This window comes from Humulus lupulus, chromosome 2 (assembly GCF_963169125.1).
Source record: "Humulus lupulus chromosome 2, drHumLupu1.1, whole genome shotgun sequence".
NCBI classification, from domain to species: Eukaryota; Viridiplantae; Streptophyta; class Magnoliopsida; order Rosales; family Cannabaceae; genus Humulus; species Humulus lupulus.
This window is the reverse complement of record NC_084794.1, coordinates 261787667-261859755: the sequence shown is the minus strand read 5'-3', so window position 1 is coordinate 261859755 and position 72089 is coordinate 261787667. Positions and strand designations below refer to the sequence as shown.

The 72089-nt window shown below is 38.3% G+C and overlaps 1 protein-coding gene and 2 long non-coding RNA genes across 3 annotated transcripts; 2 read left to right on the top strand and 1 right to left on the bottom strand.

Moving 5' to 3' along the window:
- Positions 1-21302: 21302 nt before the first annotated feature.
- LOC133815435 (uncharacterized) lies at positions 21303-22112 on the bottom strand. The gene has a single exon (XM_062248276.1). It carries the CDS (start codon positions 22110-22112, stop codon positions 21303-21305), a length of 810 nt encoding a protein of 269 aa, XP_062104260.1.
- Positions 22113-23833: 1721 nt separating this feature from the next.
- On the top strand, positions 23834-25360 carry LOC133816664 (uncharacterized). Its single transcript, XR_009885402.1, has 2 exons — positions 23834-23880; positions 24769-25360. It is a non-coding gene; the product is annotated as an uncharacterized LOC133816664 (long non-coding RNA).
- A 17858-nt stretch (positions 25361-43218) lies between these two features.
- Positions 43219-44527, top strand: LOC133819311 (uncharacterized). The gene is made up of 2 exons (XR_009886314.1): positions 43219-43897; positions 44036-44527. It is a non-coding gene; the product is annotated as an uncharacterized LOC133819311 (long non-coding RNA).
- The last annotated feature ends 27562 nt before the right edge of the window (positions 44528-72089 follow it).

The window sequence follows — 72089 nt, the reverse complement described above, 5'->3', positions numbered from 1 at the left end:
GAGCCGTTTAGCCACCGTTGACTATCGATATGGCTGGAGTTTCACCAACACGAAGTCACCCAGCTGAAACTCAATATCTCTGCGTTTTTTGTTAGCTTGCTGGCGCATCCGATGCTGTGCTCGCTGTAAATTGTGCTTGAGTTGCTGTAAAATTTCATCCCTTGTCACCAAATCATCTTCTACAGCTTGTATTGTTGTAGCTCCTCGTGTATACGAAGGAATAGTAGGTGGTGTGCGACCATAGACAGCTTGAAAAGGTGTCATACCAATGGCTGAATGGTAGCTGGTATTATAGTGGTACTCGGCCCAAGTTAAGAACTTACTCCACTGTTTTGGGTACTCGGCTGTGAATGCTCTGAGGTACTGCTCAACATAGCGATTGGTGACTTCCGTTTGGCCATCCGTTTGAGGGTGGTACGCTGAACTCATTTTTAAGGTGGTGCCCATCAATTCAAACAACTTCCGCCAAAAAGCACTTGTGAAGACAGGGTCTCTATCAGAGACAATAGTGCGGGGCATACCATGGAGATGGATCACCATATGGGAAAAAAGATCAGCTACCTTAGTCGCTGAATAATGGGTCGGTAGAGCGCCAAAATGAGCGTATTTTGTGAACCGATCGATCACTACCAATATATTCCTGACACCAAAGGAATTCGGCAGCCCCACAATAAAGTCCATGGCCAAATCCTCCCAAACGCGTTCCGGTATTTCAATAGGTTGGAGCAAACCGTAAGGAGCTGTTGGAGAATACTTGATGGTTTGGCACACCAAACAGGCTGAGACGAATTGGCGCACATCTTTGTGCATACCAAGCCAAAAAAAACTTGCGCCTAACCGTAGAAATGTCCTGTCCGCCCCTGCATGACCCCCAAAGGGTGTTGCGTGAAATTCAGTGAGTAGTGACTGCTTGAGTGAGGAGTGTTGACTGACGAAAAGCTTGTTGCGAAAATAAAGCAGGCCATCTCAGATCGAATATTGTGTTGCATCTAATTGACGATGTTGAAGCTGGTCATGAAGTAGACGGATATTCGGGCAAGTTATTTTTTCTTGGCGGAGCTCGTCCAAAAAATCAAAGCGGCAACTGCTTAAGGCTAAGTGGCACGACCCTAAGGTAGCCTCGTGTTGGCGGGAGAGTGCATCCGCTGCTGAATTCGTTCTACCAGCCTTGTACTCAATGGAAAATTGAAATCCCACTAGTTTCTGAATGAAATGTTGCTGCTCGGGAGTTTGAATAACCTGCGTGAGTAGTTCTCTCAAACTCTTGTGATCGGTGCAGATTGTAAAATATCTACCCAAGAGATATTGGCGCCATTTAGACACCGCTTCCACGATGGCTCTCATCTCTCGGCTGTAGGCGGAAGCTCCCATAAAGCGAGGTCCAAGTTTCTTGCTGAAATAAGCCAAGGGGAATCCGTCTTTCATTAATACACCCCCAATGCCCACATTAGGAGCATCGGTTTCAAGCACAAACTCCTTAGTAAAATCTGGCAGTCGCAAAACAGGGGTCTCGGTCATGGCTTGTTTTAAGAGGGCAAAGGCCGTGGTCGCTGCCGGGGTCCAATGGAACTTGTCCCGCTTCAACATGTCAGTCAATGGTGCCGCCACAGTCACGTAATGGGCCACAAACCGGCGGTAATAGCATGTAATACCCAGAAATCCACGAAGTTGTTTCAAAGTAGTTGGCTGTGGCCATTTAACCATGGTTGTAATCTTTGATGGATCGGCTTGTACCCCCTGTGAAGAAACCAAATGCCCCAAGTATTCTATTTTTTTCTGGAAGAACTGACATTTGCTAGCCTTGGCAAAAAACTGATGGTGATGCAACGAGTGTAACACGTGCCGAAGGTGTGCAACGTGAGCCTCCTCTGTCTCGCTGTAAACCAAAATGTCATAAAAAAAAACAATAACACAATCTCGTAAAAATGGCCGAAAGACATGGTTCATGGCTGCCTGAAACGTCGAAGGAGTGTTCGTAAGACCGAAAGGCATAACCACAAATTCATAATGGCCGTCATGGGTGCGAAATGCCGTCTTGTGTATATCTCTAGGGTCCATACGGATTTGATGATAGCCTGCTCTAAGATCCAATTTAGAAAAAAACCACCGCCTTCCCCAACTCATCAAGGAGTTCGTCAATGGTCGGAATAGGAAATCTATCCTTGATGGTAATGCTATTGAGTGCTCTATAATCCACACAGAAACGCCATGACCCATCCTTTTTCTTTACTAGCAGCACGGGTGAGGAATAGGGGCTGGTGCTAGCTTGAATAATGCCCGCTGTCCGCATTTCATTAACCAACTGCTCCATCACATCTTTCTGAAAATAAGGGTACCTATAAGGCCGTACATTCACCGGCAATGATCCTAGCTATAAGCGAATCTTGTGGTCCATTGTTCTATAGGGCGGTAGCTGTTTGGGTTCATCAAACACATCAGGAAATTCAGAGAGAAGTCCCTTACCCAGCGATGGAAATGTAGCTTCTAGCTCGGCCAACTCAGGTGCCCTCGGGTTTGTGTCCTTCATTACAGCCATCAGTGTATACAGCCCCCGAACCTCTCCATCACGCAAGAAGGTGGTGAACTGAGAATAGGATAATTGGTGCGGAGTCACGTTTGTGATCCGGCCAGCTTCACTACACTCCCTTGCCAAGAAAACTCCATCGTTAAGGCTTTATGGTCATGTATACAAGGGCCCAGAGTTTGTAACCATTGCATACCCAGTACAACATCGAGACCGTAGATTGGCAGGATGTATAAATCAACAACAAACAGATGCCCCTGCAAAACCAGCTCAACACCCCGACATAGTTTCGAACATATCAGAAAATTTCCGTTACCCATGTATACTTTGAACCGTTTTGTTTCTTCCCATGGCAAACGCAACTGAGTAGCCAACGATTCCTGAATGAAATTGTTATTGCTGCCGGTATCAATCAACACTTCAAGCTTTTCTTCCCCCTGTTTGGCCTGTATTCGAAAAATCTGAGGATTAGCTGAGTTTGATAAGGCATTCAAGCTAACCTCATCGACGTTATTGTCGTCCCCATCAGCCGTCTCTTCCTCCTTCGGTGAGAGTAGTGGATCGTTATCTTCATCCGTACCACATAAAACCAAAACCCGATTCTTACATTTGTGACCGAAACTGTATTTCTCATCGCAAGTGAAACAGAGGCCACGCTCTCATTTATCCCGCATCTCAGACGGAGTCAATCGTTTAATGGGCAGAGGCACTGCAGCTTGCTTAGCTCCCGACAATGATTGGGTATTGGAGTGGGTTCCAGTAGGAACGGTGAAACCCGGTCCACTGCTCGGTGACCCCAAATTCTGGCCCTGTTTAGGCAGCCACCCGGAACGAGTATTGCTCGTCCGTGAACGACTCACCATATCATCATTCCGATCTTCAAATAATTGCGCTTTGGCCATGGCATCCGCTAAATCACAAGGCCGAGAGATTAGTAATTCACGGCGAATCTCAAGCTTCAAACCCCACACAAAGAAGTTCAAATACATCTGCTCTGAAACCCCAGTAATCTTCGTCATAAGCGCCTCAAATTCAGCTCTGAATTGAGATACCCGCCCTGTCTGTGTGAGCTTAGCTATACGCCCCAATGGATCATCATAAACTGAAGCTCCAAATCGCATCCGTAAAGCTTGAATGAATGAATCCCAATCTGCAAAACCGCCTCCCTTCTCCATCCACTGAAACCAAGTTGATGGTGTTCCATCCAAATGAAAAGCTACCACCGAGAGCCTCAATGTAGTATCGACCCTATGAAGATCAAAAAATATATTGATCTTATAAATCCAGTCATCCACCTCACTGCCATTGAATCTCGGTACCTTAACCCTTAACGACTTGAGGATTGAATTCACCTCACGGCAATCAGTTTCGGCATCTGATCGTCTACCCACTGATCGAGTCGGCAATGGAGCTGTGTTGTTCTCACCGCTGTGGCCTGGCGACAATGGAGGCGAAACATGCAACAGGCGCTCGTCGAGTATCGCGCAGAGTTCCTCCATCTGCAGTGTGGCTCGTTGCTCCAGCTTCTGGTCCAATTCTTTGCTCAGATTTTGGAAAAGTTTCACAATGTCTTCGTTCTTCATCCTGAGAAAAGATGAAGTCAATGGAAGCACCAATGTTAGTAAATTGCCTTCTTCGAGACAAGGCCAATCTCCCATAAATTAAATGCTCATTTCATTCATAATCATAAACCAGCAATTACAATTATTCTACTTATATGTCTATGTAATTGACACAAGTTCTCAGCAATTGGTTACAACATCTCACTCACTCTCAGTGACCCAGCTTCAGCACGTAGTCCCTCAGCCAACCGGGTCTCACTCGTCCACGCCTGCTCCGAGCCGTCCCTACCTCTACTCGGTCGAGTGCAGCTCCTTCTCCCCTGTTCGGCTTGCTACTTTCTTCAAGCACCTCTTGCCGAGCCGCTCCATTTTCTTCCAGCTGGGCTAGCTCTTGCTCTAGCCCTTTCCTTTGTTCTTGGGCTGCGCCCAAGTTGAGTTGTATTGGGCCTATTGTCTGGGCCTCTCTAACATGTACCCTACTTCATTTTATTAGTGTTCTTTTATTAAGTTTTTGGGATTGCATGCTTCATTTCCAATTTCATAAACAAGAACAAGAAATAAGGTTTTCAGGTCAGTTGGGTTGATGATTATTCAAAGGAGTTTCTCGCGTTACCATGACTTTAGCCAGTTTTTGGATAAGAATGTACTTTCTTATGGTTTCCTCTAAGGCCCTAACCATTTTATACGAGTATATGAAATTTCTTTAATTCAGATTAGTTTAAGCTTTTATATAATCAATAGGCTATATTCTGTCAAAGACAATGCCTCCCTAGCAACTTATTTCTTTGTTTGGGGTATGGGAAAATACTAAACTAATTTTCAAAATTGATAGGGGTTAAATTCTCAAGAATAATCTAATTAGAAGAAGAATACAATTGTAGAAAGAGTTTTTAATGACTTAAAAAAGTCTGATCTTGCTTTAAGAAAATTGAAAGTGATAATTTTATTCTTGATGTAATAGGATCTCTTTGTGTTTAGTTTAAAGGGAAATAAAAATTTAGATGGATTTATTGGACTTTTTAACATAATAAAAAAAACATTCCTTGGACCATTTTTTTCCTTTGTGTAAACGATACAGAATTGTGATGTGAAATATCTGATTCTCATTAGATAATCAATAGAGTACAGGATATATATACAGAGTGTTGTTAGGAATTAGTTGTACAAAGTAGTTAGAGTGAGCTGTACAAATAACTAACTTACAGTAAGAAATAACAAAAATCTAACTAATCCTAACACCCCCTCAAACTTAGAGGGGAAAGAAGAGAGACTCTAAGTTTGTGCCTTAAGAGATTGAATCTAGCTGATGTCAAAGGTTTGGTTAGAACATCTGCGATTTGGTCTGCCGAGGGAACATGTTTGACAATGAGTTGCTTGTGGGAGACTTTTTCACGCACGAAGTACAGGTCAAGCTCGATATGTTTGGTCTTTGCATGTTGCACAGGATTTGCTGCCATGAGAACAATACTTTGGTTATCACACCAAACAATTGGAGATGAAGGCAGAGGAATCTGTAACTCAGAAAGCAATGACTGGAGCCAAGAAAGTTCAGCTGTTAAATGAGCTAGACTTCTGTACTCAGCCTCAATACTTGAGCGAGAGACAGTATGTTGCTTTTTAGATGACCAAGAGACCATATTCTGCCCAAAAAAGACACAGAAGCCTGAGGTTGATCGATGATCATCTGGGTCTGACGCCCAGTCAGCATCACAGAAGCTAACAATATCAAGAGAAGAGCTGTGATGAAAAGTGAGACCATAGTCCAATGTGCCTTTGATGTATCTACGAATTTTGCGAAGAGCTTTCCAATGAGATAACATAGGAGACTGCATGAACTGAGAGATTTTATTGACAACAAAAGAGAGTTCAGGTATTGTAATAGTTGCATATTGCAATGCTCTAACTAGGCTTCGATAAGTAGAGACATCTGAAATAGGTTCACTGCCTTGAGCGGATAGCTTATCTCCAGTACACATAGGGGTCGGAAGAGGATTTGCAAGTTCCATTTTTGCTCTACACAGTATGTCAATGAGATACTTTCTCTGAGATAAATGAAGACCTGTGGTAGTTTTGATTAACTCAATACCAAGAAAATATTGTGCTTCACCAAGGTCTTTAAGAGAGAAGGTAGCATTCAGTTCAGCAACAATGTCATCAATCACTTTGGTGGAGCTCCCAAGAATTAGGATATCATCAACATATACCAAAACAAATGTAGTATGAAAGGGAGTAATGCGAATAAAGAGTGACTGATCTGATTTGGCTCCAGAAAAACCAAAAATAAGCAATGCTTGTTTAAGTCTCTCAAACCAGGCCCTGGGAGCTTGTTTCAAGCTATAGATAGCCTTGTTCAACTTACACACTTTAGAGACAGAATCTGATGCAATGAATCGAGGAGGTTGGCTTATATAAATTTCCTCTTGAAGTAGACCGTTAAGAAATGCATTATTGACATTGGGCTATCTAATGACCTAACCTTTAGAAAGAATAACTGTAAGGAGAACATGAATTGCAGTTGGCTTAACCACAGGGCTGAAAGTTTCCGTGAAATCAAGGCCAAACTGTTGACTAAACCCCTTTGCCACAAGCCTAGCTTTACGCCTCAAGATAGACCCATCTGGTTTCTCCTTTATCTTAAACAACCATCGACAGCCAACTGGTTTTCTGTTGGGGGGCAGATCAACTAGAGTCCAAGTGTCATTTTTGACAAGAGCAGAGAATTCTTCATGCATGGCAGCTTTCCAAAGAGGGTCCTGCAAAGCTTCATTAATAGTCAGTGGTTCTTTGTAAATAATGTAAGCTTTGGGCTTGTAAACACCAACCTTGGAACGTGTTACCATTTTGTGAGTGTTGGTATCAGTTATGGTAGGTAAAGTTGGTAACCCAGTTGAGACAATCTCATTCTGATTGAATGGCACGGGTTGAGAAGAGGGGATAGAGAGGTAGAGGGAACAGCAGGAGGGGAAGAGGAAGAAGGAGATGGGGTAGAGTGAGATGGCAATGATGGAAGAGAAGAATGAGTAGGGGAGGAGGAAAGTATAGGAACTGATTGAGACATTGTCTCTGATGGTGAGAATGGAGGAATGGTATGAGAGGAGAGAACATATTTTTTAACAGTTGGAATAGAACTAGAAGGAAATTTAGAATTAGTGGATAGAGAAGAGGAAGTAGGTGAGTTACTGACCTTGGTAAATGGAAAGAGATGTTCATTGAAGATGACATCTCTAGAGATGTAAACACGGCCAGTGGAGGAGAGACACTTGTATCCTTTGTGCTTCAAGCTATAGCCAAGAAAGGTGCATTCCATTGATCTATACTCAAGTTTCTGTGAGTTGTATGGTCGAGTATTGGGAAAACAGGAGCAGCCAAAAACTTTGAGCTGAGTATAGTCAGGGAGTTTGTTGAATAGAACCTGAAAAGGACTAAGACCAGAAAGAACAACAGAGGGTAGACGATTAATGAGAAAAGCAGAGGTTCTTATCGCTTCATCCCAATATTTTAGTGGCATAGATGCATTTGCAAGAAGGGTTAAAGCAGATTCAACTAAATGTCGATGATTTCTCTCGGCCACACCATTTTGTTGGTGTGTACTTGGGCATGAGAGTCTATGACTAATACCCTGCTCAATCAAATATGTACAAAAAGCTCAGAATTCACCCCCCCAATCAGATTGTAATGATTTTATTTTACAGTTGAATTCATTTTCTACGTGATTTTTAAAGTTGATAAATGTTTGCAAGGCCTTAGATTTAGTCTTAAGCAAATATACCCAAGTATATCTAGACTATGCATCAATAAAGTGAATGTAGTATTTATATCCATTAGAAGAAGTGAGAGGTGTAGGATCCCAAAGATCCGAGTGTATGAGTTGAAGAGGAGAAGCGTATGTAGTTTCAAAGATGGGAAAAGGAAATTGATGTATTTTGCCTTGACAGTAAGCTTTACAAAACTCAGAATGAGATTTATTAGGTATGGAAAGATTACACAGAGATAGAACATTCTTAATAGTTTTTGCTGTAGGGTGACCAAGCTTGCTATGCCACAAATGAAAATCTGAATGTGAAACAACAAAAACAAAATTACATGATGAAACAACAGGCTGATGAGAGGACACAGATGAATAAGATGTTGCTGTTGAGCACGGCAAGGTTGATGCTAAGGCAGAAGAGGAAATAGGCTGAGAGAAATGCATTGAGGAAGGGGGGAATGCATAGAGGCCATTACTGAGATGACCTTGCATCAAAACCTGCTTGGAAACCTGATCTTTGACAAGACAATAGTTAGGATAGAATTCAAAGAATGCATTATTATCTTTAGTAAATTGAGAGACCGAAATGAGATTTTTGGTGATGTGAGGCACATGAAAAACATTATTGAGAATAAAGAATTTGGGAGATAAATGGGATTGAAAAGCAGTCTTACCAACATTAGATACTGTTGACTGTGTTTTTAGCCAACGGCGTGAGAACGTCAATAACGACAAACCTTCAAGAGAATTTAAACGACACAGACAGTTTAATCCAGAAAAGTAAATAACACACAAGATTTTATAGTGGTTCAGCCCTGTTCAGTCGGTAATAGCCTAATCCACTTAGAGATTTTATTACTTTATCTACACTCAAGATTAGATGAACCAGTGTCAACTGAGTTTCTTCAGTGTAAATTTTCAGGAATACAAAAAGGGTTCTCTCTCAAGGAAAACACACTTTCTCTCTCTAGAACTCAGACCAAATCTCAAATTGCCAAAAGTCCAAAAAGAAGCAGAAGAAGCCCCTTTCTGATCCCATAAGCCATATATTTATAGGCTTAGGATCATACATCTGATATCCCCTAGAATCGGGATATTTCATTATATTTAAATTACAAAAAACATTCAAAATGTAACAAAACCCCCAATTTGTGGGAAGAATGAGAGATTCCCGCGTGTGCCAAGACCGGTTCTTGTTGAAGCCGTTTCTGGGAATCTTGACTTAGTCCTCCTCTATCTGGTCGACCCATATCTCCTACTAACCATTTACGCAAGTGCTGGTCGGACACATGCATGCTGGACATATGCAAGTGCTGGTAGGACATGCACTTGCTGGTAGGACATGAATTTGTTGGTAGGACATGCACTTGCTGGTAGGACATGCATTTTGCTGGTCGGATATGTGTATGGTGGTAGGACATGCACTCCTCTCGTCTAACATGGCACTCTCCTCTAGCATGCCATTTCTCTCTTTGAACAACCATGCACTTGCTGGACATATGCATAAGGACCAGACCTTTTGGACTCTCCTCGGACCAAATTCTTGGGCTCTCCTCGGACCACACCCTTGGGGTCTCCAATTTTTGGGGATAACAGATACCATCAAACCAGTACCATCACCTACATGGAGCTTGTCTGAACCATTGTACTCTTGTTTCTGTATCAGATTTGATTCATCACTAGTGCATTGATTTGTAGCTCCGGAGCCTAGGTACCAGGAGGGGTCAAGAACCATATCAGCAGTAGCCACCATAGCAGACATGCGTGACTGTTGTTTGTCAACAGGAGCAGCTCCATAACCAGGAAATTCAGGGTTGAATTGCATATAACATTTGGAGGCAAAGTGACCCTGCTTGGAACACAACTGGCCAATTGGGCGAGGAGCACCTGTGTTGGGAAATCCTCCACGATTAGAGCCTCCAGACTGAGAAGAGTTATTGTAGAATTGACCCCTACCACCAGTAGCATAAGGATTCCAATATCCACGACCTGTATTATTGGCATTGTTGCCACGACCAGAATTAGCAAAAGAATTAGAAAAGCGAGTATTAGAGAGTTGATTGGGATAAGCAGTACGCTTCTTGAAGGCTTGAGATTGAGTGAGGTTAGCCATGGCTGGGGAAGAATCCAGTTATTGACAGTGTTTCTCCAAGAGATTTTCTTGAGCAAGAAGCAGCGATTCTATCTCAGCAACATTATAGGCTTGTGAACGAGATTGAATCGAAATGATAATGACATCATAATCTGGTGGCAAACCGCTAAACATGGCATTAATATGTTCTTTAGGGGTTATAGATTGACCAATGGACTCAAGTTTGTCAACAAGAGTTTTAACACGAAGGAGATAATCATTCAAAACAAGAGAGCCTTTCTTGATATTTTTTAATTGAGTTTGATACTAATCTACCTTAGCCGTGGTCTGAGAAGTGTAGTACGTATCAAGAATTGTCCACACCTGGGCAGAAGTCTTGCCCCCGACAACACGAGTGAGGATCCCCTCGGTCATCGACGATAAAAGCCAAGAATATAACAGTTGATCCTGTTGCTCCCGCTTGATGAATTCAGGGTTGATCTTCTTCGCAAATCAATCCAGTTCAATGAGAAACTTTTTAGGAGGTTGGTAGTCTGGATCAATGTAGTCATGGAGAGCATGACCATGAATAGCAGCATAGACCTGAGGACGCCAAAGCAGAAAGTTGTGGAGATCAAGCTTGACAGAGAGATTGTGTGAGAAAACCACCGGAGAGAACGACAGAGCTGAGGATCCAGTTGGATTCGCCATTGATGAGTAGAGACATAAACACTTTGAGGGAAAACGACGAGAGATATTGAAGTAAACAATCAATCAGAGTGGGCGGAAACGATTTGGAAAGAGAAGAAAAAAATATATAGAACTGAGAGAGAATCAATTAGGTTCTGAAACCATGTAAACGATACAGAATTGTGATGTGAAAGATCTGATTCTCATTAGATAATCAATAGAGTACATGATATATATATACAGAGTATTGTTAGGAATTAGTTGCACAAAGTAGTTAGAGTGAGCTATACAAATAACTAACTAATAGTAAGAAATAACAGAAATCTAACTAATCCTAATACTTTGGTTTGATAGAGTAGTAAGAATACAATATATTATGCTTCCTTTACAATATTTCTTTTTTCGTGTGTGTTGGTGCAACAATTTGTCTTTCTATATATGGAGGTAAAGACTCGACAATGTTTGGCGACTTGCTTCTTCTCCGGTGATGAAATCTGCCTTTGACTCGTCGGGATTTCCTGCAAGAAAGACACTCCGATGCTTAAGTCAGTTCAAAGTTCGATCCCCTTTTACCTCTTAAAATCTCATATTTATAGGATGAAATATACAAAACAGTTAGTTGGTTCAAGTGGACCCTGAAAAGGAGGAAGGAGAATAACTAAATTTCCCTCCAAAAATACCAACTTTTAAAATGTCTCGCTCAGAGGTCAGAGGCGTGGATTGCCTCTGACCTACAGCTTCTGCCTTCGGATCATTTCCGTGTATAAACGCTCCGTTTTGAATATTTGATAAATGAGGCAAGTGTTTTCGGGCCAAGCATTTTGGGCCCAACAGATGCCCCCTGGCCCAAGCTTCGGAAAAGTGTGGCATGTTAATCTGTTAGAATCTTGGGCCGACTCTTCAATACCAAAAGGTTCGGCTAAAGCCGTCATTCTCTGTAAACCGAGGCAATCTGTAGGTACATGATTACTTGATTACCTGACAAGTTATACTTAATGCGTACACAATTATCGAGTAAAACGTTTGGCTCAAAATTTCACCTCTCATTTAAGTAGTTTCTATTTCAAAATAATTCTCATTCAGATTCCCAAATTTTGTTCCATCTTCCAGAGAGAAGCTTCAAAGAAACCCTAGAGATTTTCTTCAGCTCAAACCTTTGATAATGTCTTCTCGTTCATCTCCTGACCCTATGGATCGCGATGGATACAAAAATGCGTTCAAACGCATGCGTAAATCATTCGACATTCCAGATAATGTCACAGTGAGGATGCTCTCGGAGGCCGAACTTCGAGAATGGCGATTTAAGGATGTAGTGAAGCCTACTGAGATAGTCATGAGCTTGAGACACATCGAATGGCTCCGTTTCCCTCTCCCAGCTCTGCTTGTTCAGATAATTTCAAACTCCGGGGCTCACATTTCGCAGTTTCTCCCAAATGCCATTCAGTCTATAGTCGGGGCTCAAATGATAGGGAGCCTTAGGAATGTCAATATCCAATCGGACGACATTTATGCATGCTTCACCAAGTCTACAAACAAGGTGATAGAGGGAAAACCTTGGAAAACTTTCTACCTCTCTCCCAAAAAGGATCGGACAATCTTCACCGATTTTGATAGTTCCCATCGAAATTGGGATAAATACTTCTTTGCTGTTGGAGGAGCATGGTACCCTGAGTACGTGCCTCAGGAAATTTTTCCTCTGGCCAGGGTGTTTATAAAAGGTGAGCCATGTTTTTCATTAATTTTAATGTGAATTAATCATATATGGATGATTGTCGAGTAGTTTAACTTTCTTTACTGCTGCTTCGGTTTTTCGTACCAAATTTTTCTTGGCCTCAGGTCAGCATGAGTTCTGAGCGACAGAGAAAGCTGACAGAGAAGGGGCTCCTTCATGAATCTAAGTAGAATGCCATTAGCATCAGAGGTGTACTGAACTCCTACTGTATGCAGATTATGACTCAGCTTTGCTTCGTGGATCGAGTTGATCCTGGAGCTGTGCGGGTTAGATCGCAGAAGGGTGATATGACCCTAGGCAAGATTACTGCAGCATGCGCGAAGCAGCTGGGAGTTTTCCTGAAGAAATCTCCTCCTACTCCTTCAACTCTGTCACTGACGAAAGCCAAGTTCGAAAGGGCGTGCATTGAAACCTTCGCTGCGTGTGCCAAGCGTCAAGGGGTCCCAGAGGGTAAAATGAAGGAGGGTTCTGGCCTGGCTGCAGAGTCTTCCCCTGACAAGTCCGGCTTATCGCGCAGGTCTTCTCGCATCCAAGGGCGGTCGTCCACGCCTTCTGACGTTCTGCAAATCAAGCCTCTTCAGCAAGTGCTTTTGCCTACAGACACCTTGGGAAAAAGAAAGGAGTGTGAGGAGTCCTCTTCCGAAGATTCGGACGACGGGAAGTGCATTTCGTCGAAGCTTCGGATCCCGAAAGACTCTGCCCCCACTCCTCAAGGATCTGCTCTAGCAATCCCCAAACTTTCCCCCGGTAAATTACCAACAGGTCAGGCCCTCTTGTTGTGCAAAAAGCCACGGGGATTTACCCCTGTTGGGCATTTACCTGGGGCATCTTCTGTTACTCCTGCAATTGGATCTTTCTTGGCAGCGGGCTCAGAAGGGGTGGCTCATGTAGAGGGCGCTTCCTCTTCTCCTTCCAAATTACCAGGAGAGGCGACTGGAGATGGAGTGCAGGATGGCTTACCGATGGAGGTGAAGTCGCCTGCTGTCTACGCGAAGCTGTCAGAGGCATTGACCTCTGCTTCTGATTTAGCTGAAGGGTCTGCCGTTGGCCATAAACGTGGCTCAGAGGGGAGACGCCCTTCCTCTGCCTCTCGTAAAAACAAGCTTCTAGAGGATGCCTTCGGGGAGGGTTTTGAATCTGCGGATATCATTCCTCTGCCAGTTGAGGCAAGTAAGGTCGTTGAGCCCGAAACTATTCCTGGGGGCCAGGAATTAGGGGCTGTCAAAGTAACAAGTGTTGACAGTCTCTGTGTTGACGTTTCTTCATTGCTACCTACTGCTTCTGAGTTTCATCCAGGAGATGTCACTGCTGTGTCCCCGAAGGGTACTAACACTTTTGAATCTCCTAGCGCTTTCTTGGAGCAGCTCACGTCTTCTGCCGTGCAGACGCCAGTGTACCTCCCTAGTGATTTGGGTGAGGATGATAGCTTGTTTGTACGCCCTTTGAAGACATATTCTTCTGGCACGGGGACAGTTGCGTTGGCGTCTGATAGCATTATGGTATCGACGTTAGCAGAAGGTGAGAAGCCAGTTGCCCCTGTTGCTTCTGCGGTTGCATCTGCAGGGGGAGAAGCAAGTGACAGAACAGGAGTAATGTCGGAATATGGCCCTTCTGCGTCTAACGAAGTTATGGAGGAAATGCTACGTATAAGCAGACCCCATCTACCTACGGAAGCAATCAGATCTTTAAGTGGACAAGGCGATTTGTTACAACAAGTATCAGACCATATCTGGATGGTGAGTTAATTAAAAAATTAGGCTCTTTGTGCATTTCGTTATATGTGTGTAATGTTATTTGTAATGGGCATAATCGATTTGTCACAGAGCTATGTATGTGCTTCGGCTGCAAGGCGAGAGTATGCGGCGGCTATGCAGAATGGAGCCAAATTGGCAGAGCAGATGGAAAAATTAGAAGAGGAGCGGTCAGGGAGAAAGATGGCTGAGGCGAACCGAGATGTGCTGGTGGAGGCCATCAAGAGGTTAGAAACAGAGTTGGCAGAGGCGAAAAAGAGGGTGGCCGCCACGGAGGAGAAGCTGGTAAGCACTGTCGGGCTTGAAGTAGAGCGAGACAAACTGAAAGCTGACATGGTGGATATGACCAATAAGTGGATGGAAAAAAGCCAATTCTGCGTTCAGCATGAAGCCCGCATGGAGAAGCTTAGTAGTATGATGAGCGACCTTGAAGAAGATATTGTGTCGTTGCAGACTGATAAGGAGACCTTAGAGAAGGAGAAAAAAGAGCTGGAGCAAAGGGCGAACAGTCTTGAGGCCAGCGCAGCGGAGGCCAAGAAGCTGAAGTTAGAGGCTGAACTCCTCTTAGGGAAGAAGTTGAAAGAAGCAGAAGAGGTATGTGACTCTTTTGTTATTGATGCATTAGAAAATTAATGGGCCCATAAAACACGTGTGTTGATTCCGTGATGTTTTTTGTTTTTGCAGAGGGCAGCAGAGGCAGCTGTTGAAGCCACTAGGCAGCGTATTCGAGATTGAGAGATCACCGAACGCAAGCTTGCGAGAGTGGCTGAGGTAGATACTGCCAAGTATCTGGATTTGGCATTACGTAATAAGAAGCAGACCCCAGAGGAGAAATGGGCAAAATTGGAGATGTATTGTAAGAACGATGATGTAAAGATAGGAGAGTATGACGTCGACAAGTATTTGAACGAGCTTGGGGATTTCCAGATTTCTTACCCGCTGTGTCATTTGGAGAAGTTGAAGGTGAGGGGCGATACGCTGGGATCGATGTATAATGCCAACGGGGAAGCCGTTGAAGATACTGTCGCCAACGTGACTTCTGATAAAAAAGCATCAGGTTCTGCCTCTGTAGCTGAGGGCAAGTTAGAGGGTGAAAGAGGTGCCGTAGAATGAACGACTCACTTTTGTTTTGTTAACTTTTGTCATTAACTTCTGTATGTAAATTCTTTGGGCTCTTCAGGGCGTTAGTTTGTAATTGATTGTAATAGAACACATTGTTAATACAAGTAGAACTTTGTTTCCTATTAGTTGTCTTGGTGTGTGTACTGTATGGGTTTGTTGTCATTTAGGGCTTAATTGAACGTGTGATGACAGGTGTATGTCGTATGATGTACTTGGATCAGAAGCTTCATAGATCCTTTAGGCCTTTGCGTGCGAAATACAGCGAAAGATTATACAGATGGTGGGAGAGGATGCCCAGTTAAGTGTTGTATGATTGATCCATCTTTGTGTTTTGGTGATGGGTTGGGGTTGACAACATTGTCGTTGCAGGTGAGCACCGTGAGTGGACGAAAGTTCCCTTTTTGAGGAGAATCTTCGACAACCCACAGTGGCTTTACTCAACGTGGGCGATGGAAGAGCTTATCAGAAGTGGCATCCCGTACTATATATCGTGTGAATGCTATGGGTTAGGTTATCCGAAGCTAGAGAGTGCGATGGCAGAGTACATGCGTCGTATTGAGTGGGATTAATTATGGACAAGAAAATAGATCAATTATAAAATCAGGAGTGAAAATCAATCAATGTAATATAACTTATAAATAACAACTTCTGATTTATTGTTATTTTTGAGTATACATTGCCTTTTGATTCATGCTTAGCATCTGTCAATTTAAGTTACTGTACAAATATTGAGAGAGGAATTGAGTAAATATGTGTGCCCATACTTAGCATCCGCCAATTTAAGTTGCTGTGATAGGTGTGTCTTACTCCTGCGATGTTGCCATTATTGCTGGGTGGCGGACCTTCTTACGCACGTGGAGTTGTTGTAGTGGTCTTGTTCGGGACTGGTCCGACCCCCGAGGATGGAAACTTTCCCATTAGGGTAGAGGGGTTGATGTGATCCAGACCGAACGCGAAGGACAAAGCGTAGAGCAGGGCATCGAAGCAGATGCAAAGAGGTGAGGGTTGTGAGGCAGGTATCTTTCCAATGCACCCATACCGTATAGTGTGGTGGGGGTCGTTTGGGCTGTCATGCATCCTCTCAGAGGCACCCATTGTGCAGGATATGGGTGCGACTGCGGGAAAAGTTCCTCCCAGCCTTGGATTGCCAAACCAGTTGGTGTACATCGGTGGGGGATCCGAAGCATGACAGCAGATGGTTCTGCTGTGATAGTCAGGGCAGATTAGACTGCAGGAGGTGGTCCTCTTATGCGGGTAAGAGGGTAGGGTTTGCAGTGCACCTCCGTTGGACGGCCAGATCGGTGTAGTCAGGGCAGATTAGACTGCAAAATGGCTGGCCGTAGTTTCCTGTGAGTTTAGTCAAGTCAGATTAGAATGCAGTATAAAACCCAGTGAAACGTGCATGCAGAAGCAATAGGATCTTGCACGCAGACTGTGTGTAGTGGCCTTGTTGCCACGAATTGTTGAGATTCAGCCTGGTTCCAACGTGTGGGGCGTGATCCTTGCTACACTTCATCATTGCTCTTTGTTTATTGAATTGTAGGTGTATGTTTTGAGATCAAAGACATACGGTGTATTGCCAGGGGGTGTTGGCAACTTCAAACATTAGATGATTGTTTATTTATAGCCATTGTGGTAGGTGGTGTTTGAGTACACGTGAATAATGCTACAAAGTTAGGTGAGGATATTATTGAGGAACCTTTTCGAATAAAAAGTTAATTGTCACGCGTCTGACTTAGTGAAATATGGTTGATAATAATGCCAAGGAATTAAGTACATAAGAGAAATTTAAAAGAATGTGAAAAAATGGAAAGTTGTTGTATTACTTTTGAATTGCACAGTACAACTATTAGCAATAATATTGCTTTAAAGACATTGAATTCCAAGTACGGGGTACAATTTTCCCACTACGTACATTCTTTAGAGTGTAAGAACCTCTGCCTAATACTTTAATGATTTGGAAATGCCCTTCCCAGTTAGGCTCTAGCTTCTTTTTATTGCCTGTGACCTTACGCAGAACCCAATCTCCTTCTCGAAATGTGCGTAAGTGGACCCTTTTGTTGTAGTGGCGTTCTGCTACCTTCTGATAATTTTCCAGTCGCAATTGTGCCATTGTACGTGTTTCTTCTAGAAGGTCTAGGTTGTGCAGTAATTGAATGGTGTTCATTGTTGGGTTAGATGCGATCTCTGTCCGAAGTGTAGGCAAACCGACTTCTGTTGGGATGATAGCTTCTGTTCCATAAACCATGGCGTAGGGAGATTCCCCCGTGGAGGATCTTTTTGTTGTTCTGTAAGCCCATAACACTTTTGGTAATTCTTCTACCCATGCTCCTTTTTTGTCTTCCAAATTCTTCTTAATGTTGGCAAAGATGACTTTGTTGGAAGCCTCTGCTTGACCATTGCCCTGTGGGTAAGTGACAGAGGCGAATCTTAGCTTGATCTTGTACGTGTCGCATAGCTCTTGTACCTTTGCATTTTGGAATGGAGTGCCGTTGTCGACGACTATCTCCCAGGGTATTCCAAATTGACATATAATATGCTTCCAGATGAAGGACATAGTGTCTGTTTTGCTGACCGTGACGTACGCCTTTGCCACAACCCATTTTGTGAAGTAGTCAGTGGCTACAAGAGCATACCGTCTTCCTCTAGCTGCCTTAGGTAGTTCACCTACCACATCCATACCCCATTTTGAAAATGGCCAAGGTGCAACGATGGAGTGTAGGGTTTGAGCAGGTTGATGGATGGTGGGTGCAAATCGTTGGCATTTGTCGCATTTTTTGGCATAATCCCGCGCTTCTGTCATCATGTATGGCCAGTAATACCCTGCTGTAAGTGCCTTGTGTGCCAAGCTCCGTCCCCCTATGTGATTTCCACATGTCCCCTCATGTATTTCTTCTAACAATTTTTTAGCTTCTGATGGGCGCAAACATCGTAGGTATGGGCCATTGAAGGATTTTCGGTACAACGTCCCATGGATCGTGGAATAGCGTTGTGCCCGAAGGCGCAGAAGTTTTGCATCTTTCGGATTAGGTGGGAGCTCGGAGGTGGTCAAGTACTTGATGATCGGATCTATCCAGCATTCAGGTTCTGATGAGGTGGAATAGACTTCCATATCTTTGCTTGATCGGCTTATGGATATGGAGGATTGGCGTGTGCATCCTCCTGCAGAAGCTAATTTGGCAAGGGCGTCGGCCTTCTGATTTTGCTCCCTGGGTACTAGTATGAGTTCAAACTGGCGAAAATGCGATCGTAAGTCAGTTACCTTCTGCAGAAGGCTAGCCAGATGGGGTGCTTTGGTATCGAAATTTCCAGCCACTTGCTCTATCATAAGCTGCGAATCGCCTCTGACGTTCAGACGTTGGATTCCCATTTCTCGTGCGAGTTCCAAACCATAGATTAGTGCCTCATATTCTGCTTCATTATTCGTTGCGGATTGCTCTAAACAGATAGCTTCTTCGATTTTGAGTCCTGAGGGAGCTTCTAATACGACGCCAATACCAGCCCCTTGGGAATTGGATGCTCCGTCAGTGTTCATTGTCCACAGCCATTGATATTCTGATTCTAATAATTCTGGCAGGGCGTCAGGAGTGAACGACTGAATTTCAACCAGGAAGTCAGCGAGTACCTGCGCCTTTTTAGCTTTTCGTGGAAAAAACTGAATATCGTATGTCCCAAGCTCAATGGCTCATTTAGATAATCTTCCAGAAAGGTCGGGCTTACTCAGTACTTGCTTTAATGGATAGTCCGTATATATGATGATTGTGTGGCTTTCGAAGTATTGTCGTAACTTCTTTTTGGCCGTGAGGAGTGCGAGTGCCAATTTTTCCATCATACTGTATCGGGTTTCAGCATCTAACAACATCTTGCTGCAGTAGAACACTGGCCTCTGACGATTGGCTTCTTCTCGTAAAAGAACGGAACTTACAGCGAATTGTGAGACAGACAAATATAAGAATAAATCTTCATTAGCAATAGGAGAGCTCAATATAGGAGGAGAGCTCAAATAAGTCTTCAACTCGTCCAATGCTTTTTGCTGTTCTGGTCCCCAGGTGGTGTTGGTAGACTTCTTTATGCACTGTAAGAAGGGTTGGCAGCAGTCTGACATTCGTGATATGAATCGACTTAACGCTACTATTTTGCCGGTCAGAGCCTGTATGTCTCTGATGGTTCGGGGTTCCTTAATTTCTGAGAGGGATGCAATCTGTGTTGGGTTCGCCTCGATGCCCCTCTGACTGACAATGTATCCCAAGAACTGTCCGGAGGACACCCCAAAGACACATTTTGTGGGGTTTAATTTCATTTTATAAGCATCAAGGATGTCGAAACATTCCGTCAAGTCGTCTATATGTGAAGAGCTTTGTTTGGACTTGATGACCATATCGTCAATATAAACCTCCATATTTCTCCCGAGTAATGAGGAAAACAGCTTGTGCATCAACCTCTGATATGTCGCGCCTGCATTCTTTAGACCGAAGGGCATAACTTTGTAGCAATATAAACCATCTTCTGTTATGAATGCTGTATGAATCCTATCCTCTGATTTCATGGGGATCTGATTGTATCCAGAGTAGGCGTCGAGGAAGCTCATCCTTTCATATCCTTCCGTGGCGTCTATCATCTGATCGATCTTTGGTAGAGGGTAGCTATCTTTGGGACAGGCTTTGTTTATATTTGTGTAGTCTACGCATACTCTCTTTTTCCCATTCTTCTTTGGGACCACGACGGGGTTGGCAAGCCAACTGGGGTATAAACATTCTTCGATTGCCCCCGTGGTCAGGAGCCGTTGGACCTCCTCTTGTATGACTTGATTCACCTCTGGAGCGAATCTCCTCTGCTTCTGTTTGACTGGTGGGAAGTAGTTGGAGATATTCAAGCTGTGGCTCATGACAGAAGGGTCTATTCCGGGTATGTCGTGTGGTGTCCAGGCAAAAGTTCTCATTCTGGTTTGGAGAAATCGTACGAGGGTCTGCCTCTCATCTTCAGAGAGCTTGGTACTTACCAGGACCGTTTTTGTAGGGTCAGAGTCTTCTAGACCCATTTGTTCTAAGGTATCTAGTGTAACTTGGGGTTTTTCTTGGTCTTCTTCTAGATTGATTCCTTTTAGGCACGCTGGTAGGTACTGCTGTAATTGCTATTTGTCAGGAGAGTCTTCATGGGAGGCAGAGGCAGAGGCAGAGCTATTTATTTCTTTTAAGGTAAGGAAGCACTTTTTGGCCTGCTTCTGGCAGCCTTTGATGTCGACGATGTATCGGTCGTTGAGTGATTGACACCGCATCACCTGATGTAGAGTGGATACTACCCCCTGCATCCGGTGGATCCAACCTCTCCCCATGATGGCGTTGTAGCTCGTGGTGGAGTCTATAATGAGGAAGTCTACTGGCAGGGCGCGTTCTGCAGCTACCACAGTTAATCGAACAACGCCCTTCGGATAGACTCTGTGGCTATTGAATCCCAAAATGGGCATGGTAGAGGGTCGGATCTGATTCTCCTCCAGTCCCATTTTCTGGAAGGCTTCTCAGAAGAGGATGTCGACCCCACTGCCCCCATCGATCAGAACTCTGCCCAGCTGGCAGTGGTCAACTTGTAAGGAAATGACGAGTGGATCGTCATGAGGCAGGTGGACGCCCTTCAGGTCTTCGTCAGTGAAGGTGATAGCAGAGGCTGTGTAGCTTCTTTCTTCTGAAGTGACGAGATTGACCACATGGCCTAATGATTTGTACCGCTTCACTCGTTCTTCCCCTCTTATGGATTTTAGTGGTGTGCTCTTGATTATCGGTGGGTTCTACGATCCTGTGGATCATAGGGACTTGTTTAAGAGGTTCCAGGGTGCTGTCAGAGGCTGTGTGTACGGGGTCTGACGCCTGTGGAGTGGGGACAGAAGCTGTGTTCTGCCGCGAGGCGCCTGGTCTGCCTGTCTCCTTGATGTATTGGGTAAGCCGCCCACTCCTCATGAGGGCTTGGATCTGATTGTTCAGATTGTGGCATTCATCGATCGTATGACTGTGATCTTTGTGAAAGAGACAGTATCTGCTTTTATCCCTTCTGTCAGATGGAGTGTTAATTTTGTAGGGCTCTCTCCAGATAGGCCTATCTTTATTTTCTTCATAAATGACTTCTTGCGGGACGGTGTATTCGAAGGATGGGTACCACGATGGATGTTGATCCTGTCCTTTTTCCTTCCTTCGTATGATCTATTTGGTTCCGCTTCCTCTTGTCATCCCTGGCAGGTGGTGGAGGATTATTCGCTGGGGGAGCAGAGATGAGTGCAGTCTTCTTCTGTGCGCGCTCTCGAAATTCTAATACCCTGAAGACGCCCTCGGCTCGGGTCTGCACGTCTGCCATGTCGTATGGTGGTGTCATAGTGAGATTCTCATGCAAGAGTGACCCCACATGCAAGCTTTTGACGAAGAGATTTGCTGCGGTGAGTGGGTCGACGTCGTGGATTTGATGCACGAGGTCAATGAAACGCTGTAAGTATGCCTTTGGATGTTCATTCTCCCCTTGTTCAATTCGATAGAGATCGGCCATTGTTCTGGGAGCCTCTCGGTTCGCACTGTACTGCTGTAAGAAGGACCGTCGGAGATCACTAAAACTGTTGAGTGATCCGGCCTTTAATTGTTGGAACCATAATAAAGCCGGCCCGGAGAAAGTTGTTGAAAAGACTTTGCATTGTATGGCTTCGTTATTAGCTTCTAACGCCATCTTTTGTTGAAATTGAAATAGGTGGTTTAGCGGGTCTCCCTTTCCATTGAATGCAGGCAGGGAAGGGATGATGAAGTCCCGAGGCTTTGGCTCATTCAGAATCCATTCCGAGAAAGGCGATCTTTCAGTGGTTCTCGATACAAGATCCAAATGTTCGGTGGCGTAGGCGGATCGCCCATCTGAGAACTTCTGCATCATTTCCCTCATCATGTCTTCTTTCTAACTGTCCAAGAAACAGATCGAGGGAACGCGACCTTCAGAGGGAGAATCATGTGCGACTTGAGGTACGGTGTGTGGAGGCCGGACGTCGGTTGTTGGCTGAGTGGGTCCAGTGGGTTCTGCTTCGGCCCGGCCTTGCGTGCCAGAGGTTGGGGCTTGTCGCCCGTCGGTCCCAGAGGATGGGGGGATGACTTGTGATTGCCCGTTAGCCGGGTTCATATTGTGAGGTGGGGAAGTAACACGGTCGACTAGAACGTCAGATCTGTTAGAATCAAGATTCTCGTGGGCTTGGGTGTTGCGAGTTGTGTCAGCGGACCTGCGCAGCTCAGCAATCTCTGCTTCGAGCCTAGCTTGGGCTTCGGTTAATGTCTTGATTGCCTCGTCGGACCGCTGCTGGCTTGCCTCCAATAGACGACACATCCTTTCGATCTGGTCGCTCATGTCCGTCAGAGGGACGCTTTGTGCAACTGGGCCCGAAACTCCGTTGCCTTTGGGTGGCATAACTTCTGGGTTCGCAGTGGATCTTGACTTCTTGGTTCGACGACGTGGCTAAGGCCGATACGCTTATCGTTTCCCACAGACGGCGCCAATTGTTGGTGCAACAATTTGTCTTTCTATATATGGAGGTAAAGACCCGACAATGTTTGGCGACTTGCTTCTTCTCCGGTGATGAAATCTGCCTTTGACTCGTCGGGATTTCCTGCAAGAAAGACACTCCGATGCTTAAGTCAGTTCAAAGTTCGATCCCCTTTTACCTCTTAAAATCTCATATTTATAGGATGAAATATACAAAACAGTTAGTTAGTTCAAGTGGACCCTGAAAAGGAGGAAGGAGAATAACTAAATTTTCCTCCAAAAATACCAACTTTTAAAATGTCTCGCTCAGAGGTCAGAGGCGCGGATTGCCTCTGACCTACAGCTTCTGCCTTCGGATCATTTCCGTGTATAAACGCTCCGTTTCGAATATTTGATAAATGAGGCAAGTGTTTTCGGGCCGATCATTTTGGGCCCAACAGTGTGTATTACAAGTTACTCGTCTATTCTATGCTGCTGCTTTTGTTAATATGTTTCCTGGTTTTGTTTTTCCTATTTAGGTATATATGTTGCCTAATTTATTTGTAGCTTTTGCTTTGGATATTTGAAGGATTTTTAAATCCTTTTGTTTCAGAATAAAAATTTATAATTTATTCTGTTTTTATCGCTGGTAATGGTTTCAGGTTCTAAATGATGTCCCAATGGTTTTTTAATCTATAAGATCATAGAGACGTTCTGTCTCAGTGTTTTGTGGAGAAAAAAGCATTGAAAAATGATAATGAAATACATGAAGTGAACTTTGAGGTCCAAGGCTTAGAGTGCATATAAGATTATTAATTACTGTTCATTGTACAATGTGCCATGTAACTTGAGCTGGCCCCTATGTATCACCATGCATATATCTAAGATTCAAAAAGAAGAAAAAAAAGAACGGGAAAGGTTGCGATATAAGAGAAAAAAACAATATAGCGAAAATATGATTGTAATCGAAAGAAAAAAAAGTAACAAAATAGACTTATTTTGAAATTGTTGATCATCTCTCAAATTTTAATTCAGGCATATTCATAAATGAAGCTAATACGGATAATTCTGAACGAGGTAATGACCTTTTTAAAATATTAATTAATTATTTTCATATTTTATTTCAAATGTTCGAATTTTTTTTATTCAACAGATAAATGACAAAGGAAAGAGTAAACACCTGCTTTTCAAACTTGTGAAATTGGTAAGAAAACATAACACAACACATTTAGCATATTGTAATTATTTTTCATATATATATATATTAGATGGAAGCAACTTACAATATATTTTTTTGTTTAGTTTTAAAGTTATAAATATATATATATAATAGAATAGAATGAATTATAGTTTTATAGTATGTATCAATATTTATTTATATATATACATCTAAACATAATATTGACATAGATATATATATTTACATGACTACATAATATATATATATATATATAAAATACAATAATATTTAAAAGGAAATTAATAATAGAAATAAAATACAAATTGAAAAAGTCACAATGTATCAACTATTTTTTGTTTATCTCACAATGTCCTTTGGTGAATTTGATGAAGAAAAAGAGCTCTAATCACTTGATAAAAAATAAACTATCACACAAATTTATAAGATAATAAAATGATGTATATCTTTATTATTTTTAAATAAATATAATTTAATTATTTAAATTATCATAAAATATCTTAAAAATATCATATTTTAATTAATTAATTAATTTATTTTTGTTTAAGTTTATGCTTATTTTAGTTTTTAAATTTAGCAATAATAACAAAAGATTATATATTATATGTTTAATATAATATTACGTTTAAATTTAATTAAATTTGATTTAAGATATAAAATATATGATTTTATTATTTTTAAATAATTATCATTGTAAAATATATTTAATTAATTAATTAATTATTTATTAAATTTTATTTAAGTTTAAGTCATGTTTACAATATATCGTTAAATATAAGAATATTATAATAAATATAAGAATATTCTGTTCAACTAAACGGAAAAAAATAAAAAACCGTTAAAACCAAGAATTTCTGTTATCTACACACTTTTAATATAGAAGAGATATGACAGGCCTTCTTCTTCATTTCCTCTTGCGCCAATGAAGCTGTAGGGCTAAGAAGGTTGATCGAGCTTTTCTCTGTCACTAGTTGGATCCCATGGTGAAGCTTCATCCCTTCCAACGTCGGAATTGAATATGGGTTTAGGCGTAGATGAATGGAGGTTCAGTCCCTTCCAACGCTGGAATCGAATCTGGGTTTCTACCTTGACCTACGACGGAGCTTTAGCTTTGTTGTTGGATGAGGAACTTCTATCTCATACCCAAATTTGCGACATATCTTTGGGATTTTTGTTGAAGGAGGAGCTTCGTTTTCGGATGAGGTTTGATCTGTTACCTAGATCTGCGATGCAGCACCGCGATTGGAGAAGGGAGGCCGGAGGTGGAGGTGGCAATCTGTGCCACAACAATGGTAGACGAATATTTGGATTTTTGAACATATCTCAGATCAGATTTTGAATTTTTGTATATCTTATGTGTATTTTTGTTTGCTGATAATTTTTGTGAGAGGTTGAGATTGTGATTTAAAGTTTTGGATTTGAAATTTTTTGTTTGCAAATTTTGGTCTCCAAGAAGAATGAACTCAAAAACAGAAATTTGATTTGATTTCGGTTGATTTTGGTTTGATTTATGTTATTTTTTTATTTTAAATTTGTTCTAATTATTTTTGTTAATTTTTTAGAAAACTATTTGTGTTAATTTTTTCTTCTTTAAAATAGTTTTTATAATTATTTATTATTTAAAAAAATTATTTTATTTTTTATTTTAAAATTAAGTTTTCATTATTTATTTATTTATTTTATTAATTAATAAAATATAAGGAGTATTTTGGTCATATTTTAAAAAAATTTGACCAAAATCTGGTTTATGGTATTTTTTTGTTCTATTTTGCAAAACGCATGTTCCAAAATATTATTTAATAAAATACAGAGTTCAATCGTTAACTTTTGCAAAACACAAAGTACAAAATAGTATTTACCATTCTTTTTCATGTTTGGTTATTTGTGTATATTTTTAGTGGCTATATATCATAATTACTTATTTAATATAAAATAAATTATAATACATAGTGTGATTATTTTTTTCTTTATCAGTAGGTACTCCTCGACGGGGAAAAAAACCAAGGACTACAATACTAGAAAATATTCCTCTGCAAGCAAATATATCAAAATCAAAACTAGAATGTAGTTTTTGCGAAGCAAAGAAATTTATACACGAGCCAAAAGGATTTTGTTGTTGTAATGGAGAAACATGCTTAACAATAAATGATACTCCTAAAGAGTTATATAATTTATACACTTCTATGAGTGATGATTCTAAAGATTATCGAAAATATATTCGAACTTATTGTAATAATTTTGCATTTACATTTATGGGTAAAATATGACAAAACTTTAGGCAATTAATATATAAAGGTATTTATCAAGGACAAATCAACCATTATATTAATGAGCTTGTTCCCTCAGATAATCATCCTAAATATTTACAACTTTATTTTTATGATATAGAACATGAAGTAGAGAATCTTTTATATATTTGTCCAAATTTAAAATTTTCTACTATCAACAAATTACAAGTTTTATATTGAAATATAACTCACACGCTTCATTCTTTCGACATCTTAAAGATATAAATGACTTAAAGAATTATCGAATTTCTATAAAATCTACTCCCGATTTAGATCAAAGAATTTATAATGCACTTTTAGCTTCACAAGTAGCAGCTATTTGGTTAGATAATGATGATCAATCAGAACATGTGACACGAGACATAATTGTTTATTCACATTATAGATTCACTCATAAGATACAATATTACTTTTGTTGGAATATCCCAACAACAAGGCTTGAGGCTAATCTAGAACATTCACAGATGCAACACGAGATTACCCTGGTTCAGCCCCAATATAGAACCTACATCCAGTTAGACCTCGTCCACACACGAGTTATTGAATCCACTAAGAATAGTAACAATACAAACCCAGTCAAGACAATTTGTTCTCGACAACTCTCACAAAACTCTCAAATACTTTGTAAACAATCACTCTTTGAAAAGACAAACGAGTAAATGGTACACACTCTCTTACTCTGTTTTCTCTCCAAGAATCAACTCACTCTATGTTTCTTTCTGATATGTTAGATTCTAAAAAAATATTACAACTCTCTCTATATATATACTAGCCTAAGTGGATATAAGAAATAGATGAATAAGGTGGCTGTCAATATTGTTACTATGAGAATTAAACACCACAAATTCCACCTTCATTCTCATGAGTAACAACATGTCTTTAACTATTGTGTGTGGAGTCCTAACTCAAATCATTTGCTGTCCTCAGCCAATACCAATCTGCAGCAAACTTAAACAATGCAGAAGTTTGCTAACAGTTAAAACTTTGGTACCCAAATCAGCTGGGTTATCATCTGTAGAAACCTTCTCTAAATGAACAACTTTCTCCTCAATCTTGTCCCTTACCCAATAGAGCCTAACATCAATATGTTTACTATTTTCATGGTAAACTAGGTTCCTACACAAATGGATTGCAGATTGGCTATCCGAGTAAACTATAGCTTCAGTTTTCAACACCTTTATCTCTTTCAATAACCCTTGCAGCCATACGGCTTCTTTGAAAGCTTCAGTTGCTGCTATGAACTCTGCTTTTGTGGTTGATAAAGCAACCAGTGACTGAAGTTGAGACTTCCAGTTCACACATCCCTTGCACACAGTAAACACATAGAAAGTTAGAGATTTTATAGTATCTCTATTTGTCGTGTAATCCGAGTCTACAAACCCATCTAGACTCACATCACCTTTTGTTCTTCTGAAGATGAGACCATAATCCATTGTCCCCTTCACATATCTCAACAGCCACTTAACTCCTTCCCAATGTGGTACACCTGGATCAGCCATGTATCTACTCAAAACACTTAAAGCGTGAGCTAAATCGGGTCTTGAACTCACCATAGATACATCAAACATCCTACTGCCATTGCATATGAAATCTTGACCATTTGATCATTCTCTTCTGGAGTCTTTGGTGATTGCTCGTTTGAAAGTATGAAATGACCTGCTATAGGAAGTTTGACTGGTTTTGCATCAAGCATATTAAACCTCCTAAGCACTTTCTCTGTATATGACTTTTGAGACAAGACTAGCAATTCATTAGATATGTCTCTCTTTATATCTATTCCCAGAATCTTTGTTGCACTCCCCAAATCTTTCATTTTGAACTATGAATTCAACAGGCCCTTCAACACCATTATCTTCTTCTTATTCTTACTCATCAATAACATATAATCAACATATATGAGTAAGAACACTGGTTCATTCTCTAAATCCTTAAAATAGAGACAAGTATCATACTTGGACTTCTCAAAACCAACTTTAGTGATAAACAAGTCAAACCTCTTGTTCCATTGCCTTGGAGATTGCTTCAAGCCATATAGAGACCTTTTCAATAAACACACCAGTTGTTTTCCTTCTGAGTTCTCCACCTCGAACCCAATTGGTTGCTTCATGTAGATGACTTCATCTAACTCTCCATTTAGAAAAGAGGTAGTAACATCAAGTTGCTCAATCTCCCAATCAAACTGAGTTGATAAAGCCAACATCACTCGGATTGTCTTATACTTGATCACAGGAGAAAAAATATCTGTGTAGTCCACACCTTCAACTTGAGTAAACCCCTTGGCTACCAACCTTGCCTTATACCTTGGAGGTTCTAAATTGTTGACCCCTACTTTCAACTTATAAACCCATTTGCATTCTATAATCTTGTGCTTTTCTGGTCTGACAACTAACTCTCAAGTATTATTCTCCTAAAGTGATTCCATCTTTGACTTCATGGCTTTGAGCCATTCTTGAGCATCAGGCCTAGACATAGCCTCTTCATAATCTTCAGGTTCATTCTCAAACACCGCCTTGGCTGCTGCTAATGCGTAAGCAACTACATCTACTTCTACAAACCGATATGGTGGCTTTATTATTCTTTTGGTTTTGTCTCTCACCAGCTAATACCCTTCAATTTGTGGTGTTCCATCTTGATCCGTATCTGGGATTTTACTTGTAGTTGGATCTGGCTGAACTGTAGTCTGATATGCATGAGTTTTGTTGTTTGAAATAGAAGTGGAATCCACCTCAAAACCAGTATTGTTGCGAATTTTCTCTTCATTTTCTGCATCAAACTGTTGACTTTCTTTTTCTTTGGTTAGCAATGGAAAATTTAATTCATCAAACTGAACATCTCTACTTATGATGATTCTAGGACCGTTTTTATTTAAGGACCACAATTTATAACCTTTGGTTCCCTTGGGGTATCCAAGAAAGATACACTTTTGGGACCTTGCATCTAGTTTATCATTCTTTTGGTGTGCATAAGCTGCACAACCAAAAGTTATTAAATGTGTAAGTGTAGGTGGTTCCCTTGACCATTTTTCTTCAAGTGTAACAAGCCCAATAACTCTATTTGGACACCTATTAACCTCATAGCTAGCTGTAGTAACAACTTCACTCCAAAAAGATTTACTCAAACCAGATCCTAGAAGCATGCATCGAACTTTATTTAACAATGTTCTGTTCATACGCTCAGCAACTCCATTTTGCTGAGGTATTCTAATCACAGTCCTATGTCTAAGTATCCCAGATGCATCACATAAAACATCAAACTCATCATTAATAAACTCCAACCCATTATCAGTTCTCAAAACTTTAATCTTCAAACCAGTTTGATTTTCCATTAAAACTTTCCATTGTTTGAACTTTTCTAAACATTCATTTTTATGTTTCATTAGAAAAATTCAAACCTTTCTACTATAATCATCAACAATAGAAAGAACGAATCGGTTACCTCCATGAGTTGGTGTTCTACTCGGCTCCCATACATCAATGTGCAAGTACTCTAAAATTCTGGTTGATTTATGTTGTCCTGTTGAAAATTTCACCCTATGTTGCTTGCCAAGAACACATATTTCACAGAATTTTAAAGTTAGAGGCTTCAAACTACCAAGCAGCCCTTGTTTGCCCAACTCAGCAAGACCTTGCTCACTTATATGGCCAAGTCTTCTATGCCATTTCTCTGTTTCTTCATCAACTTCTTTAACTACACCAGTCACTCCATTTTCTACTATTTTACCATCAAGAACATACAACCCATGTTTCTTCATACCTTTCATTACTGTCAACGACCCCTTTGAGACTCTCAACAACTCATTGATTGATTTGTAACTCAAACCTTCATCTTCAAGAGTACCAAGTGAGATGAGATTTCTTTTGAGAAGAGGAATGTGCCTTACGTTCTCCAACAACCTGATTTTTCCATCAAAATGTTTCACAGCAACACTTTCAATACCTTCAATGTTACAAGACTCATCATTTCCCATTAACACATTTCCTTGATTCACCTTTCTATAATCTTGGAACCATTCTCTCCTTGGGCACATGTGAAATGTGCAGCCGGAATCAAGTATCCACTCATTTGGATTTCTATCTATGGAAATTGATTGTATCTCACCATTCGAAGCTTCTTCATTGTCAACAAATGTAGCTGTACTTGATGAAGGTGTATCTTCTTTATGCTTCCTTTTATAAGCAAAGCAATTCCTTTTTATGTGTTCACTTTTACCACAAAAGAAACACTTTCTTATATCTATTCCTCTTGAAGTCGATCGAACACGAGACTTCCATTTTCCAAATGAATTCTCATTCTTTTTACTGAAATCTCTTTTTGGAGATCTACCTCGAGCTATTAAAGCTTCATCTTTCTTGCCTTTCTCAAGTGATAATTCGAAGTCCTTAGTTCTTAGAACCCCCAAGACATCCTCCATTGTAATAGTATCTTTGCTGAACTGAATCACTGTTTTGAGATCCTTAAAAGCTTCAGGAAGGTTGTACAACAAAGTAATTGCTTGGTCTTCTTCACTAATAGTTTCTCCTGCATTTGCTAAATCTAGCACAAGCTTGTTAAATTCACCAGATTTTGTTCAAGATTCCTTGTAGGATCCATCACAAATCTCTAAAACCTCCTATTCATATGCATTTTATTAGAAATTGATTTTGTTGAATAGAGAATTTTGAGTTTAGACCACATACCATCAGGAGTAGTTTTATTTATTACATGTCGCAACACATTATTTTCCAGATGCATCACGATGGTATACCCTGCTTTCTTCATCATGGTCTTTACTTCCTCAGGTTTTGACGTTTTCGCCATCTTCTCTTCTCCTTCAAGGGCTTCATCCAGATTTTGATTAATCAACACTGCCATAAGCTTTTCCTTCCATAAACTGAAGTCTCCACTTCCATCGAACTTCTCAAGATCATACCTTGTAGTTCCTGCCATCTTCTTGAAACTCAAAGAAACTCAACTCTGAACCAAGAATCTTCAAGCCTTCACCCTATGGATCAAAACCTGGCTCTGATTTGTTGGAATATCACAACAATAAGGCTTGAGACTAATCTAGAACATTCACAGATGCAACACGAAATTACCCTGGTTCAGCCCCAATATGGAACCTACATCTAGCTAGAGCTTGTCCACACACGAGTTCTAGAATCCACTAAGAACAGTAACAATACACACTCAGTCAAGACAATTTATTCTTGACAACTCTCACAAAACTCTCAAACACTTTGTGAACAATCACTCTTTGAAAAGACAAACAAGTAAATGGTACACACTCTCTTACTCTGTTTTCTCTCCAATAATCAACTCACTCTATGTTTCTTTCTGTTTTGTTACATTCTAAAAAAGTATTACAACTCTCTATATATATACTGGCCTAAGTGGATACAAGAAATAAATGAATGAGGAATTGACACGTGGCTGTCAATATTGTTACTATGAGAATTAAACACCACAACTTTGGTTGTTATGACCATTTACAATATCCTTTATTATTTTCAAAAGAAGAAATAGGTAGGCATCCAGGAATATTACAAAATAATTTTAAAGAAACAAAGTTATTGTGTACAAAAGAAGATATAATTGATCCTTTTAATATAAACTCTATTGAAGAGTTAATCGAATAGGAAATTGAAGGTAATAAATTATGTAGTTATGCATAGCGAAGATTTTCCATATTTGATATAGTTTAGTTTTTTTTCTTTGCATTTTCAAAAATGAAGAAGAAAAAGACAAACATGGTGTCTTGTCGAGAATATTATTGCTATTAGTCTATTTTATTGCATGTTGGTTGTTTGTTTCTACAATTTGTTGTTGATATGTATGTGACACTTGAAGCTCAAATATTAGATTTTTTTAGAACTAGGCAAGATAAGATTCGTGTTGAATTATATCAAGGAATTATTGATAGTATTCAAATAGAAAAAAATATTCAGGTTCTAAGATAGGAAAACAAATTGTTTTACCATCTTCTTTCATTCTTAACTATTACATGCAATTATAATTGGATTGAAATTAAACAAGAATTACTACCACATGAGGAGCTCAAAATAGACTAGGTTTGATTGCTTGTATATTTCGAGCAAAATTAAAAGAATTGAAGATTGATTTTGAAATTCCGTTTTTAGTAATTACCAAATTAATTAAACCAAGTAAATTAATTAAAGTGCGGAATGGTAATTAACTGTTTACACAGATTACAGTTCTGTCGGGACAGAAGCCAAACTTGTCACGACAGAAACTGAACACAATAAAAAGACAGTGCAAAAACAATAAAGAACACAGCGAATTTTTACAAGGTTCAGAAATCCTTTCGGATAACCTAATCCTTGGGGCCACGCCCAGAGAATAAAACCAATTAATAAAGAATCACAAGTACAAAAACATTGACTTAAACAAAACAAGACTCTCTCTTGAGATTTGCCGCAACTTGTTGTACTTCTCTTCACTAATCTGATTTTGATTGAAACGCTCAACCACTTGAACTCCCTTCAATGGTCAGCGAGTGCTTGCATCCTCCCGACGCAAGGCTTGAAAAAGATCTTCTCCCGAAGACTACAAACGCTGTGTTCAAATTACAATGTGTATTCACTCATGAACATGGTATAAGCTCACCACTAAACACTAATCACTCATAATTCAACAAGATCACATGAATACTTATGATCTTGAAAACAAAAGGAGAACTCTCAAATATTACAATAAAGCTCACGAATAATGCACCAAAGAGTTCATCTTTCTCACTGCCTTTAGAGACCTATTTATAGAGTCTTTTTCGTGCTCACAAAGGCAGAGAAAGAGTTCTTCTAATAAAGGCAAGAATCACAGTAGTTAATCTTGATTGATGAAGAGTTGCCTTATTTAGAAGATGCTGATCCGACAGATTCGATATCGGTGGGGACAGCTCAGACCTGTGACGGATCAAAACAAGCTCAAAAAGGAAACAATAATTAATGATATTAAAAACCAGTTTCCTAATTGCAATCCTTGAGCTGCACGAAAATATGTCAGTAAATAATCCACAAAATAACTTTGGGTAAGTACCGAATATTTGCAATAACCTTTGTTTCCTTTATAAACAAAAAGAGGCAATATATGCTAAATAAGGAAGCATTTTATTGACCAAAAATCACACAAAAGGAAAGAGAGATTCCGAAAAATGGAATAAAGGAAACCAAATATTTTCCAATCAAATCCGAAAAATATAAGAAAGGAAAACAACTATTTTCGAAAATTATAATAAAAGGAAAACACATATTTCTGAAAATTATAATAAAAGGAAACAATTAAATCAACCATTTTCTCTTTTTAAGAAAAAAAAGATATTTCTATAAAAATGTCAATTAGGATTTACAATCTCCCCCTTTGGCAATTTTATAGACAAGGAATATCTATTTTTTAAAAGATCCCTGCAAAACACAAGTAAGTGCTTAAAACCATAAGAGTCACAAAATAAACAAAAATGACTCCCCCTGCGTAAGATAACCAAAGCACAGTTAACGAAAGAAACCAATAATAACCAGCAGGTGAACATAATCAAAGTACCAAAAATAGAGTCACTATCTCCCCCTCATTGTCTGAAAAAAAATGCCAAAGAAACATAGAAACCAAAAGGAAATGAAACCAAAAGAAAGACACATGAAGTGTTCTTTTACAACTAACAATAGTAAAATAGATCAAGGGAACCGAAATTATCATGGGGCAGGAGAGCTGGATGCATGGAGAGTGGCCAATGAAGCAAGAATTTGGCGCTGAGTTTCCTCCATGAGTGAGAACCGGACAGACAGACTTGTGATTCCTGTCTGGACAGCACCAAGATCAGTCGGGACAGCAGGAGTGTCAGTCACAACATTGCCAGAAGCAGGACTAGCCAGATTAATGCCTTTGACTTTTCGAGCTGTAGACGGAGCATGATCATCCTTGACAGTATAGGTGGGACCAACCAAAGGAGAAGTCAAGGTCTCATGGGACTTCTTCAAAGGACGTTGAGAGTCCAAAAGTTTGTAAATGACCTGAGGAAACATCAAGTGTTGCCCCTTACGTTTGGCACCACTAAGAGACATGATTTGGTCAAAAATAACAGCTCCAAGATCTATGGTGACTCCAGTACCAATTTTGAACAACAGGAAGGCCATATCTTGAGTGATGGTGGAGGAATGTGTGGTAGGCATCCAATTAAACATAGCAAACTTGAAAAGAGCACCATAGAAATGAGTGAGATCGGTGACACAAAGAGAGGTGCTTGGTTCCCACACCATAGCCTGACCAACCAGTTCAGACAAAACTTGATCCTTTGCAAACTCAATAGAATCATCAATCTCCACAAGGACGAGATTGAGAGCCTTAGTAATTTCGGACGGGCTAAAATTGTACCAATGACCCCTAACATAAACTTTATGAAACATGAAAGAAGATTGGTCTAATAATTCATCATTCAAATTTGCATAGAATTCTTTAACAACCCGAGGCACAAACCCATCAAAACCAGACAAGGATCGCAACCAACCTCTTTCCTCTAAAGTAAGCAATACCCCAAAAACACGATGAGGAGCAAAAAGAAAATTTCGCTCACTAATAAAATGGCGATGGTCATAGAATTGCATGTTCTTCTCATTATCATTAAAACAGAATGTAATAGAGTGAGCTTTGAAAGAACCTGAGGTACGGGCAGGAGCACCTTTTTGCTTATCAAGTTTGGACGACAATTCAGGAAAAGCCAAAGGAGTGGTGCCTTTTGGGTCCGATGCAACTGGAGAGGCTTCAGATGGGTCTTCTTCAGAGTCAGTCTCCTCAGCCAAATTATCAAGAGGAACTTCAGGATTGGGCTCGGTCAAAGAAGGATCCAACTCAGGCTGAGAGTCTTCCGTCTCGGGAGAGACATCCTCCGATGAGGTGCATGGGGGAGGATTGATTTTGGCCTTTAATTTAAAACGAGATAAAGGAGATGAATCAGAGATGGAACTGGTACCTTTAGATTTAGTCACTTTGGCCTTTTTCCCTTTCTTCGACCCAACAACTTTGGACTTACGTTTGCCCTTTGCCTTGGGTGTCAACACATCAGGAGATAGTGAGGATTCAGAGTCATGATCAGATGGAGCAGACACATCTTCAGTAGAAATTGATTTGGACTGACTAGTTGCCAAGGCCGGTTTGACTTTTATTTGATCTTTGGGAGAGGCGAGTGAAACCGCCGAGGCAGGAATTTGCTCAGCATCCAAATTCGGGAACGTAACTCCTTTGCTAGAAGCACCAAGAACAGATGAACTGATAGGACCCGAAAGAGCAAGAACCTTCTTTCTTGCTGTGGTTTTAGAACGACGGCCTGGAGTAGGAGAGACAGCAGGAATTGATGCTGGGACCGAAGGAGTGGCAGTGGGAACAGATACAGGAAGTGTCTCCTGCTGAGACTTCACGGACTTGGAAGATGAACCATGACCTCGAGTCTTCATGACTGCTAAGAGGAAAACAAGTGAAACACACAAAGAAAGAAACCCTAAACACTTTGGTTATATGTGAGAGATTTAACAAGAAAACACTGATCATAAAACAACCAAGGGACTCCGAATATATACAGTATTCAGAACACAAATGAGGCAAGTTCAAGATTGGGTAACCAAAAACGGGTAATCGGATTTTTAGTGATAAATGCCAAAAAATCTCCCTTTTTAACACAAATTCTGTCACACCTCAAAATTGGAAACTTTTGAATATTTTTAGAATATATTGAGACAAAACAAATAAATTGCAAAAATAATTTTTCAACCCCTTTTTTTTTTTTTTAAATACACGGTAGATAACAGATTTTCTTTTTCAAAATGTTTATTATTTTTTTTTATTACAGAATTGCCGAAAATAAAGTGTATAATGCCTTACCATATGTGTCCATGTAAATCCCAAGTCCTGTTCAGAAGAAACAAGATAACCATATTTTTCACAAATTAGAGAAATGAGTTATACTTCAAATACTAAGAGACCATAATTCGAAAAACATACCACACACAAAACATATTTGAGACAATTCATTATATGTATGAGTCTTACAACCATCTTACACAGTCTAGAACAAGCATATGTGTGTGCAAGTGTAAGCAATTTGGCGTTTCTTTTTGGCCTTTTAAAGCTAGGGTCATTGCCCATATTTGGCGATTTTTAGCCTTTTTCCAATTGTAACCATAATGGAGGCTATAACTCTTATACTGATGGTAGCCCTTTACGATGGTAGAGTATCCTCCAATATAATTGCTAATTACCTGGTACCAACTTACTCAGTGTCAGCTTTCACACATCAGTATAGGTAGCACTTTTCCAAAATGGAGCCTGAAAAAGAAACTGGATTAGGAATGCTCATACAAAGATAATGATTTGATCAAATATAAATTGGATGAACTATAATTTTTCAAATATGGTTTTCCATTCCAACAAAGTATAGGACTTATAACGATCATTCTCTAATAAAAAAAATATGCTCATCAAATTTCTTCCAATCAGGACAAGAGATTTACAAAAACACATATGCAAGGCAAGACAATCAATTTATTGGCAATTTCAAATAAAACAAACCCCCAAGGATTTCCTGAGGGAATCAAATCTAACTGTGTCTAAGGCTTTAGTAAAGATATCTGCAATTTGTTTGTTAGTCTCAACATATTCTAAAATCAATGTTTTGTTTTCAACAAGTTCCCTAATAAAATGATGACGAATGTCAATATGTTTGGTGCGAGAGTGCTGAACAGGATTTTTGGAGATATTAATAGCACTTGTATTATCACAAAAAATGGTTAAAGTTTTAACATCAAACCCAAAGTCTGCCAACATTTGTTTTATCCACAAAAGTTGAGTACAACAGCTTCCAGCATCAATGTACTCAGCTTCGGTTGTTGACAAGGAGATGGAGTTTTGTTTTTTACTATGCCAGGAGACCAAATTGTTTCCTAAGTAAAAACAACCACCACTTGTGCTTTTTCGATCATCAGTGTTTCCTGCCCAATCTGCATCACTATAACACACAAGGTTAGAATTTGTTTCTTTGGAGTACCAAATGCCTAAGTCAAGAGTATTATTGATGTAACGAATAATTCTTTTTACAGCAGTCACATGAGACTCCATGGGGTTCCCTTGGAACCGAGCACACACTCCAACACTGTAACTTATGTCAGGGAGACTTGCAGTTAAGTAAAGGATACTCCCAATCATACTCCTGTAAAGGGTTGGATCAACTTTCTTCCCATTTTCATCTTTAGACAATTTGACCGTGGTACCCATGGGTGTTTTAGCAGGTTTAGATGCATCGAGTCCAAATATTTTCACAAGATTTCTTGCATACTTGCTTTGTGAAATAAAAATTCCTTCATCAGACTGCTTTACTTGAAGTCCTAGGAAGAAACTGAGTTCTCCTACCATGCTCATCTCAAACTCTTCCTGCATTTGTTTCACAAATTCCTGCACTAGAGAATCATTAGTAGAACCGAACACTATATCATCAACATAAATTTGTGCTATCATAATATTTTCATCAACATTTTTGATAAACAGTGTTTTGTCTACTCCCCCTCTCTTGTATCCCTTTGAGACCAAAAATTGAGTTAGTCTCTCATACCAAGCCCGTGGGGCTTGTTTTAGCCCATACAAAGCTTTTTGCAATTTAAAAACATGATTAGGATTGTAAGGATCCTCAAACCCTTTGGGCTGTTCCACATAAGCTTCCTCATTCAAAAAACCATTTAGAAATGCGGATTTTACATCCATTTGGAACAATTTAAAACCAAGAACACATGAAATAGCTAGTAATAATCTTATGGATTCAAGTCTTGCAACAGTGGCAAATGTCTCATCAAAATCAATTCCTTCAACTTGAGTGTACCCCTGTGCAACTAATCTAGCTTTATTTCTTATTATGGTCCCAAATTCATCAGTTTTGTTTTTAAATATCCACTTTGTACCTATAACATTGGTATGACTCGGTCTACGGACAAGAATCCATACCTCATTCCTTGCGAATTGATCTAACTCTTCTTGCATAGCATTGATCCATGATTCATCATTTAAGGCCTCCTTCACATTTTTAGGTTCCAAAGAGGAGGTAAAACAAACAAATTGAACCAAATTTACATACCTCTTTCGAGTGACCATACTCTCTTCAAGATTTCCCAGAATAAGGTCAGAAGGGTGATTCTTTTTTACTTTGGTTGATGGTTCTTTTTGAACGGAGTCAGAGGAAATAACTAGATTTTCCTTCTCTGTTTGCCCTGTTGTTGTTTCGACAGACTTGTCATTTGATACGTCACCAGTGGCTGTTGTCCCCTCCGAAAGCTGTGTTGTCGGATCCGCCACATCTATGAGCCTGTCAATTTCCTCCTCATGGGAGTACTCAGAAAAATCTTTAAAATCATCTACACCCACATTAGCTGATTCCATAATAGTTTGGGTTCTCATATTATAGACACGATAAGCCCTACTATTAGTGGAATAACCAAGAAAAACTCCCATATCACTCTTAGCATCAAATTTGCCTAGATTCTCACGATCTCTAAGAATATAGCATAGACATCCAAAAACATGAAAGTAGTTAACATTGGGTTTTCTACCTTTCCAGATTTCATAAGGACTTTTGTTTGTACCTGGGCGCAGAAAAACACGATTAATTGTATAACAAGCTGTATTAATAGCTTCTGCCCATAATTTCTTTGTGAGTTTTTTGCTGTTAAGCATAACTCTGGCCATTTCCTGCAAGGTACGATTTTTCCGTTCCACTACCCCATTTTGTTCAGGGGTTTTGGGAGCAGAAAATTCATGCAAAATTCCAAATGTTTTACAATAATCATCATAAACAGAATTTTCAAACTCCTTACCATGATCACTCCTTATTCGTACAATCTTTCCAATGTTACAATTTTTTTCAACTCTCAATCTTGTACATAGTGTTTGAAAAGCTTCAAAAGTATCTGATTTCTCTCTTAAAAAATCTACCCAAGTAAATCTAGAAAAATCATCCACACAAACAAAAATGTATCTCTTGCCATTAATACTTTCAACTTGAATAGGACCCATGAGATCCATATGCAATAATTCTAACACATTTGAAGTATTAACATCAGACAATGCTTTATGGGAAATTTTCAACTGTTTTCCCAATTGGCGTGATTCACACTTACCAAGCGATTCTTTACCCAACTTGGGTATACCACGGATGAGACCTGCATTAGCAATCTTTTTCAGGTTTTTGAAATTTATATGACCAAGTTTTTCATGCCACAAGTCAGTAGTATTAAAGCTTGATGAAGATGCATGACATGTGAATTTTTGTGCGAGAGTGTAGCAATTATCCAAAGAACGAGAGCCTTTGAGAATAATATCACCATTTTGATTTAAAACATTACACTCATCATGTGAAAAATTAACATAAAAACCTTGGTCACAAATTTGACTTATGCTAATTAAGTTGGCTTTCAGCCCATCAACAAGAAGCACATTTTTCAGTTTCGGTAACCCTTCAATGTTTAGAGTACCTTTACCCAGAATATTTCCTGTCATTCCATCCCCAAAAGTTACTACTCCACACTTCAAGGATTTGAAGTTGGTAAGTATGTTGGCATTACCTGTCATATGTCTCGAACAACCGCTATCAAAGTACCATGAACTAGATGCATGCATTTTGTGACAGGTAAAAGTAGCCAAGCAAACAGAGTTAACTTTCTTGACCCATACTGTTTTTGATTTTGAATTTCTTTCGGTCAAGAATTGATTCATACCACCAAAGTGTTTATCATAATTCTTTTTGAACAATTTTAACAGAGAAAAACACTTAGGTCTTATGTGACCTTTCATCCCACAAAAATGACAAACTGGTACAAACTGTTCAATGTTTCTTTTTGGAGAAATTTTCTTCAGTTGTAGATCTGTTGCAACAGATGGCAACTCTGTCCTCTCAGCATCGTGACTTGTTCCTGCAACACGGTTAGTTGACACAACAGACGGATAATTCATAGATTTTACAAAAACCGTTTTTCTTGAGGACTCAGATCCATTAGATCCTAATCCACTGTAGTCACCAACCTTTTTTCCTACAGAAAGAATATCATCCAAAATTCCAGATCTAGGATTAAGCATTTTGACACCTTTTTGCAAAAACTCAATTTCTTTATTCAAAGAAATAATTTCATCATTTTTGGAGGCAATAATCATCTCAAGACTTTCAATTTTTTTAACAAAATTTTTATTATTGCCAGCCATTAGACGATTCTCAGAACATACTTTCAGCCATTGATCATACATTATTTCATAAGACTCTTGTAATGACTCCTCATCTAAATCAGAATCATCAGAATCACTATCTGAATTCTCATTGTTCTGAACAGAATTATTAAGGCATAGTACATCCTTGTAATTGAAAACAATACCTTTGTGAACAGAGGTTAAGGCAACACTATTTTCCTCCTCATCACTCTGTTCAGAGTCTTGATCACTCCATGTGGCTGTCATGACTTTCTTTTTCTTTAAGGTATTTGCACACTCAGATTGAATATGTCCAAATCCTTCACATTCCCTGCACTGAATACCCTTTTTATTAGTCTCAAAGGGTTTAGAAAAATTACCTTTTGGTTTTTTGGATAAGGCCTTTTTATTTCCCAATTTCTTTATGTATTTTTGGAATTTTTTGTCAATAGAGCCATCTCATCATCCTCATCATCCGAACTTTCCTTCTTTTCTTTAGAGGATTTCAAGGCAATAGATTTTTCCTTAATTTCCTCTGTCTTACCTTTTTGTCTAATTTTTTGGTTTAGCTCAAAATTTCGAAGTGAACCCATTAGTTCCTCTACTTTCATTTTGTCCAGATCTTTTGCTTCTTCAATTGCAGTTAGCTTTGTCTGAAACCTGTCAGGGAGAACTCTAACAATTTTTCGAACCAAAACATTTTCTTCAAGTTTTTCACCAAGAGCAAAAAATTCGTTAGCAATATCTGACAATTTCTCATAAAATTCAGTGAGGGTTTCATTTTCATTCATTTTCAAATTTTCAAATTTTGTTGTGAGCATTACAAGCCTAGAACGCTTGACATCAGCAGTTCCTTCAAATTGAGTTTGAAGAATTTGCCAAGCATCTTTGGCCGAAACACATGAAGAAATCAATTTAATGTAACCATCACCAACACCATTAAAAATGGCATGTAATGCTTTATTGTTGTAACTGGACAGTTTATCTTCAGCATCAGTCCATTCAAGTTCAGATTTTACCTTAGTTATATCATCGCTTTTTGCTGGAGGAGTCCAACCACTTAAAACAGCTATCCAAGCCTTTTCATCTTGAGATTTGATAAAGGCTCTCATTCGAACTTTCCAATATGGATAGTTTGAATCGTTGAGTAAAGGGGGGCGAGTTATGGAACCTCCTTCTGTGAAAAAAGACATTGCAAGAACACGAACAACAAACGGAATAAACCAAGATCACACTCAGAAATGAGTGACCCGCTCTGATACCAATTGAAATTCCGTTTTTAGTAATTACCAAATTAATTAAACCAAGTAAATTAATTAAAGTGCGGAATGGTAATTAACTGTTTACACAGATTACAGTTCTGTCGGGACAGACGCCAAACTTGTCACGACAGAAACTGAACACAATAAAAAGACAGTGCAAAAACAATAAAGAACACAGCGAATTTTTACAAGGTTCAGAAATCCTTTCGGATAACCTAATCCTTGGGGCCACGCCCAGAGAATAAAACTAATTAATAAAGAATCACAAGTACAAAAACATTGGCTTAAACAAAACAAGACTCCCTCTTGAGATTTGCCGCAACTTGTTGTACTTCTCTTCACTAATCTGATTTTGATTGAAACGCTCAACCACTTGAACTCCCTTCAATGGTCAGCGAGTGCTTGCATCCTCCCGACGCAAGGCTTGAAAAAGATCTTCTCCCGAAGACTACAAACGCTGTGTTCAAATTACAATGTGTATTCACTCATGAACATGGTATAAGCTCACCACTAAACACTAATCACTCATAATTCAACAAGATCACATGAATACTTATGATCTTGAAAACAAAAGGAGAACTCTCAAATATTACAATAAAGCTCACGAATAATGCACCAAAGAGTTCATCTTTCTCACTGCCTTTAGAGCCCTATTTATAGAGTCTTTTTCGTGCTCACAAAGGCAGAGAAAGAGTTCTTCTAATAAAGGCAAGAATCACAGTAGTTAATCTTGATTGATGAAGAGTTGCCTTATTTAGAAGATGCTGATCCGACAGATTCGATATCGGTGGGGACAGCTCAGACCTGTGACGGATCAAAACAAGCTCAAAAAGGAAACAATAATTAATGATATTAAAAACCAGTTTCCTAATTGCAATCCTTGAGCTGCACGAAAATATGTCAGTAAATAATCCACAAAATAACTTTGGGTAAGTACCGAATATTTGCAATAACCTTTGTTTCCTTTATAAACAAAAAGAGGCAATATATGCTAAATAAGGAAGCATTTTATTGACCAAAAATCACACAAAAGGAAAGAGAGATTCCGAAAAATGGAATAAAGGAAACCAAATATTTTCCAATCAAATCCGAAAAATATAAGAAAGGAAAACAACTATTTCCGAAAATTATAATAAAAGGAAAACACATATTTCCGAAAATTATAATAAAAGGAAACAATTAAATCAACCATTTTATCTTTTTAAGAAAAAAAAGATATTTCTATAAAAATGCCAATTAGGATTTACAGATTTATGTAGAAAAGAAATTTTTGGTCTTGTGGCAGCCCATGTTTATGTAATAGAATTTCAAAAAAGAGGTCTTTCACATGCAAATTTCTTAATTATCTTAAAATCTAACTAAAAAATTGTTGCTCCTGAAGATTTTATAGAATTGTTTTGGCTGAGTTTTCAGCAGTTGATAAAAATTCTCATTTACAAGTTGTTGTCAAACATATGATGCATGGACCTTGTGGCAATTTAAATCTAAATAATGTTTGTATGCAAAAGAAGGGATCATGTAGAAATCATTATCCTAAAGCATATTTTTTGGAAACATATATTAGTAAAAATGAATATCCCAAATATAAAAGAAGAAATGATGGCCAAACAATTAGAGTAAGAAGACATTATTTAGATAATTGATTGGTTGAACCTTATAATCATACTTACTTACAAAATTTGATTGTCACATAAATGTAGAAATATGTTCTACCGTTAAAGCTGTGAAATATTTGTACAAATATATAGAGTAATTGGTAGCAGAATTCCTTATAGTTTGGATTTTCTTACACTTAACTCTCATTCTTTACTTTTTGTGGCAAAACCTCCCAAACCACCCTTTTGTTAGTAAATTCGCAACCTCTGGTTGTTTTGGTCATTATCTGCCATCATGAACACATGTGGATGTCTAATATATGTCCACATCATTTGATTAATTACTTTAAATTAAAAAATAATAATTGAAGAGAATATAAATTAATTAAAAAATATTAATTTTAATATTAAAAAAACTAAATTAAAACATATTTGTAAATCCAAAATTGTAAAAAAAAAAAAAAACCTTTCATCGTCTCTTCTTCCTCATCTTCTTCTTGGGTTGGGTAAGGAGGCTCGGGTGACTGGAGTCATGGTGGCTGGCGTTAGGTGAAGAGCAAGGGCGGCCGAGGATGGGTCTCCAGTATGAACAAATCTTGAAAAACAGAGAAAATCTATGAGGAAGCTTTAGAAAAGTTTCACAAGAAGAATTTGGGAAAAACCTTAGCTGTAGACTGAGGTGATATTATTATTTATAGTAATGAGTTTTCAAGAGTACAAACGAGAGAGTTTGTTGAATAACAAACTTCTAACAGAAAAACTAATTAGCAACTAAAAACAAAATAATTAACTAAAACTAGTTTATTGGTTAATACAGCGGATCTGTACAAGCCATTTTTTTTCTGCAAGTTGTTGGCAGCCATGGAAGATGAGAACGCCAGTAGAGGCTTCGGGTGAGCTTCACGAAACCTTGTGAGTCCAAAACCTGGGCAGATCTCGTGAACTTCACAAAATCGACAGTGTGAAGGCTCTTGGAGAGGGAACAGAGATTTGGACAACGAACAAAGCTCATCAGGTAACCTTCTCCCCAGATTCGTGGAAACCAACCTTCTTCCCTTGCTATGACATGTCCTCAACACCAACCTTCTTCCCTAGCCTTCAGTGATTTTGAGATTTATTTTTATTTTTCAGATATGTTTGTTTGATTTTCTTGTATATTGTTCATACCCATTTCAGATATGTATATTGTTCATACCCATTTTGCTGGTTTTAATAGATTTTGCCTGGTGTAAACAATGAACAAATATGAGATGTGATTGTGAGTAAATATGGGTTTGTGTTTATGAATAAATCTGGGTTTAGGTTTGAAGATTTTGAATTAATTTTAGTATGAACAATCGAGGAACACTAATTTTTTAATTAATTTTTTATTTGTATTTTTGTATTTAAAGTAAAAAAAATTAATGTTCAAATGATTTAATTTTTTTTTTTTTGTCAAAAAAATGATTAGATTGATTGGATTCTTGAGAGAGAGATCTAGAAAGAAAGGGGACAAGGTGGTGAGGGTTTTGAGCACGAGTGAGGAAGATGATTTTGTAAATTTGGTTGAAGAAGATATACCCATAATTTAAATTTAAATTTTAGATTTTGTTCTGGCAGATAACAGTCTGGAGCTAACAAGACTGTGGATTTGTTAAAAGAATGGTGGTTTAGGATGTTTCAGCACCAAAAATAAAAGGAATTGAGAATAAGAAAATGCAAACTATAAAGAGTTTTGTTGACAATTACTCAAATATATAATTTTCACTTATATACAACAAATGTAAAAAAAATTATTGTAATAACACCAAATAAACTAATTACAAAAATATATACAATCTATACCATTTTAATAATTAATATATAAAATTATGAAAATACAATCTCTTAATTTCAGTCACTTTCCATATATGCTTTAGTTTCAAAAGTTGAAACTACCCATAAATAAAATACATACAAAAAAAACATAATAATTGATATAAATAAAAATATCTATCAATTAATATATAATATGAGTGATAATGATAGGGGAATAAATATACACAAATAATATCAAATATTTAAAATCTGATTTACACAAATAAAACAGAAGATGCATAATCATAAAATATTAGTAGGCGCCATTTTCAATTTTTTTGAATATATATCTTCAACAAATCTGCATTTGTTCACAATTTGATGAGCAACATTAAGAAAAAATATTGGTTGAAAGAAAGATAAAAATGTTTATATTTTGATATAGGAATTAGGGGTATTGATCTAAAGTAAACTACTTAGAAAAATGATGCAATATCCAATTTTGAAGCTGCCATTTTGAGACACTATTGTTTCCCACAAAGTAAGCTTTTCAAATGAATTATATCTCAATTTTGTTTTAAAGTATATATATATATGTTTGATTTAACATTGTGATGTGCATAACATATGTTTAAGTAGTTTTATATTATAATCGACTAAGTTTAAAAATGAAAAGCTTGAATAATGATGGGTACAATCAACACATTTAGTTATAATTATCAATTTCATTAGTTCAAAAAAATAAACTAATACGTTTATTTTGTAAGGTGTTCAATTGAACAACTAATTATGTTATGTTGCATTTAGGAATAATTAGATGCATTTAAATAACGAAATAAAAAAAACAAAAAAGAAAATAAACTGTGATGTAGAAGGAAATAAAAAATGCTATTGTAAATCTAAACATAAATTTATAAAATATAAAATGACTCTTTGAACAAATAATTAACAAAAACATTTATTTTTAAAAAACTATAACCTAATAGTGTAATGTTTTTTTTTTCAATTATTTATTTAGATATGTTTTTTTTTTTAAAACAGAATATGTGAAATTAAAACAGATTTGTTTAAATTAAAACATTTTGTTTATTTTCAATGTCACGAGGAAAAAAAAAACGGTCAGTAATTCAAGTAATTCAAGGGTTATTAAATAGCATATAGGTAACTGTTTTTTTTTTTTTTTTTTAAATTATACATAAACATGACAACAGTTTATATAAATCTTATAAAGAAAAAAAAACAATGCTCTTGTAAATCTTTAAACAAAATTTTTTATATAAAAGGAAACTTTGAACAAATTTTTTTTAAAAAATATACATCTATAAACTGCTATTGTTATGTATTGCATTTTATGTATTTATTTAGCAATTTTTGTATAAAAAGAAATATGTAAAATTATAACACATCTGTGAAAGTTAAATACATTTGTTTATTTTTCGATATCGTGTGAAAAAAAAAATGAAATGAGTAAAGTAATACAAGGTTTATTATCTAACATATGTTTTACTATTTATTATATGAAAACAGGATACACAAATATGACAATTGTGTACATTTACTACAATGGTATTTGGAAAAATCAGTTTACTTATAAAGATTTTGAGGTAACTGGCCTTATACTTCCTAGTGGCTGTACTTTTCTTCAATTGAGTACAATAATCACTAAAAAAATGAAGGTACAAAGTAAAAACATAACTGTAGAAATTAAGTTCCAACCAAATCCATCATTACCACCGATGGTAATAGATGATGATGACACGGTAAAGTCAAGGTCTCGTTAGTAAGCTTTATTACATCATAATGAGATGTGTAGACTAACCTCCCACCCAGTCTATTCTGAAGAAAAGATTACGATGTTTACTTTAGAAAGAAAAAAACATTTATCAATGGAGATTCGAGAATTGGGTCGGAATCTGAAACCGAGTCTTGAACAAGCTCTGTCTCATCAACAATTTTCAACTTCTTGTTAGTTCTAGGTTTAATAGAGGGGGGTGATCTACTTTTCATCTTCCTAATAGGTGCATGCGCATCTTCACACTCGGGGGGGGGGGGGGGGGGGGGGGGGGAACTCTTCCATCTTCAGACTCGTGTTCAAAGTCATCATCGAACGGTTCATCCTTCTCCGGCGACTAAGTGGAGAGAGTGTCTCTGGCGCTCCGCGTTGAGACCATCGGAATGGAGGAAGAAAAACAAAAATGGGTTTGGGTGCAAGGGTTCACGGTTGGGAATGAAAAGATGATGAAGATGGGGGTTTTTGTTTTGAAATGGGAAAAAGAGCTTCTTTTGGGGAAAGGATTTGGCAGCAGCTTTATGAAAAGTGTTTAGAATTATTTTTGAAAAAAAAACAAAAAGACAACAAAATTTGAAAAGGTAAATAATAAATAAATAAGCTAAAATCGCGTATATAAATAAATAAGACAAATAACAGAATTAAAAATAAAATATACAATCAAAGTAATTAAAATAAAAATTCGGTTAATATATGTATATAAAATTGAAAATATGTTGATAGGTATTAATATAGTAATTAAAAAAAATTATAATGAAAAGTGTAAAATCCCCTATATATATATATATAAATGCCATGATCAAATTGCAATACATTTAAATCCAAATAATGACAACAATGATATAGATGAAATTGGAAGATTCCAATTAGCAATATGGATTTCTCCACGATCTACCAGAGGAAATGTGGAGAATTTTTAGTTTTTCACTAAATGAAATTTATCCTTCAGTTATTACTTTACAATTAAATATTGAAGACAAACAACTTATTACATTAAATTTTTTTTAACAATCTTAGTAAAGTAATGATCTATGATTTTTCTTTAAGATCTATGTTGACTGAGTACTTTAATATGAATAAAATAGATGAGAAAGCAAGAGCCTTATTATAAAAACAATTCTCTGAACATTATGTTTGGAGTCAAACAGATAAAATTTGGATTTGAAGAAAAAAGGGTAATGTCATAGGTAGAATTCTTACAACTAATCCGTTAGAAGGAGAAATATTATAATACTCATTTTAATAGGGAATTTTCATGTTGTATGCCTCGTAACTTACTAATTTTTTTTAATATGTCAACATAAGTTACTATCATAAATATATGACAATTTCAAATTTTTAGACAAAATTACCCCTAACATTCAAACACTCATTTTCTCTCTCAACCCAAACTCTCTCTCTCTCTCTAACATCTCTCATTTTCTCACTCTCTCTATTATTCTAATCTTGTAGATCTTGAAAAAATACCAAATTTAAAAAAAAAATCATTTGAAACCGATATTTGAGTGAAAAAAATATCAACCTCCAAAGTTTTCGTCAAATATCAGTGTAGAGCATCGAAATTGCATCAAAAAATTATTGTTTTGGACAAAAATCAAGCTTTCATGATTGCATCGCAACAATATTGAAACATCATTGATTTTGTATCGAACCACCATCGATTTGACATCTAAACATCATCGATTTTGCATCGAAATTGCATTAAAACACCATAAAAAAAGCATCTAAATTGGATCAAAACAATGCATTTTCGATGCAAAATTGATGCAATTTCAATGCTCTTGCGATGCATTCATGAAACTTGATTTTTGGCAAAAAAAAAACGATGCTTTTTTTATGCAAATTCGATGTAATTTCGATGCAAAATCAATGGTGTTTTGATGTTTTTACGATATAATCATGAAAACTTATTTTTGGCCAAAACGATGCTTTTTTGATGCAAAATCGATGGTGCTTCGATGTTATTGCGATGCAATCATGAAAAATTGATTTTTGTCCAAAATGATGCTTTTTCGATGGTGTTTCGATGCAAAATCGATGGTGTTTCGATGCTCTTGCGATGCAATCATGAAAACTTTTTTTTTGTTGTTGCAAAAAACGATGCTTTTTTGATGCAAAATCGATGGTGTTTTGATGCTATTACGATGCAATCATGAAACCTTGTTTTTTTGGCCAAAACGATATTTTTTCGATGCTTTGCACTGAAATTTAACGAAAACTTTTGAGATTCATATTTTTTTCACTCAAATGTCTGTTTCAGATGATTTTTTTTTTGTATTTTTCGAGATATACAAGATTAGAATGACTGAGAGAGTGAGAGAATGAGAGATTTTAGAGAGAGAGAGTTCGAATTGAGAGAGAAAATTAGTGTTTGAATGTTAGGGGTATTTTTGTCTAAAAATTTGAAATTGTCATATATTTGAGATAGTAGCTTATATTGTTATATTAAAAATTTTCACTAAGTTATCATGCATATAACATGAAATTTCCCTTTTAATAATAGCTCAAAAGATTCCATAATTTTGTGTGAAAACACAGTAGGACCTTATTCGAAATACATACAGAGTTTGGATCCAATGTTCAAAACAAAAGAGCATTTGATGTACTCTTAAAAATAAATAAGTACATCCCACTGATAAATTAACATAATGAAAGACTCCAAGGAACTATAGTGTTCCAGATCGTTTTCTCGTTCAATGGCTCCTCGTACTTATGGAAAACTGACTCAGCTCACCATGCGTGCCAAAACAAGTCTATCTATTTTCCACCTGCAAGGGAGAAAGGTAAGAGGGTGAGCTAAAAACCCAGCAAGGAAGTACAAAAAAGACATACAAGCATAAGCGACATATTCCATACATTCATAACATACTTTTCTTATAGGAATCGCTATCAACACAAGTCAATTCATAAACATGATACTATTTGCGGCATAAGCATAATCGTACATCATAAGATCGTAATCATAACCATAAGATCATTTGAAACATGAGCATAAACATTCAACGTAAGTTCATAGGCAACATAAATACAACATAAGATCATGGCTCCCTTATTGTCCAATGATCACATGTGACTTCCTTTTGGTCACTTCCATGGCACCATTTTGACCATAATTCACCTGACACCCTTTTGGCCAGAATCTTAGGCAAATCTTAGGCACGTCTGCCTTTAATAATGTTGCAGCACTAAGTTAAGCAAACACAAACAATTCCATACATATCATCATAACTAGAGTACAGTCAGAAACAAAACAAAAATCTAGCTAACATCCTTACATTCATAAAACATTCATAACACCATTTTGGTCAACATTTATGACATCCTTTTTGTTATAGTCTTAACACCAGTCACACAATATATACCTTATCATAAAATATTAGTAACATTATAGCAATCCAAGCATTAATACTATCTAACTTCCTTACATTCATAACACCCTTTTCGATCAACTTTTGTGACATCCTTTTTGTTGTAGTCTTAACATTAGTCACACAACATATACTTTATCATAAAACATTAGTAACATTATAGCAATCCAAGCATAAATACTATCTGACTTCCTGGTTAGTGGTGAAAAATGCATATTTATTGATTTTAATGGCCAAAATAAATTAAGTTTAAGTAATATTTTCATTGAATTAATATAATTTATTTTATAAATGAAAATGTTTGATTATGATTTAATTTATTGTTATTTTGTAGGAATTAAAGAGGCATTTTGTCATAAAGAAAAGAAAGAAGAAAGGAATAAATAGAGCTGAAGAAAGGAGGAAAAGTTGGCATTTTTGCCCAGAAATTTGGTCCAAAGCACCCCAGGCCCGTTGAAAACCTCTCACCCTTGCGCCACTTAGCGGGCTCAAGGCCTGCCATGCGTCCGCAAGCTCCTCCTTAGCACCCAGCAACTCGCGTGTGACCCGACCCTCGATCTGGTGACCCGCGAACTCTTCCCAGCAGCCCAATCCTCTCACGCCCAATCCCAGCCTTGCCTTGCCTCCTTCAACCGTTGGCCCAAGCCCAGCACTCCAGTGGCCCAACGTAATCCTCCAGCAGCCCATCTGAAGCACCGAAGCTTCCTCCAACGAAGGCCCAGCCTCCAGCGGCCCAACGAAGCCCACCAGACCCAGCCTCCTCCTGCACTTCTGCCACCATCCAGGGCTTATGTGGCACCTCCCCAAGGGCTGGGAATGGGTCAAAACCCTCTTGTGCCACCAGCCACCTTCAACCCATGTTTTGTGGGTATTGGGCCTTGCACATTACTATTTTGAGCTTTAAAACTCATGTTTTTGTGGTATTTTAGAAAAGGGAAAAATGACCATACACCAAAATAGCTAGGTTAATATTAATAATAAGATTTGATTTTTCAAAATCATATTTTATTATTAATATTTCAGATTTATTTTGTAAACCCCATTTTGTTGTTTAATTTCTTTTTAGTCATTTTCTCCCTCTATAAATATGGACTCTTTTTCCACAATTAGTATGTAATTTTTAGACTAAAGAAACTATAGCAAAATTTCTACTCACTTTCTTCTCATATTTTCTTCTTAGAATTTTGTGAGAATCATGAGCATAATGGCCTGATCTTCCTAGGAAGGTTAGGGATGATTCCATATGCTAGTGATATTATTTTGCTACTTTGAGTTACTATGTTCTTAATGTAATGTATTTGAGTTATTTATGTTCTTTCATCCCTATCTCTATTTTGTTATCTTTATTTACTTATGCTAATAGTATATAGGATTAGTCATGCTCTTTCTATGTGCTTGTAATTAGCAAAAGTAATATTGATACATAATTTTATGTCTAATCTTCTATTGCATTATTGCCCTTGGGTATTTTGTTATTTTTAGATTTTTCATAAGATTAACATTGTGCTTTTAAAGTAAAGAACTTTATAACTCAAATGGACTTTTGTTAGAAAAGAATATGGACTTTAATGTTAGATTTTCCAAGTAAATGTTGGGATGTAAACTATTTACTTGTGTATTTTTGTAAATCAAGTAACCAATTAACTAAACAAGCATATGGATGATTCTTGAAACATTTCCATTTCTCAAACTCTTGATTACATCTTACATTCATTTCACTTATCTCATTTTATCATTTCATCAAAAAGACAACACCAAAATCTCAATCTCTTTTCATTTCCATCTTTTTATTTATTTCTTGTTACTAATTTTTGTGTTATTTTCTACTAATATTTTGAGTTTAGGTTATCTCCTTGTGGATCGACCGCTCGATTATACTACAACCACCACTTAGTGGTTGTCACGATTTGGGCGTTAAACAAATTTTGGCGCCGTTGCCAGGGAGGTAGTTTTTAAATGTTTAGTGAAATTTTTACCAAAATGTTAGTAACTTTATTTGTATTTTTGTTGGTATGAATATTTTGTTAGTGTAGTTTTTTTTTATTTACTAATTTTTAGTTAATTTAATTATTATCATAAAAAAACAAAAAAATTCATAAAAACAAAAAAAATTATTTATATATATTTTCCTTTTTTTTTTCTTTCGGTAGAACAAAAAAAAATGATATATATATAAAAACAAAAAAAAGGGTAAAAAAACAAAAAACGTAAGAAATTATGTATATATATTTTTTCTTTTCCTTTCTTTTTGTTACAAAAAAAAAAAGAATCATATAAATATATATAATTTTTTTCTTTTTAGTTAATTTTTATTCCATTTATCTTTCTTAATTTCTTTTTAATTTTTTAGTTTAATAAATATTTGAAAAAGAAAGAGATTAAACTTGTTATTTTATCTTCACTTCAATTCTCTTTTCTTTACTTTGTTTTTGTGTTGATTATTTTGTTACTTTAGGTTCCTTAGTTTAGGCTTTTCTTTTTCTTTGCCTTAGTTTTCCTTAGAACTTAGGTTTTCCAAAAAAAAAAATTGCATAAAATTGTTCGTAAAATTTTAATCATAAAACACTTGGTATTAAGAACAATTGTGTAATATTACAAATGGTAGAAACTGATATTGTTCTGTCTAGAAAGATTGGTTGTTAAATAAGGTTTGTGATAGCGTTACCCTCCACACTTACCTAGGAACCTCGGGGAGATCTGTCTAGGCAAGTGTGGGTCTAAAGTGGTACCTTGGCAACCTTCTCAATCGGCCTAGGAACATTTCGAACATCTACCTTTGCATTATTACATTGTTGAACTTATTACTATAAGAAAATCAAGCTTGTTCTGTCAAAATAAGCAATTTCACTCTGCTTAAAGGTTGTTTGGTCGAAAAGGTTAACTTGGGATCCACCATACTTACTCAGTAACCTCGGGGAGTTCTAGTAAGGCGTTGGAGATCACCTGAAAACTTCCAAATCTACTTGGGAACAAGTTTAACAAATAAATAATTAAAAAAATCAAATAAAATAATAAATAAATAAATAAACCTAATTCTGATTTTTGAGAGTGGATGAATCATCACGAAACATCTAGTGACACTTCTTCCAATTCATCCACCACTCCTTCCGGAACTCCTTCCACCAATCCTGCTTCTCCACAAACTTTAGTTGATAATAATCCATTTGCAATGGCTCGCAATGATGAAATCCAAACAAGAACTCTCAATGACTACCTCCATCCTACTCGCACTTCCACGCCTTCATGCATTATCTTCCTTCCTAATATGCCTGCATTAGACTTTAAACCTGGAATGATTCAACTCTTGCCCACATTTCATGGAATGGAAAAAGAAAGCCCATACATGCATATCAGAGAATTCGAAGAGGTAATAGCCATGTTCTATAATCGAGCCGAAAATGTCGATTCTGTACAACTAAATTTCTTCCCTTTTCCCTTGAAGGACAAAGCCAAAAGCTGGTTATACTCTTTGAGACCTAGGTCTATTGGAACACGGGAAGAGATGACCAAATCCTTCTTTTTGAAACACTTCCCCAACCATAAGACCAACAGTCTAAAACGACAAATTTCCACATTCTCCTAAAAGGACAATGAAACGTTTTATCAAGTCTGGGAAAGATTCAATTCAAAGATCTGCTGAATAAGTGCTCGCACCATGGCTATGAGAATTGGCGTTTGGTCAGTTACTTCTATGAAGGCCTCACGAGTCGTGAGTGCCAGTTTGTAGAAATGCTATGCAATGGTGAATTCCTTGAAAAGAGCCAGACTATGCTCTTGAATATCTCGAAGAAACCGCAAAAAAAAGTCTCACACCTGGACTGGTCTAGGTGCTACTTGTTAGGAAAAATTGTTTTGCCTCAATGGAAATGATTATAATATTACAACTCTAAGAAATAATATTACAAATAAAAATAGATTGATTAAATAAGGTTACAACTCTATAACTAAAAATTACAAATAAACAAAGAAAAGGAAGAAGATGATGATGAAGAAGAGAATAGTGAGAATACAACTCTAAGCAAAAGATTACAAGTAAAATAAAGTGTTTAGACCAAAAGAAAAGATTAAAACTCTTAAACAAAATATACAAGTAAATAGAACAAGAGAATAAGAAGAAAAGCAATAGAATAAAAAGAAGAACAGAAACACAAGCAAACTCTCACTTACACAACCTAAGTGAAGAGGGTTGGGGATCACCAACTTGAACAAGGTTTAAAACCTTTGTCCAAAAGCTTATTTCCCCCTAACTCAAGCACTAAGGGATCTCTCTCAGATATTGGAAAAGCTTTCTGGAATTATCAAGCCTCAAGGTGTTTCTAGCCAAGTGCTCTAATGGATAGAAATGTTGTGTCTTACAAGTGAGCTATAGACTCCTATTGATAGAGTTTAGAGACACCCTTTAAATTTTAAATTCCACCAACCCCCATGGCTGTTACCAATGTTTAATTGGATTAATATGGAATTAAAAAAGAGATTTGGGAGTTATTTGAGTTTTTTGAGCCGTTCAACAAAGATTGAAAAAACTGAAAAATTGGTCAGTTTTTGGCCTGTGGCCGCGACCACTGGTCTCTGTCCCACAGGCTGCGACCACCAACATTCAGTGGCCGTGGCCACGGCCACCGACCAATTTCAGCACTTAAAAATGTGCTGTTTTTCCAAACGGTTCCAAACCCTCCCAAATGACTTTGTAACTCCCAAAACACATTATTAGGGTTAAAATCATATCTTTAACAACCATATCACATATGGCTTTATGAAATTCATCTCAATATTGTGTAACAAAAATTTACACAATAAAGGGTAATATTTGGAAGTTACAAATTTGTAACACCAAATATGTTACATTATTTGGATATATCTCATATATCTAAATATTGTAACTCTCTATTATATGTTACAATATGTGACACTCTTTGTCACATTTATTTAATCTAAAACATTATATTATAATATAATATAATTTTACATTATATTATAAAATAATATAACACTACTGATAGCACCAACCGACATAAACCATTTGGGATCTATCAACTTCGAGAAGAGGATAGTGTTAGAGTCCAACTCGAAGCTTTGAAAAAGAAGTTTGAGGCCTTAATGACGAAAAATGGCTAAAAATCGCACATGATCACTCAAGCAGAATCGCAAGAACCTTGCTTTTTTTGTGGAGGGACGAAGCATTTAGCTAAGGACTACTTAGCTTTGAATGAAATGAGGGGGGTTTATGAGGAGCAATACAATGCCTTAGGGGCATATAGCAAGCCATTCTCCCATACGTACAACTCTGGTTGGAGAAACCACGCAAATTTTAGTTGGAGAGATTCCAACCAAGCTCAATCATCTAGAGGCCAATGGAGAAATGAGCAACAAGTTCAACCATCAAAGGTGTACTCTGCACCTCAATACAATGCTCATCCACAATGAAATTCTCTTGAGAATACTCTTCATGCATTCATAGAGGAACAATCCAAACTAAATCGCCAAATGATGGAAGAAATCAAGGAAATGAAATGTCAATTTTCAAAATTGACTGAATCCTTGGCCATTCCGGAAAAAGGCAAACTTCCTTCCAAACCGAAATTCAATGTGCAAGGCCAACACATGGCCCAATCTTCAAATTCTAATGATCAAAATGTCATAGAAGTAAATGCCATCACGACTAGAAGTGGTAAAACTTTGCAAGACCCACTCATAAAATCTAACACTCCCAGTACTCCAAAAGTCATTTCCAAAAATCCACCACTCAATGCCACTCCAAATGTACCATTTCCCCAGGCTTTGAAACCTGTTGGGAAACTTCCTGATAACCGAGCTGAAATCCTTGAGCACTTGACACAAGTGAAGATTAATCTTCCTTTGCTTCACATCATAAAACAAGTGCCCGCTTATGCCAAAATCATCAAAGATCTATGCACTGTAAAAAGGAAGCCCCATGTCAAGAAGACTGCTTTCTTGACTGAGCAAGTGAGTTCGGTGATTGAACAAAAGGCACCACCGAAATACAAAGATCCCGGTTGTCCCACCATTTCTTGCTAAATTGGGACCCATGAAGTCAGCCAAGCCTTACTTGATCTTGGCGCAAGTGTAAATCTCATGCCTTACTCTGTATACTCGCAACTCGGTCTTGGAGAAATGAAGCCAACATATGTTGTGCTACAGCTTGCTGACCGTTCCACCAAAAATCCTAGGGGTATTGTTGAGGATGTGTTAGTTCAAATTGAAAAATTCTATTACCTCGTGGATTTTCTTATTCTTGATACCCAATCTGTGGTCAACATGGAGTCTAAAATTCCTATTATCCTCGGAAGACCATTCCTTGCCACTGCAAATGCTTTGATCAATTGTCGAAATGGTCTAATGAAGATATCGTTTGTAAACATGACTCTTGAAGTCAATATCTTCCACATCGGGAAACAACCCCGAGAAGATGGTGAATGCTATCAAACATTCATGATTGACTCTATAATTCCCGAGGAGGTTCAATTGCGAAGCAACTTTGATGATCTTGATGAACCCCTCCTTTTGTCTGACAACGAAAGTCCCAATTCTATTGAGTCTACTCTTGTAATATCAGATCGCATAGACTCACGCAATAGAAGGACTCAGTTTTGGCAACCTCGCTTTGAAGAGCTACCTCGTGAGAGGTCACAGCCAAAAACTTCAGCCGAAGAGGTCCCAATTGTTCAATTGACCCAACTTCCTGAGGGTTTAAAACATGTCTTCTTAGGGGATAGTGAAACCTTTCTAGTTATCATCTCGTCCAACCTTCAAAATTCTAAAGAATTGCAGTTACTCGAGCTACTACGAACGCATAAATCTGTGATAGGTTGGATGCTTGCTGATATCAAATGTATTATCCATTTAATTTGCTCCCATCGAATCAATCTGGAGAACGAGGCTATCCCTCAAAGAGACCCTCAAAGGCGACTGAACCCCACAATGAAAGAAGTTGTAAAAAATAAAGTTTTGAAATTGCTAGACACTGGTATTATTTACCCAGTAGCTGATAGCAAATGGATCAGTCCTACTCAAGTCGTGCCCAAGAAATCTGGTGTCACCGTGATCCAAAACGAAAAAGGGGTCCTTGTCCCCACAAAAACTGTGACAGGGTGGTGCATGTGCATTGATTATAGAAAATTAAATACCGCCTCCCGCAAAGATCATTTTTTACTCCCATTCATTGATCAAATCCTTGAACGAGTTCCTGGTCATCCTTTCTATTGTTTTCTTGATGGCTATTCTGGCTATTATCAAATTGAGATTGTATCAGAGGATCAAGATAAGACCACTTTCACTTGTCCCTTTGGCACTTTTGCTTTCCGGCGTATGCCATTTGGCTTGTGTAATGCACCAGCTACCTTCCAAAGATGCATGATGAGCATCTTTAGTGACATGATTGAAAAATCAATGGAAGTATTCATGGATGACCTAACTATTTTTGGAAATTCCTTTGACACATACATGCCTTCTTCATCTTGAAGCTGTTTTAAAACGATGCATTGAGAAATGACTTGTGCTCAATTGGGAGAAATGCCACTTCATGGTATCTTCTGGCATAGTCTTAGGCCACATTGTTTCTGAAAGAGGAATTGAGGTTGATCAATCCAACATCGACCTTATCTCCGACCTGCCTACTCCTAAGGTTGTCAAAGACGTTAGGTCATTCCTTGGTCATGCTAGTTTCTATAGGAGGTTCATATAAAAATTTTCAATGATTGCTCGTCCGCTAAGCAACCTCCTAGCCAAAGATGCCACTTTTGAAGGGACACCTAAGTGTGAGGAATCATTCCGAACGCTTGTCAATTCACTCACTTCTGCTCCTATCATTCAGTCACCCGATTGGAGTCTTCCTTTCGAGATCATGTGTGACGCCAACAACTTTGCTGTGGGAGCTGTGCTAGGACAACAAAGGGAGGGGAAACACTTTGTTGTCTATTATGCAAGCCGAACTCTCAATAGTGCTCAAATGAACTATTCCACTACTGAAAAAGAGTTGATTGTCGTTGTCTTTGCCCTTGACAAATTCTGATCTTATTTGATTGGATTTCCTATTACGTTCTTCACAGATCACTCCGCCCTTAAGTATCTCCTTTCCAAAAAGGATGCTAAGGCGCAATTAATACGGTGGATCCTTCTCCTGCAAGAATTTGATATAACGATCAAAGACAAGAAAGGTGTTGAAAATGTCGTCGCGGACCACTTGTCCCGACTTGAATTCAGCGATCCCGCTGATGGTCCACCTATTCATGATGATTTCCCCAATGAAAAATTGCTTTTTGTTGCTAAGTTACCGTGGTATGCTCACATTGTACACTACTTAGTAACAGGTGAACTCCCATCTGAATGGAGTTCACAAGACAAACGCAAATTTCTGGTCGAGGTGCGCAATTTCTTTTGGGATGACCCATACTTATTCAAGTATTTCCCCAACCAAATCATGTGAATATGCATCCACGACGATGAGGTGTCTAGTGTGCTGAATTTTTGCCACAATGATGCTTGTGGTGGTCACTTTTCTGTGAAGAAAACCGTTGCAAAAATCTTACAATGCAATCTTTACTGACCCACTTTGTTTAAAGACACTAATGATTTATGTTGCTCTTGTATAAGGTGCCAAAAGTTAGGTTCCTTATCCCGTCGGCACATGATGCCCTTGAACCCAATTCTTGTTATCGAAATATTTGATTGTTGGGGGATAGAATTTATGGGACCATTTCCACCTTCTTTTGGCTACCTTTACATTCTTCTCGCTGTGGATTATATTTCCAAATGGATCGAGGCTGTACCATGTCGAACCAATGATAACGCTACAGTTGTCAAATTCTTGAAAGAAAATGTGTTATCAAGGTTCGGTACTCCTCGCGCTATCATCAGTGATCAAGACACTCCTTTTTGCAACAGATCCTTTGAGGCTCTTGTGCGCAAGTACGGTGTACTTCATAAAGTTGCAAATGCCTATCATCCACAGACTAATGGTCAAGCTGAGTTATCCAATAGGGAGATAAAACTCATTCTGGAAAAGATGGTAAATCTCGACCGCAAAGATTGGTCTACATGTCTTCTAGACACTCTTTGGGTATACCGCACTGCTTTCAAATCCCCTCTTGGGACGTCTCCCTATCGGCTTGTCTTTGGAAAAGCCTGTCATTTACCTGTCGAGCTCGAGCATAAAGCGTATTAGGCTATCAAAGCCCTAAACTTTGATCTACATGCCGCAGGTATCAATTGAAAACTCCAGTTGTCCGAAATTGAGGAGTTAAGAAACGATGCATATGAAGATTCCAGGATTTATAAAGTGAAATTGAAAATCTCTCATGATAAACAAATTCTGCGAAAACACTTTGAGCCAAATCAGAAAGTGCATTTGTATGATTCTCGCTTGCACTTACACCCCGGTAAACTGCGATCGTGATGGACTGGTCCGTTTGTAGTGAAGCAAGTATTTCCCAATGGTTCTGTTGAGGTCAAGGACCCAACCGATGGGAGAACTTTTTGAGTTAATGGCCAAAGACTGAAACATTACATTGAGAGTGTGATTCATGTTGAAGAGATCCTTCTTAAGGACCCAATTTATACACTCTGAAGTTCTGAATGGTTTGTTTATTTTCTTTTATTTTTCCTTTTATTTTCCTGTCCCTCTTTTATTGTTGTATGTTGTTTGTTGTGGGGTATTGTTACTAGGCTATTTTCCCTCTCGCCTCATGGACATGGTCATCATCCATGTGTTCTCTTTCCTTACCTTTTTCATTGATTATTCATTTTGACATTGAGGCCACTGTCTGATTTTTGGTTGGGAGTGGTGAGCATGCATTGACTTTCATTTGGAAAATCTTATTGTTGTGCCATTAGCATTCATTTGGAAAACATTATTGTCTTGTTGAATTTTTAAGTCAAATTTTCTCAAAATTATCTAAAAATGAGTATAACTTGTTGGTTTGAGTTAGTTCTTACTATGTTTAGCTATTAAAAAGTGATTTTCAGAGTTCTTTTGTGTACTTTCCAAACATGTGATAAATTAGTTGTTAACACAAATAGTTGAGAGAAATTTCAAGTTTAAAGTTTTTCATTTCTTGGTGAGTTGTGAGAGTTGACAAAACAACTTTTTGAACTTTTATTGATCATTTGAGTTGGTAAAGTCACTTCTTTGGAATTTAAAACATGGCATTTACTAGAATGATGTTTTTCATATAAGAATGAGTCTTTTTAATAAATTTTAAATTTGTGTTCCATTTAGTGTATTTTATTTGTATTTTCCTTTTTATTTTTGTGTTGTCTCTTGTCAAAAAAAAAAAGAAAAAAATAAATAAAAAAGGGGAAAAGAATGATGAAAAAAAAAAGAAAAATAAATAAATAAATAAAAAAAAAGAGAACAAGAGCAACATTTTCCTCTATTATTTTGTAGTTGTTGAAAAAAAATTGTATTATTATTATTTTGAGTAATTGTATTAAAAAAAATTATAGTTCCTTTTCTTATTTATCATTTCTAGTTAGTTCTCATTTTGTTCTTTGAGCTTTCTCATGTAAATCTCAAAGGTTGTTTGTCATTTTAATTCCAATAAGTCGATTTGCCTATCTTGTGATCAATACTTGTTCAAATTGCTTGTCCTAAAATTTTTATCTTTTCTCATTTGAGCGTAATCTGTTACATTTCCAACTCCAAGTGTGGTATCCTTCCCATTAACAAAATACTTTCAATGTCCGTGAGGAATTTGGAGTTGAGACCTTTATGCTTTTGAGATTTTTCGATACTATTTGTGTTATGACTTGCTATAAAAAGAATATGGTTTGGTGCACACACACACGCAACTCTAAAAATCGCAACTGAAGTAGCTTAGATAGTAATTTTTGACTTTTTTCTGATACTTTGAAAATGCTTAGATGGTTTTGCTTGGTTTGACTTGACTATTAAACTTGATAATTTTATTTTTCGCTTGAATTGCTAGGGACTAGCAATAATTAGTTGGGGGTTGTGATTAGTGGTGAAAATTGCTTATTTATTGATTTTAATGGCCAAAATAAATTAAGTTTAATTAATATTTTCATTGAATTAATATAATTTATTTTATAAATGAAAATGTTTGATTATGATTTAATTTATTGTTATTTTGTAGGAATTAAAGATGCATTTTGTCATAAATAAAAGAAAGAAGAAAGAAATAAATAAAGTTGAAGAAAGGAGGAAACGTTGGCATTTTCACAAAATTGAAGCCTAGAAATTTGGCCCAAAGCACCCCAGGCCCGCTGAAAACCTCTCACCCCTGCGCCACTTGGCGTGCCTCACGAGAGCTTAGGTGACGATGTGTACATATGCGACTACTCGACTGCCATGGCCGAGGGTTTAAAGAAGAACTAGAGTTAAACCGTATTTTGCCTCTTAGGTTGGCTGGTTGTAAATATTTTGTTGTAATTAACCTTTAAATTATATTTTTTGGATCCTAATGTATAAAGTAAACGTTTTAGTGAAACGTTACATCTTAACCAAAAAATTTAACCCTAAACCGCTAATCATACTTAGTTACACGATTATGGCCAAATGACTCGGTTAGCGAGTTTAGCACTGTTTAAAAGGCACACCGTAACGGTCCCTGGATTTTAGGGTGTTACAACTTGGTATTAGAGCGAGCCAAGGTTAAGGGTTCCTAAAGACAAGCTGGGCATGTATACTCATCACTAAAGATAGCTTCACTCAGGGTATGGTAACTATTTCTGTAGTTATGTGTTTAACTGCTTAAATGGAATGTAAATGCTTTACCTGCGCATTGTAATAGGGAGCATGAGATTCTGATAGAGCCTGACTCTTGACTATTAATGTGATTATATGATTACATGCTCCGTGAATATATATATATATATATGAATGTGACTATATGATTACCTGCTCCATGAATATAAATAATTGTGATATTTTCATGCTGGAGTTGGAAGCATGAGGTGTATGTTGGAAGAGCAGGGGTTATGATTGATGTATGAATGCTATGGGCATGTTTTTAGCACTGCAGTGGTTTGTGATTGTAGTGTGGTAAGATTGTTCCCGTGGGGAAAGCTCTTGATATGCTCATCATATTTAATGGGTCAAGTTATTGACTGCAGATTCAACCAGCAGGTATGTATCCAAGGCAGATAATGAGGCCTGGTGGTGTTTATACCGGGGCTGGGAGTTACAACCAAGGTTTGAGTTCTTCACCTGCCCCTTAGAATTTTTAGCAGGTGCTTACTGATATGCGATTAAGAATGCAAAGGCAAAAGGAAGAGATCAGGTGTTTGAAGCAACAACGAAGTATGTCGGAGAACACCTCTTCTGTAACGCCCTGGATAGCCAAGACCGTTACACTGTGTGTTTATAAAAGTGCTAGACTTGCTAATCAAGTCATTTAATTAAGAACGTGTCTCTGAAACTATAATGGAACTAGGGTTAAAATGTTTTGGCCTTAAAAGTCACATTTCTTATAAAGAAACATTTCCTGTTTACACGGGACCCCAAAAATATTAAGATTAAAACCATTTACAAATGATTCAAGAATTAAATACAATATTAGCCATATTAATGCAAAACAGACAATTAGGCAATCTCTGTCCTGATCCACTCCTCAGCCATGGCGACCGAACAGCTGGCTATGTACATTCAGCCCCGCAGCTCTCCATCTCAGGACTGGTCTAACTTGCCTTTGCCTTTACCTGCACCACGTAGCACCCGTGAGCCAAGGCCTAGCAAGAAAACACAATAGCAGAGCATAAGCAATCAACAGTCAATTCAATATCACATATTCCATAAACATGTTCTCAACCATTTAAACATTCAGAATAACCAAGTATTCAGCATACCAAACATATCAACTCATATCATACATCAATTCACAAACATATAACCGGGTGCAGTTTTCTTACCTTTGAATTTGCTAACTTTGTTCAATGAAATCCTCAAGCACGATCCTTCCCGAGCACTAGCCCGAACCTAGCCACAAGCATAGACCAAAGTCATTACCAACCCTCAAGTCCATAACCTAGCCTCGGAACCTATCCCGAGCCCTCGGGAAATCCTAGTTCCACCAAACAAGGTGGTGGAATCAAACCCCGAACCCTTGGTCAAAAACCCTTAAAAATAAACCTAAAATCCTTTTTCTGAACACAGGGTAGCGCTACAGTGCTCATTGGAGGGCGCTACAACGCTACAAACAGAACCAAAATGCCCTCAGAAAACTTGGCCTAGCGCTACACGCCCAAAGGCTAGTGCTGTAGCGCTAGTCACAGACTGCAAAACTGCTGAATTTCTTCATGCGATTTCTCCCGAGCCAAACTTAACCAAAACTTCCCCAAACTTTCACCAAACTGAAAATCAAGCTCACTAACATGTCTAACTCATCCCAAACATCATAACCATACAAAATCTAACCACATGCACCCCTAATCCCAAAATTCTCCATAGCTGCTCCTGGACTTCAGAACTCAGCAAAACACAATCAAAACTTCAAATTTTAAAGCTTAGAATTTTATACCTTTGATGGAAATTCGATTTCAAGTTAGCCTCTAGCCCTCCTTATCTTGTTCTTCCTCAATTCCTTGGCTTGAATTCCCCTAAAGTTCCCATCAGCTCAACTTAGACCCCATAGAATAAACAAGCCAAACCAGAAACTAAAAACTCTAAAGTCTTACCTTAGGTATTAATATGTTCCTGCTAATCCCTTGCCAACCCTTCAAGCTTGGCTCAGAATTCCTGTTGCTTAGCCTAAACTAGCTCCCCTTTGAGTTGTGCTCCAAGAAAACACAAGGAAATGGTGAAGGAGATCACCAACCGACCCTTAGAAAAGCAACTCTGTTTTCTTCCCTTTCTTTTCCTTCTTTTCTTTCTTTCTTCAGACTTCTATATTATTCTACCATTTCCACTAAGTATAAAGCCTCAGCATACTTATCTCTTGCAAACCAAATGACCATAATGCCCTCCCTTTTAATCCTAAATCCTTTAATCCACTTAGGGACATTTTGGTCATTTTACCCAATTCTTGCTAATTTCCTCGAGTGTCTCTAATATTTCCCGCTTACTTCTCGATACCTAATTAATCACCAATTATATTCCTCATTATCAAAATTAACCCCAATATATTCTCTATATTCTCATTTATACCCCCAGGCTCGCCCCGAGCCGAGTATAAATCCCCGCCGTGACTTTTTTGCTAATTCGCTCACTAGGATCGTCTTGACCCACATATTACAGATATATCCACATAATAATGTGGTCCCAACAGTTATCACATATATACAGTTATGCCCGCAACGGGCCTAAATTGCGGTTATGCCCTTCCAACCTATTCAGGGCCTACATGCATACTAATACACATAGTCATGCATCTCAAACATTCAAATAGCCACACAACATGCTTTTTATCATTAAATCACATATATTCTGATTATGCCCTCCCGGCACACTAATCAAGGCCCTTAAGCCTCATTAGTAAATTTGGGTCGTTACAACTATCCCCTCCTAATGAGAATTTCGTCCTCGAAATTTACCTGAATAACTCGGGATACTGATCCTGCATCGCTGTCTCAAGCTCCCAGGTCGCTTCCTCGACCTTACTATTCCTCCACAACACTTTAACAAGAGGAATCATCTTATTCCGCAATACTTTATCTTTCCGATCCAAGATCTGAACTGGTTGCTCTTCATAAGCCAAATCTGTCTGTAATTCCAAATCTTCATACCTTAACACATGAGTCACATCCGAGACGTACTTCCGGAGCATAGAAACATGGAATACGTCATGAACTCCAGACAACGATGGCAACAGGACTAATCTGTACGCCACCTGACCAATCCTTTCCAGGATCTCAAATGGTCCAATGAATCTAGGGCTTAGCTTGCCCTTCTTTCCAAACCTTCTCACCCCTCGCAATGGTGAAACTCGAAGAAACACGTGGTCCCCAACCTGGAACTCCACATCCCTACGCTTAGGATCAGCGTAGATTTTCTGTCTGCTCTGAGAGGCGAGCATCCTAGCTCAGATCTTTTCTATAGCTTCACTTGTCCTCTGAACTATATCTGGCCCCAAATATCTCCTCTCACCCATCTCATCCCAATGAATGGGTGATCTACACTTCCTCCCGTACATCATCTCATAGGGTGCCACTCCAATTGTTGACTGGTAACTATTGTTATACGAAAATTCAATCAACGGAAGATACTTACTCCATGAACCCTCAAAGTCAATTACACACGCTCTGAGCATATCCTCCAACACCTGAATCGTCCTCTCAAACTTTCCATCAGTCTGAGGATGAAAGGCTGTACTGAACTTCAACTGAGTCCCCAAAGCCTTCTGCAAACCACCCCAAAACTTGGAAGTGAAGATAGGATCCCGGTCTGACACTATGGATTTAGGAACCCCATGGAGACGTACGATCTCCCTCACATACAACTCTGCATACTGATCCACAGTATATGTCGATCTCACTGGAAGAAAATGGGCTGACTTGGTGTACCTGTCTACTATCACCCACACTGAGTCATGAAGCCCCACTGTCCTAAGTAAACCTCTCACAAAATCCATAATAATGTCCTCCCATTTCCACTCAGGAATACCCAAAGGCTGAAGCAACCCTGCTAGTCGCTGATGCTCAGCTTTCACCTGCTGACAGGTTAAGCATCTGGCAACGCACTCCACCACATCCTTCTTCATCCCAGGCCACCAATACAACGTTCGTAAATCTTGGTACATCTTTGTGGTACCCGGATGAAGTGAGTACGGCGTCGTATGAGACTCATCCAGTATCTCTCGTCTGATCCCCTCATCAGCTGGAACACATATTTGTCCCTGATACCGAAGTAACCTAACCTCAGAAATAGAATAATCCTTAGCTACTCCCGCTAAGACATCCTCCCTATTCCTCTGTAATTGAGCATATGCTAACTGTCCTTCTCTGACCCGCTCTAGCAGGGTCGACTACAGAGTAATATTGGCCAACCGGCCTACCACCAACTCTATCCCTGCTCTGACCATCTCATCAGCTAACTCTCTTGAGATCTGAATAGAACTATATAACTGACCTGGACCTCTCCGGCTCAATGCATCTGCCACCACATTGGCTTTCCCCGGATGGTAAAGAATATGACAATCATAGTCCTTTACCAATTCCAGCCAATGCCTCTGTCTCATGTTCAGGTCCTTCTGTGTAAAGAAATACTTCAGACTCTTATGGTCAGTATATACCTCGCACTTCTCCCCATACAAATAATGTCACCAAATCTTCAGTGCGAATACCACCACTGCTAGCTCTAAATCATGGGTAGGATACCGCTGCTCATACTCCTTTAGCTGCCGTGATGCATAAGCTATAACCTTCTCATTCTGCATCAACACACAGCCTAAGCCCAACCTCGATGCATCACAATAAACAACAAACTTCCCTTCTCCCGAAGGAAGACTCAACACTGGCGTTGTAATAAGCCGTCGCTTCAACTCTTGAAAACTGTCTTCGCACCTGTCTGACCAGATAAACATCAGATTCTTTCGCGTCAATTCTGTCATCGATGCTGCTATCTTCGAGAATCCCTCAACAAACCGTCTGTAGTAACCCGCCAAACCAAGAAAAATCCGCACCTCTAAGGCGTTCCTTGGCCTCAGCCAATCCCTAACTGCCTCTACCTTAGATGGATCCACCTTAATCCCATCTGCACCCACGATATGTCCAAGGAGTGTCACTTCTGGTAACCAAAATTCACATTTCTTAAACTTGGCATACAACTGATGCTCCCTCAATCTCTGAAGAACCTGTCGAAGATGAAGCTCGTGCTCTGTCTCTGAACTGGAGTACACCAAGATGTCATCGATGAAGACAATAACAAAATGATCTAGAAAATCCTTGAACACCCTATTCATTAGATCCATAAAGGCTGCTGGGGCGTTGGTCAAACCAAATGACATGACCAGAAACTCATAGTGCCCATACCGCGTTCGAAAAGCCTTCTTAGGTATATCCCCATCCCTGATCCTCAGCTGGTGATAACCAGATCGAAGATCAATCTTTGAGAACACCGTCTTACACTGCAGCTGGTCGAACAAGTCATCAATCCTTGGTAGGGGATACTTATTCTTAATAGTCAACTTGTTCAATTCCAGGATTGAATTCCAGGATAGCTTAGGGCTTTAGAGTTACCCCAGTGCATGAAACCTGCACCTACGCTCAGGTGGTAGGGAAGGCTCTTGCTGTTGAGAGCATAAAAAATTAGAAGAATAGTGCCAGAGAGCGCGGAGCTCAGGCAGTGATACCTCCATTCATTGGAGCAAGCAAGAAAAAGAGCTGGATGGCTTATCCAAATGCGCCCAGTGTAAGAGACATCATCTGGGAGAATGTTGAGCAAAGGCATGTTACTTATGTGGAATGGTTGGGCATTTCATGAGGGATTTCCCAAGACAAGGAGCAGATGAGAAAAAGGGGATGGACAGCTCGACTCCAGCTCGAGTGTTCATTCTGAGGCAGTCAGAGTCGGAGACTGAGACTGAGACTGAGGCTGGTTCCTTAGGGGTGGCATGTCAGCTTTCTAGTTTTGATTTTTGTATTGTGCTGACTAGTTTGGTGCCATGTTGTTCTTTGTTTGTTTCATCCAGAGAAGCATAAATTTGATATGCAGATAGCATGATTATGTTGTGATGAGTTAGATTATGGTGGAAAGGACTCATTAGTTGTTTTGATAAAGTTGGTTATGACTGATTTCAGTATAATCCTGGTTATGGATTGGTTAACCAAGTGTGGGGCAATGCTATATTGTAAGGAAATGATAGTAACTCTTGGTTTTGAGAGTGGGAGACCTTGTAGTAGCTGGCACGGTGCATGGATTTGGTATGCTGATGACATTTGTATTTAGAGCTAGAGATCTATTGCTGGAGGATGCATAGAACTCCTAGCTAGTGTGGTGGATACCACTTAGGATGTGCCAGTGGGATCAGGACAAACTAGATTAGTCTGTGAAGTTTCTGGATGGATTTCTAAGGGATTTGTCAGGATTACATTTACATAGAAAGGATAGAATGGTGATTGGATTGGCGCTAGGGATGGAATCAGGTCTAAGGCACTGTTTTGAACGGCTCAACAAAGTGGTAAGACCTAAAGGCTCAGTTATTGAATAAGATGGTATTCTCTAAGGTGGATCTTTGATCTGGTCATTACTAGCTAGAGATCAGGGAGAAGGATAGACAGAAGACTGTTGTTGTATTAGATAAGGGCACTGGGAGTGCTGAGTTGTCTTGATGAATTAGATGAACAGAGTATTCAAGAATATCTTAATTGAATTTGTGATCGTTTTGATCAATGGTATTATGGCATACCCTCAATTGGAGATTTTCCAAGGTCAAGGAATGCCTTAGGGGCAGGATTTTCCTTGGACGGGCAGGATATTACATGTACTTTATGGATGAGTTCTGAGTCTTCTTATAGATCAAAATCAATTGGTATGTTGTTATGACACCTCAGTGACAAGGAAAAGAAATTGCCTATGCATCATGTTGGTTAAAGGATCTGACCAAGACTATAGTAGAGTTTCTAGTGGGCCAAGTGACCAGCTTTATACTTGAGATTATTATTTCAGAAAAGATCAAAGGAAAGACGATTAAGTGAATCACAGATAGGAAGATTGAGTGGAAAGTCTTACCCGAATTAGCTAAGGATTATACAGTGTCAGGTATGAATTCATAGAGATATAGAGATCGGATTTGGAATCCGATGGACACTGGGATTAAATGGGAGATTCTGGATGAATCTCATATTATCCTCTTATTCTCTTCATCCAGGCATCATGGAAATGTAACAGGATATGAAAGCTTTATAGTGGTGGCCTGGGATGGAGAGGGACATAATGGAATACATGGCAAAGTTCTTAACCTGTTAGTGGGTCAAGACAGAGTATCAGAAATTAGTAAGGCTATTGTAGCCTTTGAGTATTCCATAGTGGAAATAAGGAAACATTGCAATGGGTTTCGTGGTGGGGCTGCCTAGGATAGTGGGTCAGCGTGATTTGGATTGGGTCATTATGGACCAGTATTTAAAGTGAGCCACTTCTATTAGTATGGATGAGTAATATAGCTGATCAGTATTCAAATCTTTGTGTGAGAGAGGTGGTATGCCTTCATGGAAGTTCAAGGTCCATCTTATCAGAAGAAGACTCTATTATTACTTCCAAGTTTTGAGGAAGGTTGCAGAAGGCAATGAATATACAGTTTATTACTCTCAGACTAATGGTAAATCAGAGAGAGAGAGAGAGAGAGTTATCCAATTATTATTGGAAGAACATCTTATAAGATGAATGAGACATTATATCTAGATCTTGAGGTAGTTCAGGGGATCATTAAGGTTATTGAAAAGGTTAGAGCCTGGATGCTCACTTCTCAGAGTAAATGGAAAAGTTATATTGATTTGAAAAGCAGGAACATGGAGTTCCAAGAGGAGGATTGTATCTTCCTTAAAGTATCACCATGGAAAGGGGTGAGGAGTTAAGGGCAAGTTGAGTCCTAGGTTAATTTGACTGTTTGAATCCTGGATAGGATCATTCAGGTTGCCTTGGATGGGCCTTAGTTTTGGCACTGTTGGCTGTATACAGTGTATTATGTATCTCCATGTTGAGGACATGGGTTAGAGGAGACTCGTGAGTTGAGTTTTGGGAATCTGGAGATTTAGGATACACTATCCTATGAGAAGTAGCCAGTTCAGATTTTAACAGAAAGAATAAGGTTCTGAGGAACAAAATTAAACATTGGGTTAAGGTATGTTGCAGAGAAAGTGAGGTCGAGGGAACGACCTGAGAAAACTAGAATCAGTTGTGCGGAATTTATGTTCCGGGTTGTGCAGATAAATTTCGAGGACGAAATTTTTGTAAGGAGGGGATAGTTGTAATGGCCCAAATCCCTAATAAGGTTTAGGACCTTGATTAGAAGGTCGGGAGGGCCATAATTGATTTACTATGCCATTAAATGATTATATGCATGTTTATGTGAATTATATTATTATATGATGATAAATGCATGCATATGAGTCCACATTTTATTATAAGGGCATTTTGGTAATTTGGCCCGTTGATGGCATAATTGTGTATTTTCATGCATGTTGGTGAATTTTGAATAAGACCACATTATAATGTGGATTTTTCCGAGCCATTCAACATGAGACGATCTGTGAATGCAAGTTATCGGTCTGGTCATAACGGGGTTAATTTCGGGGCTCGGGGTGAGTCTCGGGGTTAATTTCGGTCTTTGAATGCAAGTTATCGGTCTGGTCATAACGGGGTTAATTTCGGGGCTCGGGGTGAGTCTCGGGGTAATTTGAGGATTAGAACATTACTGAGAATTAAAGGATAATGGGATGTGATTTATTAGCATTTGAGAATATTGAGAATAACGGGAATTGGAAGGCGTTAATTATGATTAACGATATAGGCGCGAAAGGACGGTTTTGCCCTTGGTGGCCTTAAGAGGATTTTAAATAACCTACGAGAATTTTAGTCTTTTGACCCTAAAGGATATATATCAGCTATTAAAGCTTAGAAGGCCATAGAAAACAGAGCACTCATTCACCTTTTCCCGTTCATCATTTCTTCTTCTTTTCTTCTTGATTTTTGAAGCTCTTTTTGAGGAACCAAGCTAGGGAACCAAGCCTTGAGGGTTTTGGGTTATGCTCTACCATTGAAGAGGGTGTATTACTGAGATTGAGGTGAGTTTTCAACCATTAAAACTCTTGTTCTTGCTTTGTTTTTCTATTTGAGTTTCAGCTGGATTTTGAGTTGGATAATGGGAATTGATGGGAGTTTTTGGCTAGGGTTACTTGGGTTGTGATGCCTAGGTCATGTGTGGATGGTTTTTGGGTTCATTTGGGGGTTTGGATGGAGTTTAGAAGCTTGTTTTGAAGTTTGGAAATGGAGGAATCGTAGGAAGGAAAAGCCATGGCTAATCAGCTTGGTTGTAGCGCTACAGTGCTACCCTGCTTTTCAGATTCCTATTTTAGGCACTTTTGAAGGTTTTTGGCTCGGGGTTTCAATTCCTAAGGCTCGGGATCAAATCTACTCACTATTTGGGTACAATTCAGGGTCCCGGGAGTGAGGTTTAGGTCAAGACCCTTTTATTGTTGATTTCATTGATGGAGATTGAAATTGGTTATGACTAGGTGACCGCTAAGGAATCAAAAGGATCGATCGTTCTCAAGGGTCGTTCAATTGTTATTTCTCGCTCGAACCAGAGGTAAGAAAACTGCACCCCATATGTGACATGCATGGTTATTATTGAGGCATGTTGAGTGTTTAAATGTGGACATTGATTGCATATCAAATGCATAGCAAATCTTGCTCACTTGTGAATGGCACTGACTTATTAGTCAAAATCGACAATGGTGTCGGTATTAACCGTGAAGCTGTGGCTTACTAGTCAAGTTCGGCAGTAGTACCGAGCACTGGTCATATGGCATTGATTTATGAGTCAAGGAAAGCTTCAGCATGTTTAACGCAAGCCGATAAAGATTAGATCTAATCGACATTAGCATTTAAGGATTCATCATGAGCATTAATGCCGAACCAACCTCAAGTTCAATGAAAACTAAAAGCACTTGTCTAGTCTAAAGGCTAGTTATTTAGAGCCAGAGCCAAAAGGCTAAGGTGACCTACACATCACATGGCTAGGAGGGTTGGGACCTCAGAGATAGACTTATTAGTCATCTAACCGAGATAGACTTATCAGTCATCTGACCGGGATAGGCTTATCAGTCATCTGATTGGGATAGACTTATCAGTCATCTGACTGAGATGGACTTATCAGTCATCTGACCGAGATGACTTATCAGTCATCACATGGCTAGGAGGGTTAGGACCTCAGAGATAGACTTATCAGTCATCTGACTGAGATAGACTTATCAGTCATCTGACCGAGATGGACTTATCAGTCATCTGACTGAGATAGACTTATCAATCA

Coding starts and splice junctions, on each gene's coding strand:
- LOC133815435 (XM_062248276.1), bottom strand. CDS start 22,112: ATGATGAGGGAAATGATGCAGAAGTTCTCAGATGGGCGATCCGCCTAC.